The 70,266-nt window shown below is 58.6% G+C and overlaps 2 protein-coding genes across 2 annotated transcripts; both read left to right on the top strand.

Annotated features, from left to right (window-relative positions):
* Positions 1-2,696: 2,696 nt before the first annotated feature.
* LOC119106103 (obscurin) lies at positions 2,697-37,811 on the top strand. Its single transcript, XM_037229699.1, has 44 exons — positions 2,697-3,008; positions 3,132-3,396; positions 4,143-4,248; positions 4,994-5,115; positions 5,690-5,810; positions 6,099-6,258; positions 6,610-6,731; positions 7,085-7,263; positions 7,720-7,922; positions 8,328-8,503; positions 8,991-9,166; positions 9,716-9,830; positions 10,359-10,534; positions 12,210-12,500; positions 13,233-13,426; positions 14,100-14,258; positions 14,832-15,076; positions 15,528-15,683; positions 16,016-16,161; positions 16,512-16,620; positions 17,512-17,636; positions 18,017-18,137; positions 19,139-19,276; positions 21,736-21,921; positions 22,407-22,758; positions 23,019-23,187; positions 23,658-23,953; positions 24,417-24,522; positions 24,814-24,931; positions 25,316-25,564; positions 26,124-26,354; positions 27,243-27,387; positions 28,364-28,561; positions 28,916-29,025; positions 29,313-29,468; positions 30,505-30,650; positions 31,231-31,395; positions 32,450-32,633; positions 33,572-33,739; positions 34,257-34,371; positions 35,156-35,336; positions 36,037-36,262; positions 36,622-36,727; positions 37,359-37,811. The coding sequence occupies exons 1-44, from the start codon at positions 2,697-2,699 to the stop codon at positions 37,485-37,487; spliced, it is 7,653 nt and encodes a 2,550-aa protein (XP_037085594.1). The 3' UTR covers positions 37,488-37,811.
* Positions 37,812-39,571: 1,760 nt separating this feature from the next.
* LOC119106104 (adenylate kinase 9) lies at positions 39,572-46,505 on the top strand. The gene is made up of 9 exons (XM_037229700.1): positions 39,572-40,096; positions 40,550-41,040; positions 41,131-41,359; positions 42,092-42,400; positions 42,831-43,607; positions 43,839-45,002; positions 45,417-45,733; positions 45,899-46,043; positions 46,431-46,505. The coding sequence occupies exons 1-9, from the start codon at positions 39,572-39,574 to the stop codon at positions 46,503-46,505; spliced, it is 4,032 nt and encodes a 1,343-aa protein (XP_037085595.1).
* The last annotated feature ends 23,761 nt before the right edge of the window (positions 46,506-70,266 follow it).

Genomic DNA, 70,266 nt, shown 5'->3' on the forward strand with positions numbered 1-70,266 from the left:
CGATATCCCTGGTCATAAGATTCCGCACGATACGAAGTACCCTGATCATCGCCCCGGAGACTATGATATCCACGGCCAGAGAATTCCGCACGACACCAAGCACCCGGATCATCGCCCAGGGGATTACGATATCCCTGGCCATAGGATTCCGCAAGATACCAAGCACCCGGATCATCGCCCAGGGGATTACGATATCCCCGGTCATAAGATTCCGCACGATACCAAGCACCCTGATCATCGCCCCGGAGACTATGATATCCACGGCCAGAGAATTCCGCACGACACTAAGCACCCAGATCATCGCCCGGAGACTATGATATCCATGGCCAGAGAATTCCGCACGATACCAAGCACCCGGATCATCGCCCAGGGGATTACGATATCCCTGGTCATAAGATTCCGCACGATACGAAGCACCCTGATCATCGCCCCGGAGACTACGACATCCATGGCCAGAGAATTCCGCACGATACCAAGCACCCGGATTATCGCCCAGGGGATTACGATATCCCTGGTCATAAGATTCCGCACGATACGAAGCACCCTGATCATCGCCCCGGAGACTATGATATCCACGGCCAGAGAATTCCGCACGATACCAGCACCCGGATCATCGCCCAGGGGATTACGATATCCCTGGTCATAAGCTTCCGCACGATACCAAACACCCCGGATCATCGCCCAGGGGATTACGATATACCTGGTCATAAGATTCCGCACGATACGAAGCACCCGGATCGTCGCCCCAGAGACTATGATATCCATGGCCAGAGAATTCCGCACGACACCAAGCACCCGGATCGTCGCCCCGGAGACTATGATATCCATGGCCAGAGAATTCCGCACGACACCAAGCACCCGGATCATCGCCCAGGGGATTACGATATCCCTGGTCATAAGCTTCCGCACGATACCAAACACCCGGATCATCGCCCAGGGGATTACGATATACCTGGTCATAAGATTCCGCACGATACGAAGCACCCGGATCGTCGCCCCGGAGACTATGATATCCATGGCCAGAGAATTCCGCACGACACCAAGCACCCGGATCATCGCCCAGGGGATTACGATATCCCTGGCCATAGGATTCCGCACGACACCAAGCGCACGGATCGTCGCCCAGGGGATTACGATATCCCTGGCCATAGGATTCCGCACGACACCAAGCACCCGGATCGTCGCCCCGGAGACTATGATATCCATGGCCAGAGAATTCCGCACGACACCAAGCACCCGGATCATCGCCCAGGGGATTACGATATCCCTGGCCATAGGATTCCGCACGATACCAAGCGCCCGGATCGTCGCCCAGGGGATTACGATGTCCCTGGCCATAGGATTCCGCACGACACCAAGCACCCGGATCGTCGCCCCGGAGACTATGATATCCATGGCCAGAGAATTCCGCACGATACCAAGCACCCGGATCATCGCCCAGGGGATTACGATATCCCTGGTCATAGGATTCCGCACGAGACCAAGCACCTGGATCGTCGCCCCGGAGACTATGATAACCATGGCCAAAGAATTCCGCACGATACCAAGCACCCGGACCGTCGCCCAGGAGACTATGACATCCCTGGTCATAAAATACCGCACGATACCAGGCACCCCGACCGCCGCCCCGGAGACTATGATATCCATGGTCAAATAATTCCGCACGATACCAAGTACCCGGACCGTCGCCCAGGAGACTATGACATCCCTGGTCATAGAATACCGCACGATACCAAGCATCCGGACCGTCGCCCCGGAGACTATGATATCCATGGCCAGAGAATTCCGCACGATACCAAGCACCCGGACCGTCGCCCGGAGACTATGATATCCATGGCCGGAGAATTCCGCACGATACCAAGCACCCGGACCGTCGCCCAGGAGACTATGACATCCCTGGTCATAGAATTCCGCACGATACGAAGCACCCGGACCGTCGCCCCGGAGACTATGATATCCATGGTCGAAGAATTCCTCACGATGCGAAGCAGCCTGGCCATCGACCTGCAGGCTACGATATTTACGGCTATGACCTTCCCATGGCTGGCAAGCGACGGGAGGACCGTGTTGGACGCTACGACATTCCTGACCGTGGGCATGGCTCAGTGCCGGCACATGGCCGCATAGGCGTGGATGTCGAGCCCGCGGACTATGACATCTACGGTTATGTGCTTCTGGACTACATGGACGGCGGCAAACAACCTGAGTATCATCGCATAGGCTTCGACGTGTTCGGGCGGAAGCCGTCCCGCGATGGGAAAGATCAAATGCCGGCCGATTATGATCTGCACGGCCTCGGCCCGCTCTATGGGCTGCGAGGACCGGACTATGAGCCCCACGGCTTTGATATGGACAGAGGTGGGGTGCCGCGGGATGGAAAGGGACCGGAGCGTCGTCCCGGGGACCACGTCCCTGGACAGAGGATTCCTCACGATGGCAAAGGACCGGAGCGTCGCCCCGGAGACTACGACATCCATGGGCAGAGAATCCCTCACGATGGTAAAGGACCGGAGCGTCGTCCCGGAGACTATGACATCCATGGGCAGAGAATTCCTCACGATGGTAAGGGACCGGAGCGTCGTCCCGGAGACTATGACATCCATGGGCAGAGAGTTCCTCACGATGGTAAAGGACCGGAGCGTCGTCCCGGAGGCTATGACATCCATGGCCGAAGAATTCCTCACGACGGTCAGGGAATGGGCCGCTATCCTGGAGACTACAAAATACCGCACGGCGGTCTTGGATATGAAGACATTCCTGGCGAGTACAGCATACTGGGGTATATAATCGTCCCCGACACGGTCCGGCACGAGGGCCCCGACTACCCGCTGGTGCGGTACGACGTGTACGGCTACCGACTGCCGGAGGGGCCCGGCCCGGCCCGGCGTCCCGACGTCAGCCCCTCCGAGTACGACATTTGCGGCCACGCTATCCTGCACGAGCGCGCCGAGGCCGGCTCGCGCGAGTACCGGCCCGTCGACTACGCCATCTACGGGCGGCGCGCGCCGGCGGAGGGCGCGCCGGCGCCCGGCGAGCGCGGCCTGCTCGGCCACGTGACGCTCCGCGACTGGGAGACGGAGGCCGGGCCGCGGCCGGCGCAGTTCACGCTGCACGGTCGGCGCATGCCGCAGGACGTGGTGCTGGCGTCCGGGCCGGACGCCGGCCTGTTCAGCCCGTGGGGCCGGCGCACCGGGCCGCCGCCGGGCCTGCGCAAGCTTCGCCTCGCCGACCTCGACACGGACAGCTTCCGGGCGCCCCCGGCGCGTCGCGTGCTCAACACGCGCTCGCGGCCCAAGACGCCGGCCGAGATTGTGGCCGAGCTGACGGGCGGCGGCCGGTGGGTGACGATCTGGCCCTCGCAGCCGCTGCCGCAGACCCGCACTGAGGGCGAGCTAGGTGAGCGGCGCGACGGGCGGCTCGCGATCTCTTCGGCTTCTATCTGCATCTCGAGCGCCGGGCACTCGCGCCCGCCTGAGGTGGTTAACGATTTGGGGCTTCACCGCCGTTTGATTTCGGCCCGGCTGTGTGTGGTGCAGGCCACACGGCGGGTTTATGGCTCTAGCTTTTTATCACCGCTCAGGCACTTGAATTGCGAAATAATTTATGATTTGCAGCCACTCTCACCGATTCGATGGTTTCTTAATGCAAATTCTGACGAGCGATTTGCTATGACTACGGTCAGTCCGCGAGTTGATTGATTTTGCCTCCAGCTCCGTTATCTGACGATGCGAACTTTACAGGCACCCTTTATTTCCTATAACATTGCTTTGCATGCTGGAGTGATGTATGGACTAACCGCGTCATTGATTTATCTGCCAGCCAACGCCAGCCGTGGATAAGGATGAGGTGAGCGGTCCCTACACCAACAGTTCATTCGAAGTAAACATTGTTTCCACCTTGAATGACCACGCCTCCTTAAATGCTCGTAATAAACATGGTGTGTTGCATGTCGCATCGAGAGATCGTGGGTCTTTTTGAGACATTTTTGCTTGGTCATGAAACCGGATGTGGCGTATCCAAGCGTAAAACGTTTCCGGAGCGTATGAAACCGGATGTGGCATTTCCGAGTGTAAAACGTTTCCGGAGCGTACGAAACCGGATGTGGCGTATCCGAGTGTAAAACGTTTCCGGTATGTTTTCAGCAATGCCGCAGATTCTCACCAAGTTTACCGATCTCATCTGCTTCATCACCGAGAACAAGATCCTCACCATTCAGGGCTACGGCAACCCGATCCCTGAGCCTCACTGGTGAGTCTCGCGCCCGCGGCTGGCGGAGCTGACACACAAAAGCAGGCGCACGCTGGCCGCAGACACGAGCGGCGCAAACCGGCTCAGACGATCGCTCTGTTGTCCACATTCGCTGCGCAGTCACGGGTGCTCGCTCGGCTCGTGTCGTCGGAGGTGGTCTGCTGACGTCATTCGTGAGTCGGGCCCCATGGCCACCGTGGCTGGAAGTTGGGCCCGAGCGTTCACACATCGCCGGCTGGATTTCTTGCCAACAGTGGTCATGGTTTATTAACAACGCTCAGAAACCAATGGTTGGTTATTGCAGTGCGGCTTCTAACCGTTGAATGGCATTCCAAACTATGAAGCACTCGTGACCCGATCCGCTCCTCCCTGACCCCGTCCTCTCCTCCGTTACACCCATAACCCCGTTCGCTCCTCCATTACACCCGTGACCCCGTCCGTTTCTCCACTACGCCCATGAACCCGTCCCCTCCTCTGTGACACCCGTGTCTTGTCCGTTTCTCCACTGCGGTCGTGAACCCGTCCCCTCCTCCGCTACAACCCGTTACCCCGTCCGGTCCTCCGTTACACCCGGTACCCTGTCCGGTCCTCCGTTACATACGTTACCCCCGTCCGCTCCTCCGTGACACCCGTGACCCCGCCCACTCCTCCGTGACCCCATCTGCCTTTCTTTGACGTCGCCACCCGCCGCAGGATGATGGACGGCAACGAGATTCACTCGTCGGAGAACTACGTAATCCAGCAGGACGGCCACCGGTACCGGCTCATCATCCCCCCGCGTCCGGTACGAGGACGCCGGCCAGTACCGGCTCACGCTCAAGAACCGCATGGGCGAGGTCACCGAGCAGTGCAAACTCATCGTCAAACGTGAGTCTATGGGAGGTCTGCAGGCTGGGATCTGCTCGAGTGCTCAGGCGCAAACTCGTGTGGTTGTCGTGTCGGCCGGGAGATGGCATTACCGGCAGTCGCGTGTAGCGATGGTTGGATATACCAAGGGGACAGTGCGCCTCTTCCTGCAAGGAGTTTCTGCGCCATGCCGTGTAGCTGCGGCAGTATGTTGACTTTTCTCTGGGTGCGTCGCTAGTAGCGACACGTTGTCTGTTCTGCGACGATGGGGCCTGGCGTGCGCTAATATTAAGACGTGTCTGTTGCCCGGATGATGATTGATATAGAGCGCATCGGCTTTCTACTGGCCCGATACGATGCGATAGGCGCTGTGAATACGGTTATCTCGCCCCATTCTTTGGCGCATTGCTTGCTGGGTCGCTGTCGCAAAAACTTGTATGACCAAGCTGATCCGTTACTACGTGAGGAAAGCAGTGAGTCATGACCTCATGAAATCCCCCCCCCCCCCCGGAGAATATGTCATTGTTTTCCAGTGATGCCGGTGGTGTCATGTGTCAGTGTCAGTGTCATTCATGTGTGGCGTGCTCACCGACAGCTCTGAGTGACCTGAAAGAGCCCCACTTCTTCACCCACCTGGTGGACAACGTCAAGCACAAGGGCGAAGAGACGGTCATGAGCGTGGAGATCCGAGGACAGCCTCAGCCCGAGATCCGCTGGTGCGTGGACATAAACACGGCGCACGCCAGACCGCGTGCCATCTCCCTCTTGCTCATATTGCCGTCGTTCTGAGTCCTGTTTAACGTCCAGGAGTTACTGCGTTGCAGGGAAACAATATCTCAAGTAACTGGTGACGCAATGAGCTGTCCATGACGAAGCACTATGAATGGTTAGCAAACGTCAAAACGCAGGTGCCCCGGACAGTTTTTTTGCTTTGCTGGAAATGTGTTGGTTGCTAAATGCCCGTTTGAAGCAGGCGTGTACACCAGGGCGTGTTGCCTCCCCAGGTACAAGGACGGTGTCGAGCTGGCGCCGGACACCAACATCATGATGACTCAGGACGTGGACACGTGCGTGTACACGCTCAAGATCCGTCGCACGTCCGACGACGACATGGGCCTCTACACCTGCAAGGCCATCAACGAACACGGCGAGGCCTCCGAGGAGGTGAGTGGCCGCCTGTCGTTCTCCTCGCTGCCCGCGCGCCCTCGCGCGATGAGGGTTGGGCATTTTCCGAGGGCTGTTGTGTTGTTGGTTTGTCGTTTCCGACGAGTGGTCGGAGTTCGGCTCGGTCGGTAATGCGGCGAGGCGGTTTTGTTGTTTGGGACCGCTTTGCGCCCTCAAGGTAATGATAAGTAAAGCCGTTCGAACGGTGGCTAACGAACACCGGTATCGACTCAATGGTCGGCCTGCTGGTAGTGACTAGTCCTCCTTCCATGTTGTGCGAGTATGATCACGTGACCGGCCGTGCTGTGCGCTGCTGCTTCTGACCGCCATCGTCCTTCGCGGCGTCTCCAGTCACGTCTGGAGGTGCTCTTCAAGCCGGAGATATCAGGCCTGCGCGAGATCGCCGTCGTCCCCGGCGAGAAGGCCGTCTTCCACGCCACGGTCAAGGCCAACCCCAAGTGCCGGCTCAAGTGGTGAGTCTGCCTCGAGCCGCCAGCGTCACAACCTCCCGTCGGCAGCTCCGCGTTAATTTGGGGCGCTAGCTCCCGCTCTCTAGAACAGGAGCTGGAGCCCCCAGTGATTGCCGATTGTCGGAAAGACTGTCGCCTACGACAATCGTTCTCGTAAGGGACCCAGTGAACTAGCCTAGGGACTGTAAGGAAAGTTACCACCACATGCCAACGCTGACGGGCTGAAGCGAACACCATGCCTTGCAGACTATTGACGAGCATCGTGTTCGACTGGTGACGTCACCACACCAGCTGACCACTCCCCCCAGCTCTTCCCCCCCCCCACCCCCCGTTCACCCTCCTCCCCCGACCGGCAGGCAACACGACAAGGTGGACGTGAGGCCGACAGACAACGTGCGGGTGGAGACGGACACCGACTGCACGCGCACTACCCTGACGGTGGAGACGGTCGGCATGGTGGACGGCGGCGTCTACAGCGTGGTGGCCGACAACGTGCACGGCGAGACGACGGGCAGCGGCGTGCTCCTGCTGCGCAGTCAGTGACGGGACGGCCGGGGCGCACCGATGGGGGGGGGGGGATGTGGAGCGGAAGGCTCTCCCGTGCTCAGTTGGCTTTTGGTGTTGGATGGTGGGATGTGTGAGTGAGTGAGTGAGTGAGTGAGTGCGTGAAAGTGTCGGTACGAGGGATACTTATGAACATGCCTGTTAGACGGCTACCTGTGAAGCTGTCATCAACGTATTGTTATATTAACGCTCACTGTGAATATAAGATCCGTCGTATCAAACCTTTCACCATCTCAGGAGTTTTGCAATGAGGTATAAGTCACATATTTAAGCCGTGGGACCGAATACGGGCGGGGCGTTTTGATACTTGTCAGGAACAACGGTGCGTGACATACCTCCATGGACCGCGATGTTTCGACACCGTCGTGACACCGGCGATGGCACGCGCTGGTGTCCGTCCCTGACACCGCTGCTGACCGACCGACAGCGGCCGTGCCGACCTTCAAGAAGCGCCTGCTGAACACGGGCGCGCGGCTCGGTCAGAAGCTGCTGCTGGAGACGGTGGTGGTTGGCCTGCCGGTGCCCGACGTCACCTGGTTCAAGGACGACAAGCCGCTGACGGTGCAGCGGCTGGACGAGCAGACGTTCCGCTTCGAGGTGGACGAGGTCACGTCGCCGGACTACGGCGCCGTGAGTGGAGTGTTGGATCATCACCGTCTTCCCGTGGCCTGGAGGGGGGAGGGGGCGAGGTGCCCGGTGCACGGTCTCATGGAATGGAATGTGTGCGGAAGTAATACGCACAGGCGGAACGAACTGGTATCCACCCTCTGTAAAGTGTTGGGACATTTAGGTAGGATCCGAAAGCATTTTTACTGGAAGGGTTAATTCCCCCTACCCTACATTAGCTTGTTGAAAGTGGGGTGGCGCTGTAAGTCAGGAACATTCTGCTGTAATCACCGCTTTCTTGAAGCCCGCCAACCTGCTAGAAATCATGAGCTAGTTTTTCACGACCCGTCACGAACTTGAACCGCACGACGAGGGGTGGTCCTCGGTACCGGCGGTCCCAGTATGGAGTGCTCCTTCCGTGTGTGGCAGTACCGCGTGGTGGCCATCAACTGCGTGGGCTCGGCGGAGAGCTCGTGCAAGGTGTCGGAGGAGGTGCTGCCGCCCGTCATCGGCTCCCGGCTGCCCACCTTCTCCAAGAAGGAGGAGGGCGACACGCTGGTGCTGGAGGCCAAGGCCGACGGAAGCCCGGCGCCGGAGATCACCTGGTGAGGGCCGGCCTGGGCGATAATGGGCGAACGGGAGCCGTGTTATTGCAATGTTATGCAAACACGGCCCCCGTGTCTGGACTGCTATGCAATGAAAGTCGTTCTGGAGTTACGCCTGGGCTTGGTCGCGCGGGTGTGCGTCACCTCAAATGCTAGAAGTATTACTTGAAGGTAGCGCAACTCCCTTGCGCGTTATAAAACGGTCATCGTACTCTTGCTGAGATTGCTCCGTTGCTGTCTTGTCCGCTCTTGCTAGTCAAAAAACAGTGGGCCGGGGCTGATGAAAGCTGTCTGAGGCCGTGCAGTGATCTAGTGGTTCACATCCCAGCCATACAGCCCGTGGAGACCGTCTGCAGTCACGCAGACTGAGAATGCGTCTTCCGGGAGCGGTGGGTGACCAGTGCACCCCCCCCCCCCCCCCTCCATCAATTTAGTGGCCTGCGCGCGCCGTGCGCCCCCAGAATCCACACCCTTCACCCCGCTTCAGGTACAAGGACGGCGAACCCCTGGGCCCGTCGGACCGCGTGCGGCTGGAGCGGCTGGACGACGGCACGGTCCGGCTCACGGTGGTGGACCTCCGGCCGGAGGATGCCGGACGGTACCGCATGGTCGCCTCCAACGGCAACGGCGACGCCAGCACCGAGTCGGCCGTCACCGTGGACCGTGAGCGCCAGCCGGCCGGGCGGCCGGCACGTCACGTGACGGGGTCTGGCGGGACGGTTAGGTGGCGGGTTAGGGGCAGTTAGGGGCAGCGGGTTAACCCAGATCCGCCACCAGCGGGACAGCAGGTGGCGGATCTGGGTTAGGTGACGTAACTTTGGGTGCGGGAGGGGGGGGGGGGGAGGGTAAGGGATGGGCCCCATTGCCAGCTGTGTCCCCGGAAACTGGAGAAATCGAGACGTGTGAAAGCAAACGATATGCAGTCAACTGTTGGCTTGTTCATCTCAGGAAGTAGGCAGGAGTTGATAACGCTAACAACGCAGGAGTTACCTTGTCTTAGTGGTAGGACCTCTGTCCTGGCTATCCAATAGCGTGGTCTGCTTCGGTTATAGCGCATACCGCATCCAAACTACCGAGTTTCCTACTAAGTAATACCCACTAATAATCCTTCCTACCTACTAATAAGTCGGCCTGCCTGACTGACGCTCCTGCTGGTTTAAGTCCTTTGCCGGCCATCGTCTGATCAGCTGATCATCGGCGCGCGTTCCCCAGGTGTGCCGCGGAAGCCACGCTTCGACCAGACCATGGGCGACGTCACCGTCACCGAGGGCAAGCCGCTCAAGCTGGAGGCCAGGGTCACTGGCTACCCGCGGCCCGTGCTCAAATGGTGCGTCCGAGGCGGGCGGCTCGTGTGGGCGTCACCACGCCCGCTTCGTGGGGATTCAGGTCCGCCGGGCCGGCGAGGACACCCGGACTGTGGGGTCGTGTGTGGCTGACTGCAGTGAAGCATGCGATCATGGCTGACAAACGGGTCATGCTGCTCATACTTGTAACAGATCGTTCGTGATTTGCACGTGAACTTTTTGGGATGAGGGTTTCTGTGTGCGTTGGACACCATCCACACAGTCACAACTGGCACGTCCAAGTCGGCGACGGCCGCGCGCCTGCCATTGCGCGAGCGTGGACGCCGGTGGAGCCGGGGTCCTGTCCTGGAGAGGGTCCCGAGAGCTCGGCAGCGTGCAGCCGCCCCACACTGATTGCTGGTTGACTGTGCCGGTCTGCGCCCCGAGCGACTGGCCGGCCCGGCAGCGCATGCCCGCGACGTCCACCGCGTCCCTGGTCCGCCTGGCGTCGGGCCAGCCGGCGGCCGGTCACGCTCTCACGCTTGCCCCCCCCCCCCCCCCTCCGTCGTCAGGCTGAAGAACGGACGCCCGCTGCACGGCTCCGAACACATCTCCATCACCACCACGCCGCAGGGCACCACCATCATGGAGATCGAGAAGGCGGGACCAGAGGACGCCGGAACCTACTCCGTGCTCGCCGTCAGCGACCTCGGAGACGCCTCCATCGACGCCGACGTCACCGTTGAACGTGAGTGTGACGTCACCGTCGAGCGCAGGTGTCTGACGTCATTTTCGCATGTGTGTGTAGGCATGACGTCATGATTATGGCGTCTCTGTAAACGCTTGTTTGAAGTTCAAGTCTCTTTGTCACCGAGCAATTGACTGATGAGATTATCATATTTTTGTCTGCTCTGTAGTTCTAGTGTTTGTGTTGCATGCCATCCAGTTCACGTCCATTGCATCTTCGTGCCGATGGCCAAAGGTGTCCTACCACTTATCGTGTCTTGCTTTTTTGTCTTCGTACTGGCTTGAAACATTCAGGCACTGAGCCCGTGGCACTGTACTCGATTCCTAGTGAGTGTGTTGGCTGTGGTTGCAGAATTCTTGAGCCCAACATGTAAGGTCACGTATGGTGAGTTTGGCAAGGAGCCTGTGAAAAACTTCGGCTGTACTGAATTCGGCCTGGCTTGCACATACGGGGGGCGACTCCTGGCCTTTTCCATCGAGTCGTGACAATTTTGCAACGGATTCTGCATATACGCCACAGGACGGCGCGGCTTTCTGCATTTTTTCTAATCTGATGTTATTGGTTGTACATTCTTAAGTGACCATGATGCTGGACATTTTAAGCGATTTGGTGCCGGATGGTCTGAACACACGGACTGATGTGGTGCTCGCAAGTGTAATGATGACGGCCATCAACGCGCCCCCTGACGATGCCCGCCAATGCCTATCGGCTTGTCCGGCCGGCGGATTACGCCCGCGTTGTCGATATTTTGCCAATAGCAAGTTTTACGTTGGTGTGGTGGCCTCGGCGTGATGATTCATGGCACACAGTTTAAAGCCGAATTGGGCGATCTTAACTTCAATCTTTCTTCACCGATGACCTTGTATGTTCCTGTGAAGTCTTGGAATAAGGACACGGTGACACGGGGCATGACCTGTGTTGGCGTAGGTGATGCAACTGCTCCTTCGGGCACGGAAACAATACTAACATTAGCAAGTGCAACAGAGACAAGTTGAGGGGACTGCATGTGGGTCTAGATATGGCGGGTATGCTGAGGCCATAACCCCCTCGAGCCATGGCGTTTAGATCAGCACCAGGTCAAGGGTTGGCTAGCTTGAAGAACAACATGTGTGGCTGACAGCTGTTGGCGCGGCGCATACGGATGGGCTGGGCTGTAGGAATCATCCTTGTACCACTCTCAGAAAGACGTGTTCGCGGTGGACCATGTTGAGGCACGAGTGCAACACGCCAGATTGACGGGTGGCGCAGTTTAGTCTTTTTTCATTTCCATACGTTTCTGAACATGAAATGATTGGGCTCATTTAGATTTTGTATGGTTGGTAATATCTGCCCACGGTAGTCAATCAAGTTGTACATAAAATCTGGTGACCACGGTAATACATCACACACTGCTTGCCATTCTGCGCGTTTGTTTAAATGACCAAGCCTGATGTCTACTTTAAGCAGAAGTTCGTTGACCATGCGACCGCTAAGAATGTCAGATATGGAGCACCGTGGCATGCGCTGACTGTTGTGTGGACTTCACCGAGATACCTGCACATGTGGCAGCGCGTGGTGCCGGCTGTGGCGTCCACATCAGTCCCTATCTCTCGGTGTCGGGGAGTCCACTGCTGGCGGTTGCTCTGTCATCAGACCCCTCCCCTCTGACCTCTGACCCCCCCCCCCCCCCCGCCAGCGCCGCACCGCAAGCCGCTGATGCAAGACACGTTCCGCCCGGTGCGCGCCGTGGAGGGCTACCCGGCGCGCATCGAAGGCAAGGTGTCGGGATACCCGCCGCCCACCGTCGCCTGGTTCAAGGACGGCCAGCCGTTGAGCCCGGCCGACGGCGTGCGGCCCTACCTGCTGCCCGACGGCACGTTCGGGCTCGAGTTCGACGCCTGCCGGCCGGCCGACTCGGGCCGGTACACTGCCAAGATCTCCAACCCCGAGGGCGAGGCCGAGGCGGAGACCAAGCTCGACGTCATAGGTACGGTGTCCGGCGCCCGGGCACGGGCGTGCGCGGGAAGGCGGTATGAATGGTTTGAATGGAATGGGAGAGAGAGATTGTCCCCAGTTACTGCGAACAAACACGTGTTCTCTTCCGAACCGGGCCGACTTATAGCATTACGGGGTCGCCTCTGAGGATGACCCGAGGTGAAGGACATCCTGTACGAGAATGGCTCCCCGGCTATTCCCGGGGGACAGAGAGGTCACTGGGGAGTGGTATGTGCACCGCTGCAGAACTTGTTATCAGTTGCATAATCTCAAGGTGCTGATGCCATTAACCGACCAAAGTAACGAACGGTCGTACCGGTGTCAGTGCTTGCCTTTCGAACCTCGTGTCGACTGGGGGTGTTTGTGACGATCCTTAAACGAACGGACGGCCTGTGGCATGGTGGCTCCCAGTTAACTACGCGTGTCGTCGCAATCGGAGTCGAATGGACTGGTCAGTTCCTCCGACCACCTCTTCCCTCTCAGCGTCTGCCGTTCCATTCCCACTCACTGCCTGCTGCCCGCCCCTCTGACCTACTGCCCCGCCTTTCTGACCGCCCGCTGCCCTCCCCCTCCTGTCAGATGGCCCGCCGTTCCGCCCCTCTGACCTACTGCCCCGCCCTTCTGACCGCCCGCTGCCCTCCCCCTCCCGTCAGATGGCCCGCCGTTCCGCCCCTCTGACCTACTGCCCCGCCTTTCTGACCGCCCGCCGCCCCATCCCCTGCAGGCAAGCAGCGGCCGGGCGAGGACAGCGCGCCCGCCTTCACCTGTCCGCTGCGGGACTCGGAGGTGAATGAGGGCAGCGTGCTGCTGCTGACGGCCGACGTGACGGGCAACCCGCTGCCGGACGTCACATGGACACGTGACGGCGAGCCGCTGCCCCGTCACGAGCGGCTCTTCACCAGCTACGACGGCGACAAGGTGGGCAGGTGGAACTGCCGTCCGGGGGGGGGGGGGGGGGGGGCAGGAGGGGGATGTCAGACGGCGTCCGTCGCGGAGACAGCGTGTCGGTGGAAACAGGGATCGGCGAGAGACCAGCCAAGCATAAGACTGGGCTTGGGCTGATTTTGAAGCTTTAGTGAATAGGACATGGGTTGATTTGGGCTGATTTTCATGGATCGTAATCATCACACAGCTGACTACGCTGGGGGATGGGAAGGACGACAGACAGCACTGTGGGTTAGTCTCATACAACACCTCACAGCAGATGCTTGACGGAACATGAAATCTTGTCTTGTAACGACGGGCTAACGTTACGCATGGGGAATCAGACCATCACGAGTAAGCGCCGTCGTGTTCGGAATCGCTCGGAGCGGTTAGCGATCGGGCACGTCACTCTCAGCGCCACCAGCGCCCGCTGACCGCTGACCGCTGATCTCTGACCCCTGAGCTGACCGCTGACCCCTAGCCGCTGACCACTGATCGCTGACGTCTGACCGCTGATCTCTGACCGCTGACCGCTGATCTCTGATCTCTGACCGCTGACCTCCGACCTCTGACCGCTGACCGCTGGCCACTGATCGCTAGCCACTGATCGCTGACCACTGACGTCTGACCCCTGACCTCTGACCTCGCCCTTGCCCTCGGCTCACAGCTGACGCTGATGCTGCGGCCGGCCCGGGTGGCCGACGCCGGCAAGTACCGCGTGGTGCTGACGAGCCCGCGGGGGCAGGCCGACTCGGCCGCCGACGTCCGCGTCAAGAAGACCTACGTGGCGCCGCACTTCCCGCAGAAGATCACCGACCTGCAGCAGGTCAGCCGCGGCGGCGGTCACGCTGGGGTCGGGGACGGGTCTGTGGGGGATGACTGGTCTGTGGGGACTGACTGGTGGTGGACGCGGCCTGCAGTCTGCGGATCCGACGTTGTAGTCTGTCAGTGGAAGCAGTTTGCCTTGCATATGTGCCTGACGCCGTGCGCCTGCGTCATGACGGATTTTTCCAAATCGTGACTGTTAAAAATGTGTGGTTTTCGCGCTGGCATACATCGTTGGATTCTTTCTGCGCTATCTGTAGCATCCGAAGGCTTGTGGATCTCCAATTCAGTCCGTGGTAACGTACACCAAAACAGTTAGAACGGGCAAGTGCGGAAGCGGGAGAGGACTTGAGCTGTTTGCCAAGCGCCGGCGTACACGGCACCGCTGTCGGCCGATCTGCACTGCGCCGTCACTGCACTGCTCCCCGTCCCTGCGCTGCGCCGTCACGGCACCGCTCCCTGCCCCCACGCCGCGCCGTCACGGCACCGCTCCCCGCCTCTGCGCCGCGCCGTCACCGCACTGCTCCCTGTCCCTACGCTGCGCCGTCACCGCACCGCTCCCGCCCCTCCGCAGATGCCCAAGTACGACGCCAAGTTCATGGGCCGTGTAATCGGCATCCCGCGGCCGGACGTCGAGTGGTTCTTCAACGACAAGCCGTTGCGGCCGTCGGCCAAGTACAAGGTGAAGCGCGACGCCGACATGTGCGCGCTGTACGTGCTGGACTGCACGCCCGAGGACGCCGGCGTCTACAGCTGCGTCGCCAGCAACGCCGACGGCTCGGCCAAGTGCTCCGCCACCCTCGAGGTGGTGGACCACATGTGAGTGGGTGGCGACGGCGGGGAGCGGCCCCTGCCGGGTTGCGCACGCTCGGTGGAAGTGGGTTCAGTGGTAGGCTGCGTGACACCCCACTCGATCGTGCGGGAGACCAGCAGTGGGTTAAGGCTGTGAAGGTACCGCTTGGTGGTGGGTAGTGGGTAGTCTTCGTTTGGACACATGGGCGCTGACAAAAACATCGCCGATGAACAGAAATGCCTTGTGCTCGATCTAACTGCTCGCAGTCGTTGAATGGTTACCGTTTTTCCAGTCTTGTATCTGATCTTTGTAATCTCGCTCGCGGCCACACTGCGTAAATTTCCCTTAGCAATCTGCAGGCATTCCTGTCAAGATTGTTTGATTGCCACTGTCATTTGCACCGGGGCTCTATCGTGGCATCCCCCCTCCCCCGTCACCATTTCCTGCCGTTCTGACGGCCGGCTCCGTCCCGGGCAGTGTGCGCCGGCCGAAGCCGGAGCCGCCCTACTTCCTGAAGACGATCGGCGACTGCGAGGTGTTCCCCGGCATGCAGGGCAAGTTCACGGCCTGCGTGGCCGGCACGCCCGAGCCCGACTTCGAGTGGTACAGGGACGACATGCGCATGTACCCCAGGTACGCGCGGCGCCGGCGCCGGCCGCCTCGAACACGCCCCGCTGCGCGACGTGCTTAGACTGACACTAACTGCCGGCTGCTGCTATTTCGTGGGCATTTCCAGCTGTGCTTTCAGCAGGCAAGATTGTCTTAGGTGATGATGTAAAACGCTGTGTTACTGATGTGCAAGTTTTGGAGGCAGGTGTTTTCCATGATATCGCATTTACTGATAGTGTCCTGATTGTGCGTAGCGATAAATGGCTGGGACCTCACCGTGTAATCCGGTGGGGTGGTTCGGCCCGGGCTATTGCTGGAGGGCGACTCGGCCCCTCAGCCACCGTTCCGGTTCCCAGTGACCGTATCCTGATGGAAGCGGACGGATCCGGTCTGATCCGGCTCATCATCAAACACGCCGACGAGGGCGACGCCGGCCGCTACAAGCTGAAGATCTTCAACACGCACGGCGAGGCTGCCTGCGAATCCGAGCTCTCCTACGACAGTGCGTGCCCCCCCCCCCCCCCTCCCTTCTTCCGAGAGGTCGCAGGCGCGGTATTTTCAGATGGGAGGGAGGCGAATAAGATGTTGCCAGTGTGTCTGCTAAGGAGTTTTTTGTTTGCCCCCTGCCGTTGTCCGGTTCGTGCGTTTTCCGCAGGAGTACCGGGGCGTGAATCTCTCAGTGCCCCGCTGTGTCGTATTCTCATTACGCTCTGTCGCCTCTTGAACTGTGCTACACAACGTCAACATCATTCCGCCCAGGGGTTCCATGTTGCGCTGCCTTGGCCGGCTCGGTGTCCCTCTCGCTGTGCCCAGTATTTGTACCGGCGGTGACGCCGTCCGGACCGTTCGCAGCCTTCGACAGCGGGCCGTCCAAGAACCTGAAGGACCAATACGGCGCCCTGGAGCAGCAGCTCAAGTCTGGTGTGCCCATGCCGCTCTCGGATCGACCCATCATATCCAGGTCAGCTCGCGTCCGTCATATCCAGATCAGCTCGCTCCCGTCATATCGAGGTCAGCTCGGTACCATCATATCCGGTTCAGCTCGCTCCCGTAATATCCAGGTCAGCTCGGTCCTGTCATCCGGGTTAGCTCGCTCCCGTCATATACAGGTCAGCTCGCTCCCGTCATATCCAATTCAGCTCGCTCCCGTCATATCCTGGTCAGCTCGGTACCGTCATATCCGGGTCAGCCAAATGACCAATGGCGTTATTTCCCGTCATATCCAGGGCAGCAGCGACTCACTATCCAACCGCCCAGTCATATCCTCTGCGATGTCAGCGGATATGATCTTTTGCCGTCACTGCCGGCCAGCGCGACGTTTTTTTCCGAGGCTGCCTGGCTGCGTGACCGTTCGAGGTGCGACCGCTTGCGTATTTCTGGGAGTGGCGTATCTCTCGCTGGTGTTGGATGGGATCGGGGCGCAGCTGCCGCTTTTCCTGTGTCGGTGTGTGATCCATACCCGCCTACCGACGTTCTCACCTGCGGTCTGACAAGTACACACCGAGTGCCGATTGCATACTGAGTACCGAGTACACACCGAGTGCCGAGTACGCACCAAGTCGGCGAGTACACGCTGAGTGCCGAGTGCACACCGAGTTGCCTGGCCTCAGGGTTTGCAAAATCGCCGAAAGCGCACCGTGGTCACAGAGCCTACACAAGAGTCAATGCCCGTTTCGCTACATCATCTATATCCATGCCAGGATTTGCTGTCAACACCCCTACAGCGACTGGTTCCCACCTGGCGTCCCACAACGCATTACCACCACCTCCTGCCGTAACTGTGACGGCGACGGTGACGCTGGTGCCAGCGCCACGTCTGGTGATGACGTCTGACGGCCCGCTCCGCCGCCAGGATGACGGACCGTCAGCTGACGCTGTCGTGGCGGCCGTCACCGACCGCCGGCCAGAGGATCCCCGTCACCTATCACGTGGAGATGGCGGAGGTGCCGCGCGGAGATTGGTTTACCGTCCGTTCAGGTGGGCACGAGGCGGCGCCGGCGGTGCTCTCGTAGTGACGTCCTCCATTGACGGCACCGGCGCTGGCTACCGTTGGGATTTGTGACCGACACCAGCCGTTGCGTAAGGACTGTGGGGATCGCCTTCCCGGCATCACGAATAGACACAGCATATTTATCCCACCATTTCCGGACGCTACTTCGCTTTAAGTGTGGCACTGCCCCCGCGATATGAAGGAGGCGAAGTGTTCCTCGCATGACGTCTGCAGCCAAGCAATGAGCGAGGTCTGCAACCTGCAACCGTCTGCAACGAACGAGATGTTCCTCGCAAATCGTCTGCAACCACGTGTCCCTCGACCCGTGGCGACAAGTGCTCCTGCTAACCACGACATCGTCGTTCAGGTGTGCGCGGGTGCTCGGTCGAGATCCGCAATCTGGAGCCCCACCGCGACTACAAGTTCCGCATCAAGGTGGAGAACAAGTACGGCGTGAGCGAGCCTTCGCCTCACATCACCACGCAGAGGTGAGTCTGATCGATCGCCACCCGGACGAGGTGTGACGTCTGTGAACGTACGTGCCCGCCCACTGGTTAACATCGGGAACACCACGCTGGATGGCTCATCGTCCGCGTTGAGAACTGCACCGAGACCGTAGCCACAATCTGTTGGAAATCGTGCCCGAACTGCATCACCCGCGCGCCGTGGACATGACAGGGGCTATGCGCTGCAAAAGGTGGACGCAGTTTCCGTAATGTGCGTCGGTGTGGAGAGAGACAGCTCTACCATCGCCCGCCCGGGCAGTAGCTGTCCCGGTCTCTGACGCCCCGTCCCCTGGCAGAGAGCGGCTGGTGCCCGAGCCGCCGGAGTCGGGCTCGTACCCGCCCGGCCTCTGACACCCCCTCCCCCTCCTCCGGGTAGTGAGCGGCTGATACCCGAGCCGGCGGGGTCGGGCCCGTACATACCCGGCCTCTGACGCCCTCTCTCCCTACCCCTGGCAGAGAGCGGCTGGTACCCGAGCCGCCGGAGTCGGGCCCCTACCTGCCCGGCCCCTGACGCCCCCTCCCCTCCCCCTGGCAGAGAGCGGCTGGTACCCAAGCCGCCAACGTCGGGCTCGTACCCGCCCGGCCTCTGACACCCCCTCCCCCTGACAGAGAGCGGCTGGTGCCCGAGTCGCTGGAGTCGGGCCAGTACCTGCCCGGCCTCTGACGCCTCCTCCCCTCCCCCTGGCAGAGAGCGGCTGGTACCCGAGCCGCCGGAGTCGGGCCCCTACCTGCCCGGCCTCTGACACCCCCTCCCCCTGACAGAGAGCGGCTGGTGCCCGTGGCGCCGGAGTCGGGTCCCTACCCGCCCGGCCTCTGACGCCCCCTCCCCCTGACAGAGAGCGGCTGGTGCCCGAGCCGCCGGAGTCGGGCCCCTACCTGCCCGGCCTCTGACACCCCCTCCCCCTGACAGAGAGCGGCTGGTGCCCGAGCCGCCGGAGTCGGGCCCCTACCTGCCCGGCCTCTGACGCCCCCTCCCCTGACAGGGAGCGGCTGGTGCCCGAGCCGCCGGAGTCGGGCCCCTACCTGCCCGACGGCGAGCAGTTCAAGCCGGACATCTCCTCCTACTTCCCGCGCGACTTCGACATGGAGAAGTGGGCAGGAGGGCGCGCCCATCCGCCCACGTAAGTCACGGTGTGACATCACCTAACCTCCGTGTGCGGCATGCTGCGTGGAGAACGTCTTTGAATGACGTCACGTATTTGTTTTTGACGAAAGATGGTTGTCTAATTTTCTAACGGGTTCGTCTTTTTATGTTTGTTCAATGACAGGTTTTAATTGCTTGGCGTGAGCTGTCCGGTACCTGTTTAATGAAAGCCCTAATGATCCGACGTAAGGTGTGCAATTTGGGTATGAATGTGCCCTAATAGTGTGACATGAACTGACAATGTTTCGCCAATTTTACCAAGGCATATTTTATTAACTGCATCGTGTAACATGGTGTGACCACTAACTGGTCCGTTGTCCGAACCACCGCCTGCGCCCGCGCCCCGGTCCGCCGGCCCCTGACCCTCCCGCCGACCCCCTGACCCGCCTCGCCGCCGCGACAGCTCTCCGCTGAGCCTGCAGTACGGCACGGCCGTGCGGCGCCACTACCGCGCCGTCGAGCCGGGCGAGGAGCGCGCACCGCGGCCGGCGCGCGCCGCCGACGCGCCGGACGGCGGCCGCCGCGCGCCGGCCGACGTCGGGCCCGTCTCGCACGTGGTGGAGCGGCTGCTGGTGCGGCGCCAGGTGGAGGAGGCCGGTCGGCTCGCCGAGCGCTGCGCCGGCCTGCACGGCTCGTTGCGGCCGGCGCGGGCGGCGCGCGCCGCGCGCCACCTGGAGACGGTGCGTCGCCGACGCCGCGCGCTCTCCGAGATCACCAACGAGGAGGTGGACGCGCCGGTGCCGCGCGCCGAGGAGCGTCTCTCTCCGCGTCGCGACTGGGAGGGCGAGTTCGAGAAGATGGTGACGCACGGGGGCGCGGCCCTGCGCGGCTGCTGCGACATCGACGCCTGGGAGAGCAGGTTCATGGACCACGACTGAGCGGCGGCGCTGGCGAGGGCGGCGCGCTGCGACGCCTCCGGGAGCGTTGGCTAGGGTGTGGGAGGATGGCCACTAGGCGGAAAGGGGCTGGCAGTCTGGTGTCCGTGCTCTCGTCGGAGCACTTGTGTGGTGTGAATGGAGTTCGTTTTGGCATACGTGTGGGTGTTCCTTTGCAATGCGCTACAATGCAATCTTAGATAGTTTCCGGGTTTGTGCCGTCTTCTTTTCTGAGTGCGACGAGTTAGATGCCTTTACACAATGTCAAACAATGTCCTTACCCATGAGAACACTCCTTTCTGTTGTGGATGAAAATGGAGCTCGTTTTAGCGTGCGTGAGGTGTTCTTTTGCAATGCGCTACAATGCAATCTTCGATAGACTCCAGACTTCTGTCGTCGTCTTCTTTCCTGAGCATGACGCGTCAAATAGTTCTAACAAAGCTCTGGCCCACTGTCAACGTGTAGAAGTTCTTTATTGAATTCATGGGAGGTGGGGTTAACGTCGTGTGATGTCTCCGTTGATAATCTGGCACCGTTGGAAGTCGTTCTGCTGTTTCAAACCCCTTCCCGCGTGCCTGGTCGCGGCCTGCGTGTTTGCGTGCCTCACTACTAACACCGACTCACAACGCTCTGTGAATAAACCTCGGCCCGGATTTGTGAACGCCTCCGCTCGTCGTTGCGTGTCTGGCGCCCGATTCTGGCGTGCTTGACCGGCCCGCCCAGCCGATTCTGCCGTTCGGCTCTGGTCGGCGGCAGTCTGCCCTCATTCTTTTCTCTCCAGCTGCCACGAGGTACGAGCAATGGTGCCGTTCGCTGCAGCTTCCCGCTTCCGCCGTGTTTTGTTCGCTTCGCTCTTCAGCATGGCTTCAGGTCCTGCAGAGCTTCGGCGAGGCTGGAGCTCTGCTGTCGTCGCTCGCATTCTACGCCCGACTGGCACCTAGGCGGCAGCGTTCTCCCCGGTCTTCTGTGTGTCCACCTGAGTTGTACGGGGGAGTGTCTGCTTCTGACTGTTGGCGTCTCGGTTCTAGCGCAGTAGGTAGCGGCCGTCAGGTGCTGTCGGGCTCGGCAATGGTCGGTGTTGTGAGCGCGCCTTCCCCGCTTCTGCTGCGCTCTAGTGGAGCGTACTTACCGTGACTTGCTCTGCTTCTTGGTGGCACGCCCAGCGTTTGGTAGTCCGCTCTAGTCGGCGAGTATCGTGTGGCAGGTGTCTCTGATCGTACGTATAAGAGCTGTGCGAGGAGATGCTGCGCTTGTCGTGTGTAGACAGCGGCTGATACTGGAATAGCTGAGCGGGTGGCCTCTGTAGTTGCGAGCGTTCGATGATACGTGACTAGACAGAACACGTTTCTACCTCACAGCAATGCGACGAATTTCTACCCCACGTTTCACCTCCGACTCTAACTGTACCGACACGGTGTGAACTTGCGCCCCACAAACGTAAGCCTGCTCGTGCTCGATCCAGATGTCGCGCCCTTGTCGTGCCCGAGTGCCCGCTCGGTGACCCCCGTCGTGCGGCACCGACGCTGCCGAACGGGCCCCTAACAGCCGTCGACTCGTCCAGGTTCCTGCGCCAGGAGCGCGGCACGCAGTACGGCGTGAAGGGCCACGGCGCCGACCTCAAGTGGTTCGTGTACGGCCACCCCATGCCCGATGTGCGCTTCACCTTCAACGGCACGGACATAGAGATGGGCGGCCGGTACAGCCACAGCTTCACGCGCGCCGGCGAGCTCACGCTCTTCGTCAACAAGTGAGTGCACCGGCCGGGAAACTCCCGGAGAGCTGGACACTGGGTGAATGATGTGTTGGAGATGAAGTGCGCTGCTGGCCGACTGTTTCTGGGGCGGGAAGGATATTGTTAAAAAGTGGGCGTTTGGTAGTGTTTTGGGCGTGGAGCTATGATGGGCTCGGAGCGTGATCCACACCCTTTGACGTCCTGTTAGCGTGAGGTCGGACGGTGTGGCCGTTCGATTCCCTCCTGTTCACATTCTAGCGGAGAGACCACATGCGCGCGCCGGTCTCGCCGTCAAATGGCCTGCCGGTTTGGTGCTGTCTGTGCGGCTGACTTCCGTGTGTAATTACCTACCGATCCGCTGCCGCCGCAGCGGAAGTCCACGCTGTCCACAGCTGCCTCTGCCACGGCTGCCTGTCGTGTCTGTCGCGTCTTCCGCTGCCCCCCCCCCCCCCCCCCCCGCGAGCGCCGCACCCTGCCTGACCGCGCCCTCCCGTCGCCAGGATGCTGGAGCGCGACCAGGGCGTGTACGAGGCGATCGTCTCCAACCCGCACGGCGAGGCTCGCCAGCGCGTCACCCTGCACGTGGCCGAGCACCCCCGCTTCACGCACACACCGGAGGAGGCGACCGTCATGCAGCGCGACCAGGCGCGCTTCGAGGCGCGCGTGACAGGCGTGCCGCGCCCGGACATCCGCTGGTACAAGGACTGGCTGCCGCTGGCGCCCTCCGACCGCGTGCGCATCCACTGGAAGGAGCCGGACACGTGCGTGCTGCTCATCAACGGCTGCGTGCCGCGCGACAACGGACTCTACTCCATCAGCGCCACCAACGTGGCCGGCACCACCTCGGCCTCGGTGAGCCAAGCGGGAGGCGCTAGAAGGGCGGGTGCCGCTGTGGCGCTTTTGCGTCGCGGCTGTCTGGGCTGGTGTGGGGAGCGTTTGCAAGGGTTGTCTGTCGTTGCGTAGTCATGGCGGGCGTCGTGGCTCGGCGTCAGCAGCTGTCTTAGGGCGCCGCTTCCCTTCCGGCACGCCGTCTCGCGCTACGTTGCCCCACGTTCTCTCCCCCGGTCTGTCGCTGGCTACTGACGCCCCCCCCCCCCCCCGGCCCTCCTCAGGCGATGCTGCACGTGGAGTACGACGAGGCCATGTACAACTACATCTCGTACTCGCCGGCGCGCTCGGTGCGGCCGCGCACCAAGGCCTTCGAGGACTTCTACAACGTGGGCGACGAGCTGGGCCGCGGCACTCAGGGCATCACCTACCACGTAGTGGAGCGCAACAACGGTGCGATCACCTCCTCCTCCCTCCCCCCCCCCCCCCCCAGCCTTCTGTGGGAGGCTGATAGTCTGCTGCTCAAGCAACGTCCCTCGCTAAGTTGGCGAGGAGCGTTGCCTCAGGTCTCGCGGACGTTTTATTTAAAGTACCCCGCTGTGTTTACAGTTGAGGATAGGAAGCTCATTGGCGCTTGCTCTCGCGCAATGGTTGATCCAGCCTGGTTGAAATAGCGTCACTGGTCCGTGGTCATGAGTTGTTCGTTTTCTCAGAATTCAGCCGACGTTTCAAGGTGGTCTGTACGTGAGCTGGAACGATTTGGCACTCATGCCCCTGAAAAGGAAGCTCGGCGCATTGTGTGCGCTTCGCACTCCTGAACACCGCTGTCTCCTCGCTTAGCTAACGAGTCGTTAGTCACCGCGGCAGGGTGTCGTTGGCTTGTCCGGGCCCCTGAAGCCCCCCCCCCCCTTGCCCTCCCCCAGGCCGCAACTTCGCCGCCAAGTGCATGAACGGCAAGGGCGAGCACCGCCAGGCGATGAACAACGAGATGTGGATCATGAACCAGCTGAGCGACCGCCACCTGGTGCGCCTGTACGACGCGTACGAGTCCCCGCGGCAGCTGATCCTGGTGCAGGAGCTGTGCGCCGGCGGCGAGCTGCTGCCCGCGCTTTGCCGCCAGCCGACCTACACCGAGGCCGACATCGCCAGCGTCGTGCGGCAGACGCTCTGGGGTCTGCAGCACATGCACAGCAAGCACATCGGCCACCTCGGGCTCACGGTGAGGGCGGGCGGAGGGCGGAGACCAGCGAGCGACCCGTGGCGGTGTGTCGCTTGGGGTGTTGGCTTCGTCCACTGTTTTTCTTTTTTTAGGTTGATGGATATGTTTCTCTGCTTTATGTTCGTCGTGAGTCTCCAACTCGACAGCTGAAGACTAGTAAGACATTCCGTCTTGTTGACGTCATTGAACAATTCATCATGCGTCTTGCTCAGTGCACCCGCAGTTTTTTTGTTTATGCATTAGAAGTACCCTGGCATTTTGTGCGAGTTGTAGTGCGGAAATCTCCCCGTAACGGATCTAGCAGCCTCCCTTGCTCGTGAAATCAAACATATACCGCGTGATGACTGTGCGTCAGGTGAGATCACAAGCTCACCGCGTGCACGCTTCCCCGTGTTTTTGGTGTGATTGGTCTGTTGCTGCCGCGGCCGAGGCTGACCGGTGCGCCTGCTGCCCCCGCTCCCAGCCTGGCGACATCCTCTTCACCCGGCCCGGCGGCGACGAGATCAAGCTGATCGACTTCAGCTACTCGCGCCACATCAACCCGCAGAAGCCAGAGCGGCTCGACTACGGTACGTCGTCAGCCCAAGCCGGGGGTAAAATGCTGGTGCGGGCCGGGAGTACTATCTCAAAATAATGTAATCAAATTTGAATCTGTCAAGTTTTATGAATCTGGGCATACTGATGTGTATTTTGCATAGGCAACTGATGTGTATTTTGTATCAAGGGAGCCGAAAATGATTCGGATTGAACATGCTGCACATGATGATTGCACTTCATACGTTGGTGCTGGCGGCACTGAACAATGTTGTTCCTACCCGTCGCGCATGTGACGTATGCCTGATTTCACGTCGACCTCGCAGGCATGCCGGAGTTCGTGGCGCCGGAGATCGTGAACAGCGAGTGCGTGGGCCTGCCAGCCGACATCTGGTCGGTGGGCGTCATCACCTACCTCCTGCTGTCCGGAATATCGCCCTTCAGGTCAGCCGCTCCGCTCAGCTGCGCTGCTGCCACGCCGTTCAGCCGCAGGCTTCTGTTGGCTCGCAGCTTGTTTAAAATAATGTTTCTGGTCTAATTATGGATACTAGTACCCAAATTTGCAAATTAAAACAAGTGAAGTGGTTTTAACGTGGTGGCAGAAGACTCCTTTATGCAGGCATGAGCACTGCACTTTTCAATAGCTGTCACCGATAACGGTTGTTTCAAATCTGGGCTCAACGCTGAGGGATGAAAAGCAGGACTAGAGTGTAGGGGGAATGGTGTCGCGCTGAGGGGATTTGTCGTAAGCCTCAGTGATTTGTCAATGCACTCGAGAACATTTTCACTCGCGAACCGTTCCCCACGCCGCCACCTTACGTCATCCAGAGGCGAGAACGACCGCGAGACGCTGAAGAAGATCCAGAGCGGCGAGATGGACTACGACCTGGACGCGTTCTCGGGCGTCTCGGAGGAGGCTAAGGACTTCATCGCCAAGCTGCTGGTGTTCGCGCCTGGCGAGCGCCTGGACGTGCGCAGCGCGCTGAGGCACCCCTGGCTCAAGTTCGCCGACCACGCGCCGCCCACCGTCAAGGACGTCTCCACGGACCGGCTCAAGATCTACCTGGAGAAGTTCAGGTGAGATGACCTGGAGGGACGGATGGGCGCGGAGGGATCGGAGCGGCCGCCTCCGCAGGTGGGCCCGCCGAATAGCTGACGGTGTTCACTGCCGATCATTTACTCTCCCGTGACGGATATTTGCGGTTAAGCATGGGGGCGTAACTGGCATATCATCCTAAAAACTGCATCTAACCATTTGACTTCATACGTTTGAGAACACTGCACCGTAGTCCTGTCGAGAACGCAGCTGTTCTCCAGCGTGCCTCGCATCCCACGTGCTGGCTTCGCCGATCCCCACGCTCCTGCCACCTCATTGCCGAGGATCGGCGTCGTACCGCGTCACGCGCCGCGCGTCCTGTGCCGTCACGTGCCACGCGCCCTGTGCCGTCACCTGCCTCGCGCCCTGCGCCGTCACGTGCCGCGCGCCCTGTGCCGTCACGTGCCGCGCACCCTGTGCCGTCACGTGCCGCGCGCCCTGTGCCGTCGCTGACGCGCGCCCTGTGCCGTCGCTGACGCGCGCCCTGTGCCGTCGCTGACGCGCGCCCTGTGTCGTCGCTGACGCGCGCCTCCTCGCCAGGGACTGGTACCGGAACGCCTCGTGCCGCACGTGGTTCCGCCGGCGGCCGCTCAGCTCCGCGTTCACGCACCCGAGCTGCATGGTGTACCCGCCGGACGTGGTGTACACGCCGCCGCCGTCGCCGGAGCCGACGCGGCGCGTCAAGTGGCAGCCGCCGCGCCTGGAACCGGACGGACCCGACGGGCACGAGCCCATCGATACGGAGATCGGCTGGGTCGGCACCGAGAGCCAGTGAGTGTAGGGGGGAGGGGGAGGGGTACAGAGATCGGCTGGGTCGGCGCTGGGAGCCTGTGAGCGTAGGGGAGGAGAGGAGGGGGGAGGGGGGTAGAACAGAGATCGGCTGGGTCGGCACCGAGAGCCAGTGAGTGTATTTGGAGGGGGAGGGGTGCAGAGAGCCAGTGAGTGTGGGAGAAGAGGGAAGGGGTACAGAGATCGGCTGGGTCGGCACCGAGGGCTAGTGAGTGTAGGGGGAGGAGGGAAGGGGTACAGAGTTCGGCTGGGTCGGCACCGAGGGCCAGTGAGTGTAAGGGGAGGAGGGAAGGGGTACAGAGTTCGGCTGGGTCGGCACCGAGAGCCAGTGAGTGTGGGGGAGGAGGGGAAGGGTGCAGAGATCGGCTGGGTCGGCACCGAGAGCCAGTGAGTGTAGGGGAAGGAGGGAAGGGGTACGGAGATCGGCTGGGTCGGCACCGGGAGCCAGTGATTCAGAGGGTTTGGAGGGAGAGACAAGTTAGGAAGAGCACTCCGCCGCGCCCCAGGATTGACGACAGGTTTTCGAACACCAGTGTTAGTGGCAGAGGTGGCAGAGAAAATTGTTGCGTTTGGTACGGTGGAAAGGGAGTGACGACATTTCGTTGTCAGAGCTCGCGCGCAGACGTAACGGGCATGAATCACGGACGTCCTTCTCTGGCGGTCCCGAGCTAGTGGTTTTTCCCGTGGAAAGCCACTCGCTTAGCCATGCCGCGCATACTGCAGGCTTGTACCTGATCAGATCAGCTCGCATATTTCCAGGCATGTACCCTCGTTCGTTTCACTGACCCAGTGCCGTCCGTCCCCAGCTACCAGCAGGGCCCGGACGCTTACCCGCGTTCGTTTCACTGACCCCTTGCCGCCCGTCTCCAGTTACCAGCAGGGTCCGGACACGTACCTGCTGCAGCTGCGCGACACGGGGCTGCCGTCCCGTCTGCGCGAGTACATGAAGGTGGCGGCCGAGCGCTCACCGTCGTACGCCCGGCGCGGCTGCGAGGACCCGCTCTTCGACCGCTCGGTGAGCCGAAATAGCCGCTGGGGGTGGCCGGGGAGGGGGCACGGCGCTCTGAATCAACACCAGCGTCACTTCTGACTGCATTCTAGCGCGAACGTAAGAAGTGTTCTATCGCCTGCTACAAACCGACGTCGCCGTCTTTGTTTTGCGCTCGGCTGTTAGCATATAGACGATGTCCTGCAGATGATGTTTTCGATCCAGAGAGCGCGATTGCGCGCCTGTTATTACAAAACATGCCACACCAAACGGCTGTTGCGACATTGGGATGCAGTGGAGAGTTCGTTCTTCTGAACGCAGAAGCTGCCAGGGCCTTACGCGTCAAGGCGTGACGCGGCAGGTCCTGACATATAGGTGGCGCTGGCGCTTACACACTGAAAAGGTGGCGTTAGCGATGTTATATTTACCAGTCTTCCCTCGACCAGCGTGATGCAGTGCGCGGCAGAGATATGTCGGTAGTATTCAGCTGTTCCCCAAAGCAGTGGCCACGTGCCGTTTTTAAGCAGATTTCTTCATTTCACGGCATGATTCTTTTCATACTTTACCCTAGAGGGAGGGTGGTGTGCCCTCCTTCGCTTTGTAAGCCTGCCTGTCCTATCCTGGGCTACTGGAAGGCTCAGCCTTCAGGAGCTTTTATGTCGAACGTAAGTTTCCGACATGTTAAGATATATCACTTAAGTGGTGAAATTAAGCGATAATTGGAGCGTTTTTAATTTCAGGGTTGTCTGGAGTTTTGTCATAGTACTCACATATACCTGCTAGATAATACCCCCACACCTACTCGATAACGTCGTTTAACCATCACATGGTGTATTGAGGGCCAGTTATCATTATGAGCGCCAATAATGCCGAAAATCGAGAGCTGAAGGCCTTTCTTACCTACATGGAGACCACTCAGCCCCATCACCGTCTCCGTTTTCCATTGGCCCGCGTGCCCCGGCCCCGTCCGTCGGTCATCACCACCCCGCTCGGCCCTCCGCAGCTGCCGATCGTGCACGAGCGGCGCCGCTTCACCGACATCATGGACGAGGAGATCGACGACGAGCGTAAGACGCGCATCAGCCAGTACGACGCCGAGGCGCGGCCGCACGTGCCGCGCCGACTGCGCTACGAGATGGGCACGCGCGCTGACGCCGTCGTCGAGGCCGAGACGCTGCTGGAGCAGCGGCGCGACGGACAGGTGGGCCGCCAGGCGGGCGGCGCCCGGCGGGTCTGGCGGACCGCGGTCTGGAATGGGAGGCAGTGCCCATGGTTGTAGTTGGTGGTCTTTGAGCGACTCTTCGGACAGATAAGAGATGTTCCTGACTCACGTTCCGTGGTTTTCAGGACTGCGTACTGTGTCATTTTGTGGTAAGCGGCTGTTGTTTAAAATCGCCAGCGTGGCTTGTGTGCTGTTCTACATTTGCATACTTAGCGCTTTTACTTCGCTACACTTTACCTTGCTTACTCGACTTCCTGAAGGTCCTTTGTCTTCGCTAGTTCCGTAGAAATGCTCGTCTTTGGTACGCTGACGGTGGTCGCCGTTATCCCGCAGTTCCCGTTCTTCCGCGAGAAGCCGTCGGACACGGCCATCCAGGAGGGGACGCCGTGCGAGATCTCCTGCATGGCCGTCGGAGAGCCCAAGCCAATCGTGCAATGGTTCAGGTGAGACCCTACCTGCCTCACCATCACCAGCTGCTCCTTCCCCAGCTGCTCCCTCTACCCCCCCCCCCCCCCCCCCCTCCCTCCCAGCTGTTCCCTCTCCCCCCAGTTGCATCCCCGGCTGCTCTCCAGCGATGCCCGTTCCATATGAGCTATATCGTGAGCCACTGTCAAGCACAAAAGTAGCTTATCTGCGACGCGCAGCGCATGGTAATCCTGCACCCTGACCTAGCGATCTCGCCTTGTCCACATACGTGCCACGTCAGCAACAACCCCGTCCGCTTCGACAGAAATGACATCGTGATCGGCGAGACGAAGCGGATCAAGATGGTGGAGGAGGACAACGGCCGGTCGCGGCTGCGCTTCGAGCCGGCGATGGACTTCGACCAGGGCGTCTACAAGGTGGTGGCGCGCAACAGCGTCGGCCAGACCGTCACCAAGTGCCGGTGAGGGGTGCACGCCGCCGTCGGACGGTGTTAAGGGCGGCATTACCGGATTCAGCTCATGCCGCTCAGCAGCGAACGCCGCCGATGGAGTATTAAGCTTGTACTCTGCCGTCCTAGAGATGCGCGGACAGATGATGCGTCGGCCCGTATTTTAACGTCACAAGTAAGCGAGCGCACGATGCCCCGCCGTCTGCCAGCGCTGTGATCGCTGCCAGCTGCGTCCATTTTAGCTTGCTTATTATGGAGAGCAGGTGATTTAATGAGATGCCGTCCCCCATCTGCGTGGGACCTGCTGAATAAAAGATTTCAGGTCTGACAGTATACTTTCACTCTGTCCCGCCTCGGACATCGTTATGTACCCGTTTATGACGTAAGCCAGCGGTATCAAGTAATTAAAAGGTGGATAATGAATCCCGATGGGTTCGGCTAGAAACAGCATGTTCTAGTGTTATCTGTTCGGCTGGCCCGACTATAGTTCCATCTAAGTCTGCTAGATTGAAAGTGTGGGCGCATTCAAGGTTATGGCACAGAGTGAGCTGTATGACCCGTGTCTCTCTCTAACAGCTTGCCTGGGCAGATTTTTCGTGGATTTTGTGCGTCTGGTGGATCAACGCTTGTTTTGTGCGCTGTCTCCACGGTGTGTTCAAGAACTCAATGCCGGTCTGTTGAAAAGGCCCCTGTCTTGTGACCCGTCCACACAGTCTGTTCGTGGGCTCCGTGCCGGGCCTGGTGCCGAACTGACCCCTGTCTTGTGACCCGTCTCCGCAGTCTGTTCGTGGGCTCCGTGCCGGGCCTGGTGCTGAGCTGACCCCTGTCTTGTGACCCGTCTCCACAGTCTGTTCGTGGGCTCCGTGCCGGGCCTGGTGCTGAACTGACCCCTGTCTTGTGACCCGTCTCCACAGCCTGTTCGTGGGCTCCGTGCCGGACCTGGTGCTGAGCTGACCCCTGTCCTGTGACCCGTCTCCACAGCCTGTTTGTGGGCTCAGTACCGGACCTGGTGCTGAACTGACCCCTGTCCTGTGACCCGTCTCCACAGCCTGTTCGTGGGCTCGGTGCCGGGCCTGGTGGACATGCCGGAGCCGGTGGAGTACTCGGACACGGAGGTTATGCTCCGCTGGAAAATCCCGCAGGACTCTGGCCACACTCCCATCCTCGCCTACGGCCTGCAGGTCAAGCAGACGTGTGAGTGACCTCGGTCCGGATAAGCCGGAGGACGTCGGCAGAGCGCGCGTATCGGAGTAGGAGTTTGGGCTTTGAGGAGGTGTGGGTTTGAAACTTGCTGCGGGCAATGTTTTGCGACCTTCAAAGGCGTTCGGCGTGGGAGAGCGTGTCCCAAACGGACCGTAGTGATCACTGTTGATTGCCATGTTTTTTTGGGTAACGTTTGGCAAGTACCGCCGTATCTCTGTGCTCCCGTAGGATATTGGTTGCATAAGCGATACGCTGCCTAGCAGCACTGCAACACATTCTGTGGCTGTTTGGACCACATATCTCGATTTTACGACACATGTGACGGACATATGCAAACGCTCCGCGATCTAGCCGACCGATTGTACTGAGCTCGTCCGAAACGGTCCGTGCCGTCAGCTGACAGACCAAGTCGATTTTACTACGTGAATACTGTAGGGGTCTGCTGTGCGCCGTACACTGTTAGAATGTTTGCAAATCGGGCCTCAGTGGCGTGCGCCGTGCGGTGACTGTTCCCATTAGAGACGGATGCCGCCATTTCGTCAGCTGTTGATGAGTACGCGTCTGTGCCCAGTGGACCACGAGTGGACGGACGTCGCCAACAATATCGACCACGAGTTCTTCTGCGTGCGCGGCCTGACGCCGGAGAGCAACTACCACTTCCACCTGAGGGCGTACAACAAGTTCGGCTGGGGGCCTTACAGCGTGCCCAGCCCGACCGTGCGCACGCGTAAACTCGGTGAGTCGGGAATCCCCAAGTCCTTCCGCAGGCGCCTTTGTAAGGCGATGATGACCATGTTCACAGTCACTAAAGACTTTTGGCCAGAGGCAGAGGTAAGGCTGCTTAGCCTTTGCCACTCCGAGAGGTAAACCCGGGCGGCTTCTAACCGGTCTGATCCACATAGCAGTTAATCCCTTCGGCTTGTGACGCTCGGGGCAGAGGAGCGCCCACTCACGCCCACCTGAGCCGTCGCCAGGTCACTGACCTCCGCCCCCAATCCTTGGCTGGCTCCGCGTGCCTACCGGGGCCGGATGTTGTGGGTCATCACCCTCGGCGCCCCGTGAGGGGGTGAGATCATCCGCTGGTGCCGAGTGAGGAACATGTGCGCCGTCTCGTCCTGCGCGGGCGCCCTGTGGGTGGGGGACTTTCTGGGCTAATCGGGCAGCAGCCCGACGCTGGGCTAACAGCTGACCGGGATTACCGACTCCTCAGTTGCCCAGCTGAGAGCGCCGCCGTCTGAACGAGCGCGGCACGACACTGCCGTATTCCAGATGAAGCCGGCTCGATGCTCTTGTGTGGGAGCGACAACTTTTAAATGTTATCCCATATTCCTGTTCGTTGAGGGCGCGATCATGCATTTTCACCCGATGCAGGGCACCATTCCCAGCGATCTCCTCACGCACCCTTGCGCAACAGTTAAGCGTTCGGAACGTTGTATGATCGCCCCACCCCACTCTAAACGCCACCCCAGCTTCACTCCCACTCCCAACCAACCTCCACTCCTATTACCTTCCCCACCCCCATCCCCATTTCCTATCCGCAGCGCGCTCGTCGCTCTAAGGAGCCCCACATCGCTCCCGTCGCTCTGAGGAGCCCTCGCCTCACTTTTGTCGCTCTGAGGGGCCTCCGTATCTCTCCCGTCGCTCTGAGGAGCACCCGCCTCGCTCCGGTCGCTCTGAGGAGCCCTCGCCTCGCTTTTGTCGCTCTGAGGGGCCTCCGCATCTCTCCCGTCGCTCTGAGGAGCACCCGCCTCGCTTCCGTCGCTCTGAGGAGCCCCATCGCACGTGCGCAGGCTGGGAGCGCAAGGTGATGGTGACGAAGGCGGAGAAGTACCTGCAGCAGCTGACCGAGTCGGGCCGCGCGCCGCTGGACCTGGAGGCACGTCCGACGCTTGACTACGCCGTCGAGGAGACCCCGGTGGAGCTGACCGACGGCTCGCCGGAGGGCAAGTACAGCTTCCTCGCCGAAATCAACAGGTGAGCCGGGGGTCGGGCTGGGCTGCGGCGAGACACGCACGATGTGAAAAACGATGCTGTAACCGTCATATCCATCCCAGTGAAGTTCACTGTAGTACAGTATCTTTAGTTATTGCACTCGCTGGCAGTCTTCACTCTGTCGTCTCGAAAAAGACGAGTTCCAGCTAAAGCGGGCTACGCATCACAACCAGCGGCCACTGCCGCGGCTTTAACGAGCTCCATCCGGCCCAGCGTCGGTTAAGCCAATGCGTCGTCAAAGCAAGACGGTTTTATATAGCCTGCTGGAACTGAATGATCAGGATGGAATGAATGCTTGGGCGGCGTCCGCCTCCGCCTTAGACTTGAGAGCTGAGCGCGGGATTCTGCTACTCCGCATTAGTCAGTTTACGGAACAACGCAATTGTGAAGGTGTCGGCGCTAAGGTGTCTTCTAGGAAGGCGACACCGGTGCAGCGCTAGCGGCGCTCCGTATGACGCAAACGTGTCGGAAGTAGAGGCGTGTGTCGTAGGCACTCTTGTCATCTCGCTATTGCAGGTGGCTCCGCTTCCCAGGGGCATGATGTGGGTGAACAAGCGATGGCTCATGTTGAGCGAATCCGGGAGATTGACATACGGGCTTGCTGTAGAACGAACTCCCCTCGCCTCGCCTTCTCTCCCCCTCCCCTCCACTCCGCTCCACTCCACTCCACTCCATACCCCTCCACTCCACTCCATACCCCTCCACTCCCACTCCACTCCCCTCCACTCCCCTCCACTCCCGTCCTCTCGCCTCGCCTCGCCTCCCCTCGCCTCCCCTCGCCTCCCCTCGCCTCCCCTCCCCTCCCATCCTCGTCCCATCCCCTCCCCTCCCCTCGCCCTTCTGTTTTGGCGCGACGCCAGCCGTGCGCCGCCGCCCTGGCCCCCATGCTGACCCGCCCTCGTGCCGGGCCGTCGCCGCAGGGGGCGGTTCTCGCTGGTCGCCAAGTGTGTGGAGACGGCCACGGACCAGGTGCGCGCCGCCAAGATCCTGGAGGCGGGCGAGGAGACGAGGGACGCTGCGCACGCCGAGTTCCGCGCGCTGCGCCACCTGCGCCACGAACGCGTCGCCGCGCTGTACGACGCCTACAGGTGAGCCACGGGCCACGCCTAGGCAGAGTGCCCCTCCCCCTTCGAGGGGACTGCTTTTTGGTAGGCGATGCTTTTACTGCTACTTCCAGAATTTGGATTTCATCTCACCCCGCCCGGTCCAACATTATATGACGTTGCATACCTCAGAGCCACTTTTCAGTTCAGATACGAGTACTGCGTGGTCGCAGATGTGGTCATTTCGTAAAAGGGTCGGAATGCTACGGAACCGAAGCTCTCTCCACGGCGTACAAAGAAAGCACACGCCAGGGCCGGTCCCTAAAAGGACGCGGCTGGTTGCGGCCCCAGTCACCCCGAGGCGCCCGACTCTCGCTCAGCTGACTGGTCGGAGAGAACTCAGCCAAACATCGCGTAATCTGATACGGTCCCGGCGCGATTACAAGGTACATGCATTGGGCTCCAAGTTACCATACATGGCGGTATGACTTCGCTGCGATGTACCATTCATTCAAAACTGCCCGTCCAACCGTGTGAGCTGACTGACTCGATCCGCCCGCAGAATGGACACCAAGTACGTGCTGATCATGGAGAAGCTGCAGGGTCTGGACATCCTCACCTATTTCCAGCTACGCCACGAGTACTCGGAGAACATGGTGGCCACCGTGGTGACGCAGGTGGGCTCCCGAGAACGGCGTGCTTTTCAGAGCTCGTCGTGAACGGACGGATCGTACCGGCTTGCTCCGGGGGTGCATGCCAGGCTCCTTGCTCTTTCGCGTTCAGAAGACGCCTGGCGAAGGAAACAGCGGCATTTGGAGGCGCATTTAAACTGGGCAGCATTGAGTGACAGCGGTCTTGTGTAGCCTACAACGCGACCAAGCTTGCCAGCTGACGTTGCCACCGTGGACTGTGATGTGAATATCAGCGCAGGCCCCCCTGCAGTGTGCTGAGAGATCGCACCGATCGCTAACACAGTTTGTTTATTTGTTTGTTTGCTTGCCGAAACGACCGCGTGCTGGTTCTCCGGGTTGCGTGTGGATCTCTCCTGCCCAGCAGGGGCCGGACTGTGAACGCCCCGAGCTCCGCCGATCTCGACTTTGACTTTGACCTTGTCTGGTCCCGGTGCGTTTGCACTGATCCCCTCTCCTAATGATGCAACGCCCTCTAACAGCATGGAGCCGGCAGCGTCACGTGCACCTTATACGCGTGGCTACCGGTCTCTGACCGGCAGAGATCAGTGCCAGCGGGGTATTAGCGGACATTAGCCTGCGCACCGTGGCGGGCGTGGCGCTGGCAAACTATTACCGCACGTGAGCTCACGCACAGTCACAGCCACGCCGTTATTGATCCGATGCCAGCTGCTGGCACCTCACCGCCGACACGCGACCACCGGGAGGCATGTCCCGGGTCCCCTCGAGCTTCCCTGGGTGGAGGCGCCTGAGCCCGCGCCGGCGGCCGCAGGTGCTGGACGCCCTGCAGTACCTGCACTGGCGCGGCGTGGCGCACCTGGACCTGCAGCCCGACAACGTGGTGCTCACCACGTGTCGCCGGGTGGACGTCAAGCTGGTGGACCTCGGCTCAGCGCAGCGCGTCACCAAGCTCGGCTGTCGCGTGCAGCGCTGCGGCAACCTCGAGTACTCCGGTAAGCCCCCCCCCCCCCCCCCCCGTTCGGAGTGTGACGTCACCGCCCGGCGGCTGGCGGGCAGGCCGGTGCGCGCCGGTTTTGATGAGAGGTCCGCAGGCAGGCCGGTGCGCGCCGGTTTTGACGAGAGGTCCGCAGGCAGGCCGGTGCGCGCCGGTTTTGAAGAGAGTCCCGCAGGCAGGCCGTCCGACGCGGTGGGACTCTCCCGGATTACCCCGAATGTGGGACGGCCCGGCAGTCCTGGACTACTGCGTTTCCAGGCAGAAAGTCTTTGGAACCCGGACGACCAGCCGGTTGCGTTATGCTGGGTCACCTGTAGCGCGCACTATGTGAGTTGATTTACCGCGGTACGGCATAACTGAGCTTCAGGATGGTATGCGACAGCGAATATATGATACGTTAATGCGGTACAACATTTACGATGTATGATATCGTACTGTGATCAATCGCATTGCATTTATAGTGCCGGCTGCGTTTAATGCGACCAGATTGAAAAGCTCGATATAACCCGAGAGAGAAAGATGATGACACAGACACGCAGCTTCGCCACGAGATGTCTCAGCAGGAGTCGCCATTGTCTACCGTGAGTCCTGTTCCGACGTCCTCAGCCGGTATCGCTGCTACTAACACGTCACCGAGCGCTGACACCGGCGTCCGCGTCGTCCAGCCCTCTGACACCGCCGCCTCCTGCCTCCCGCAGCGCCCGAGCTGCTGGCCGACGAGCCGGCCTTCCCGATGACGGACGTGTGGTCGCTGGGCGTCATCACGTACCTGCTGCTGTCGGGCGTGACGCCCTTCCACGGCGACACCGACGCCGAGACGCGCCAGAACATCCTGTTCGTCCGCTTCCGGTTCGAGTACCTGTACCGCGAGATCACCACCGAGGCCACCCGCTTCCTCATGCAGATCTTCAAGCGCGCACCGAGGTGGGTGGCGGCGGCCGAGCGGGCGGCGGCGGCCGAGCGGGGGTGTCGGGAGACGCGGCTCGTTGCGGCCGCTCGTCACGCGTCCGGCTGAAGGTCGGAGAAGGTCGTCCGCCGCGCGCTCGGATCAAAGACGGCTTGGGGCGCAGTTCCGGCTGCGGATGCGGGCGCGGTTCTAAATCAGCCGCGCCGGACGTGCCCGGTATGCCGGCCGGAGCGGCCGCATCGCGCTGGGAAACCCGACCCGGTCGCGCTATGTCGCGTATCTGCGAGGCGCGTGGCCGACGTGCTTCGCGTGTAGAGCGGTGACGTGCCCGGGCGGGTGCCTCCGCCTGCCCTAACGAGGTGACGCCCGTTCGCAGCAAGCGGCCCACGTGCGAGGAGTGCTCCGAGCATCGGTGGCTGCTCTCCAACGACTACATGCTGAAGCGACGGGAGCGAGCCGTCTTCTTGGGCAACCGGCTGCGGGTGAGAGGCCGTCGACCGACCCGACGCGAGCGGGCGGGCTGAGGGGCCGCCCCCACCCCTTCCCGGTGTGCTGAACCGCACACAGATTCCGTGCGGACTGCTAAAGGGAAGTGGAAAAAGGGGGTTTGTGAAGTGAAGGCTGTAAAAACTGTGTAAAGGGGACTCTGGCAATGGTTTGATAAAGCACGGGTATTATGGAACAGCATGGAAGAGGATTATCTGTAAGAGGACTGGTAAAGGGGATTGTGGCCATAGCTTGATAAACATGGGTGTTATGAAATGTTGTGTTATGGGAAACAGTATGAATTGATATATAGTAGTTAATTGATTTAGTATCTATTGCTTCGACTTTGGTACGATTCAGCTGCCTCGTTTTTAAAGTAGGTGAATTACACGATAAAACAATGTGCGGATCGGTATAAATCGCTCGTTGTTTTCTTCGTCGTTACCAACCGTCACAATTTCGTGACAAAATACTGTCTTGTTCAGTGTCTTTAACCACCGTTTGAAACACGAGGTCATTGGTTAGGTGTTGGCAATCTGCGGATCCTGTGCATCGCACAAGACGTGATGGCGCCGTCCCTGCCGTGCACTCGTTTGTCCAGCGTCGCTCACCGTCTCCGTCCGCCAGGAGTACTCGGAGAAGTACCACCGCGAGAGGTTCGAGCAGGCCACCCAGAGCCCCGACCTGCTCTCCGGCTTCGGCATGGGCCTGTCGCGCTCGCTCAGCGTCGAGAACAACGCCTACACCACCTTCTAGTGACGCGGCGGCGGCGAGGCCGCCCGCGCCGTCGGGGAGATGTCGACCGCCCGCGTCCTGTCCCGCACGCGACCGCGCAGCCCAGTTTGTCAGATGCACTCACCCTTGTGCCACCTCTTCTTCAGCTCTTGTCTCGGTAGTTCACACGCTAGGAAAGTTGTCCGCTAATTCTCGTCCGCCAGAAGCCTGCTGTCGACGATCGCTGGAGCTGGGTGTTCTCCGACGCGCCGACCCGCGTGAGAGTTGGGCGGTTTGTGGATATGGTGAAGGTTTCTCTCCGGGTGTAACCGTATGCGATATATTGGTAATACATCGCTGTATAAAGGAGAGCGTTTTTATGCAGCGGGTGGCAGGAGAGGGCTAGTGTCGGGATATGAACCGCTCGCATGGCATTGACTTAGAATATGAGACCTCTAAAACGCATAATTTAAAAAAAGTTATCAGAGCTCATGGCATTACATACACACACACACACACACACACACACACACTATATATATATATATATATATATATATATATATATATGTATGTATATATCCAAAACTGTCATTTTAAGTCCAGATAGCGATCATTTTATTCAACCAATCCGGATCATTTTAAATGCAGATAATCCATATATATATATATATATATATATATATATATATATATATATATATATATATATATATGTGTATATGTATGTATGTAAAACCAACTGTCAAAGGACGTCCACGCCCAGGGTTTGATGTGGGCTATGAAACCGTGTGGCAAGAACAACCCATCATCAACCCATCCGCGGGTGTGGCGGTGTGAACAGACGGTGCAGCTAAGGCATGGCTATCTGGATTTAAAATGACAGTTTTGTGTATGCATGTCAAGGGTGCGCGAAATCCCACCGGGAGATTCATGCAACAAAGGTGGCACGACGGCCCACGAATGCAAATATATTCGCCGCGATGGGTTAAGTAACGGCATTACGAAGTTGACTTCCGGCTGTGACGAAACAGGTCATAACATTGGATCACCGCATCCTGCAAGGATTCCGTCGCGGCATTCCCAAATGTCGTGACATTCAAAGATCGCCCTCCAGGAACGCGGGGGACGGATATAAGATCCGAGAAGCCATAATTCATCATTAATAACATCTTCCGTAGAGGACGATATCTGAATGTCATGACATTAGAGAATACCACGATGTAACACTTAACGTCACACTTAAGGCAATGCGCATGTGGGGTCACAGTCGCCACGGGCTTCACATATTTCACAAGTTCCTTTGATCTCACGGTGATGGTATGCTTTGTGTGCTCCCGTAAAAGTGATATGCGCAAGAAAGGCTCTCTATCTCCGGCATTATATAGTATAACGGGACTCCCATGTGATCAGCAAGTCTTCTCAGTTATGTAATATATATATATATATATATATATATATATATATATATATATATATATATATATATATATATATATGCTTGGCTACGTGTTTTATCGACGACTCCCTGCAAACCGAAGGTCCGTTATTCACAGCGACAAAATTCACAGCATCCGTTAACGATCGCGTTCAAAGAGGCGCTCGAATAAGCACTGCGCATGGCAAATGCTCAAATTACGTTCCAACGGAGTAGTGCAACAAGGTCTGAGAGATAGGAGGTTTCAGGGCAGACGGAACGGGTTAAGATGTGTCGCAAAGATTAAAATGTTAAGCTCTTGTGCGATATCCACAGCAGAGCACGGATAACTCGCCACATTTTTAAAACTTGTCATCCCCGTGGTTTGCTGTGATTTGCATTTTTCTCAGATGAGCATTCAACAGCTGCAAGAATGAGTGATCAAAATACACCAGGATCTACTCCGAGTAGCTCCAAACCTGAATCAGCGCAAAACATTGTCCAAACTATTGTCACTCCAGCTCGCAGCAGTTCCGTTACCAAGTCGACTGGCGCTCAGGACACAGCAGGAGGAAGTGGCGGCGCGTTAGATACGCTGCAACCCGGCGGCCTAGTGTCGGATAGGCCGTCCGGTGCATTGGCGTTCAACTTCTTAACGGGTGCCCAATCAGACCTGGCGCACCAAACCCGCTCCAAAGTGGAGAGCTCAATGACGTGGTCGCAGCACGAGGCCCCGAACCCACTCTTGTCCGAAGGAGAACCTTCCGATCCCTCCACCACCGACTTCAACTACGCCGCCTACGTGCGCGAGCGAGCTGCCGTCAGTAAGCAGTACATCAGCGTGGAGGAGAGGAAGCCATCGATGGAGCCACAGGACCCCTTCAACATGGACGCCGCCGAGGAGCAGCTGCTGAAGAAGCCGCCGACCAGCTTCATCGTCATCGGCAAGCCGGGCTCGGGCAAGACGACGACGGCCAGGCTGTTGGCCGCCTGGTGGCGCACGATCTACATCAGCGCCGACGACCTGGTGGAGGATATCATAGGCAACAATTCCGAGCTGGGCGACAGAATGCGGTCACTGCTGACCTCGGGCGCCTCCGTCCCGGAACAGCTGATTGTGGCGATGCTGAGCGAGCGACTGAAGCAGGAGGATGTCCTGCACTACGGTTACGTGCTGGATGGCGTGCCCTGCTTGTCGGAGAAGGTGCTGTCGCACCTGGATCAGCTGAAGATGGTAATAGAGTCACCGCTTCCTCCAACGGTGATAATTCATTTGAGAATTTCGGATGAGGATCTCATGGCACGGATGTTAACATACCGGGTGGATGAAGAAAAGGGTCGGTTCTATACCTGGATATATTACACGGACAAGCCGAAGCCACCCAAGAAGAAAAAGCCTCCGCGAATGCCACTTGACGATGACGAGGAAGAGGAAGAACAAGAGGAAGAGGAAGAAGCCGTGGTTGAGGAGGAGGAGGCAATGGAAGAAGAGGAGGAGGAAGAAGAGGAGGAGGTGGAGGAGGAGGAAATAATTCCAGAAGAAGACGAAGAGGGGGCTGAAGGTGATGCAGTCGAGGAACACGAAAAGACCTTCAAGCCAAAGAAGAAGAAAAAGCCCGCCAATCCCCTAGCACCAGCTCCAAAGGCCGCCAGAGACCGACTGCTGCGAGTTCCGGAGGGCCACCAGTCCGAGTTCGCGTATCAACTCGAGGCGTACAAGTCTCGCCTGATGCTCCTGCTCGAAGACTACATGACGAACCACAGTCCCGAGTTTCTGATCGAGATCGACGCCACGCTGGCGCCGCGTGCGGCGTTCGAAAGCCTCAAGCTGCGGCTGGCCGTCCTGCCGGTGACGCGCGCCCTCGTGCCCGTGCGCCTGCTGGAGGAGGGCGGCGAGCCGCCGCAGGTGACCGCCGAAGACGACCCGGACGAGATCACGCACGTGCTCTCGCACACCAACCCCATCTGTCTGCGCTTCAAGTGGACGCCGTCTGACTTCGGCGTGACGTGTCCGGTCAGCATGAAGCAGGGCCGCGTCGTGCGCGGCGACCCGGCCTGCGCGGTCGGCTTCCTCAGCCACTTCTACGTGATGAGCGGCGCCGACACGCTGGCGCAGTTCATGCAGTGTCCGCGCCGCTTCTTGTCCGGGCCGCCGCGGCTGCCGTGTCGCGTGATCGTGTGCGGTCCGCCGGCCAGCGGCCGCAGCACGCTCGCGGCGCAGATCGCCAGCTGCCGCTCGGCCGACGTGATCGACGCCGGCGCGGCGAGCGCGCCGTACCTGGAGGAGAAGCGGGTGCAGTACAGGGAGGAGAAGCGGCAGGAGAAGCGGCAGGCGCTGGCCGAGTCCTTCGCGGAGAAGAGGAAGGCCGAGCAGGAGGAGGCAGAGCGACTGAAGAAGGAGGAGGAGGAGCGACTGAAGACGGAGGAAGAGGAACGGCAGAAGCTTCAGCAAGAGCAGGGGTCAGAAGGGCAGCCAGATCAGAGTGCAGCGCCGAAGGCGACTGCTGACGGAGAAGAGACGAAAGAGGATGGTTCTGAAAAGCCTCAAGACCCTGCAGATGGCAAGGACATTGAGCCCGACGAGACTCAGTCGCCGAATTCTGCAGAGGACACGAACAATGCACCACCAACCCAGTCGGCCGAGGCCACCCCGGAGTCCGGTGGAACCTCGAGCGCGAACGTCACACCCGACGCTGCGGACTCAAAAGACACTCCGATAGCCCGGTCGAGCCAGTCTGTGAAGCCTGCAGAGTCGGGAGCCGGTGGCGGCTCTGCGTCTGCAGAGGGGGTGTCAGGTTCAGCGGACCAGGTCTCTCCTCAGTCACAGGTCACGAACCAGTCTGTGAAGTCTTCAGAGTCGGGAGCCGGCGGCGGCTCTGCGTCTGCAGAGGGGGTGTCAGGTTCAGCGGACCAGGTCGCCTCCCAGTCACAGGTGCCCGATAACGAGCCAGCCGCCTCGACAACATCAGCCGCGCCAGCTGATGCGGGCAGCCAGGATTTGGCCGAAGCGAAGAGCGCTGACTCGGCCGGCTCAGTCGCCCAGGCGGGCAGCCGAACCAGCACGCGGGCACCGGACCCTGACGCGGTCAGCAGAGCTAGCTCGAAACCTCAGGGCGTCGATGGTGCCAGCGAGACAGTGTCTCGAACCCAGAGCGCGAACGAAACCAGCAGGACCAGCTCGCAGCTGAACTCCGGCAGCGATGAGCCGGCCGAGCCGCCGGATCCGGAGGTGGAGGCGGCGCTGCTGGAGTACGGCCCCGAGCTGGAGACCCTGGTGCAGGACGTGCAGCTGGAGCCGGCCGACTGGCTCCGCGTGCTCCAGGAGACGGTGGCCGAGCGCGAGCGACAGCGGCACGCCGCCTCCGAGGACACGCCCGCGCACGGCGGCTGGGTCATCGATAATATGCCCACCGAACCGGCGCTCTGGTCGATGATGCAGCAGGAGAAGTTCGAGTATGACGACCTGGTCTGCATCTGGGATGACTCCGATGACTTTCTGTTTCTGCAGGACTATTTCTATCAAGAGCACAAGGAGCAGGTGAGCCAGAGCATTGTCGCGACAAAGACCGCCGAAGAGCAGGAGGCAATGCAGAAAAAACGAAGAGATGGCCCAGAAAATGCAAGAACAGGCGAACGCAGAAGCGGAACGTCAGGAACAAGACGCAGTTAGAAAGCAAATGGAGGCCATTATGGGGCAGAACAATGCGGACGGTGTACCGCCTCAGACAGATGCGCCATCAGAACAAGCAGATGCAGAGAAGCAGGAAAAAGAGAAGCCCGATGACGAGTCTGCGGGCCCGCAAACGCTCTCCATTGGTGGAAGCCAACCGACAAATGCTAGGAAGGCAAAAGAAAAGGCGGAAGCGCCTCCCAGCGTCTCGGGCGAGCCGACAAACGACGCGGACAGCCTCGAGCCGAGAGAGGCGGGCAGCGACGGCCAGATGTCGACGCCGCTGGTGCCTCCCGAGCCGCCGCCATCTTGTCCGATGATGACCGCGTACAAGGAGACTCTGGCGAGTTTCGCCCAGGACTGGAGCGCCGTGCGCAGTCTGGCCGAGCCGCGCAACTGTCCGGAGCCGATCGTCCTGGCCCTGGACAAGGTGACACGAGCCGGCACCACGCTGCTCGGCATCGTCAACGAGCGGATGCAGAAGAACTTCAAAATGCAGGCGAGAGAGCTGACCAGCGACGAGCAGCTGGAACACGACTTCGGCGACGTGGACGACGAGGTGGAGGAGGACGAAGCAGAAGCGGTGGAGGAGGAGGATTTTGTGGAGGAAGAAATCAAGGACGAGGCCAGCGAGGACATCGAGGAGGCCAGGTCAGATCTGAAGCGGTTGTACGGCGAGACGGGCAAGTTTTGTCCGGTGGTGTACTCGCAGTTCGGTGTGGCACAGCCGGGCCGGCGAGACTTCGCTGTCGGCTACCGCGGACAGCTGTACCTGACCAGCTCGCAGGAGGCGATGGATGCGCTGGTGGCTGAGCCGGAGCGCTACATACCGCGCGACGCGTGTCCTGCGCCGCCGCCGCTGCGGCTTGTGCTCCTGGGCGCTTACGGCTCGGGCAAGTCGGGCCGCGCGCAGCATTTGGCCGAGAGCTGCGGTGTCTTTTGCATTGACTACCGGGAGCGGCTGCAGGAGCTGATGCAGCTGCTCGGCCGGCCACGGCTCGGCAAGCACTCCAAGATAGAGGTGGCCGGCGAGGGGGCCATCGCCGAGGACATCCAGGACGTGCTGGCCGAGACGGCGCGCATGCGCGATGAGTTTGAGCAGCGCCAGGCCGAGCGGCGCGAGGAGCGCGCCGCGCTGGCCACCGGCGGCGAGAACTCCAGCTCGGACACGCCGCCGCCGCCGGCGCCCTCAGCGCCGACCGACGCCACGGCTGACACGCCGCCGGGGGATGTCGACTCCGAAACGGCGGAGGAGGCCGAAGAGGCGGCGCGCCGTCAGGAGCAGGCCGGCTGGACGCCCTGGCAGGTGGAGGTGGAGGCGTACTTACAGGAGGAGCTGCCCTCGCTCTCGCCCGACTCCCTGGACGAGATCGTGCGTGAGTGGTGGGAGAAGGAGCCGTTCAAGTCGGTCGGATTCGTGTTAGAGGGTTTTCCCGCGACACCAGACGACCTCAGCTACCTCACTGAGCGTCATCTGTTTCCGGACGCATTTGTGGTCTTGGTCACGGACCCGGAGCAGACGGTGGAGCGCCTGCTGAAGGGCTGTATGGAGGAGTGGGAGAGACAGATGGACGCCTTCAAGGCGAGCCTGAACAAGGCTCAGGAGGAGAAAGCCTCTGAACGCTTGAGGGAAATTGAGGAGAGACGAAAGGAGCTAGCGGAAGACATCGAAGCGAAGAAAAAGCAGCGCGAAGAAGAACGTTTGCTACAACTGCAACAGGCGGCGGCTGAGGAAGGAGATGAAGAAGGTGACTTGACTGACGACGAGCCTCCAGAGGGATCTGATGCGCTTACACTCGGGGAAGAGGGAGGAGAGGAAGAGGAGGAAGTGGATATAGAACAGATAATATCAGACGAATTCCCCGAAATTGAAGATAATGAATTGTCGTGGGAGACAAAGGAGGAAGCCAAAGAGCGCATTTCCGACATTCTCAGACAGTGGCATGAAGACGACACTCAGGCACTCGAAGCCCTAAGAGAAGTGGCAAAGGAGGCCAACATCCCCTGGCTTGAGGTCGACGCGAGGAAGCGCGGTCACATCGTGGACTACACGCTGGCCAAGGCGGTGGAGAAGTACACCAAATACCGCGTCGGTCTTATGCAGCGGGCGTACCCCATCGGCACCAACATGGCCGCCCGCCTGCTCGACACAGGCTACCGCCAGCTGAGCAAGTTCGGCAAGCAGTGTCCCGTGACGCTGCTGGAGCGTGGGCTCATGATGCCGCCGTTCAACCCGACCCAGAAGCGCCCGTACCCCGTCATCTTCCGCCGCCACATCTACTACTGCGTCAACAGCGATGCGCTGGACAAGTTTGTGGCAAACCCGACGATGTACACGGCGCAGAAGGCGCCGCTCTACCTCATCCCGAGCCGGGTGGCTGTGCTCGGGCCGCCCAAGTCGGGCAAAACGGCCGTCAGCTGCGGCCTGGTGGCCCGCTACGGCCTGCAGCGCGTGTCACCGGGCGAGGCGGTGCGCGCCCTCCTCGCCCGCTGGCCGCCCGTCCAGCTGGCGCAGCGCGCGCGGCGCCACCTGGAGGACGGCCAGGCGGTGCCCGAGCCGCTGGTGGTGTCGGCCGTGCAGATGGCGCTGCTGTCGGTGCCGGCGCAGGTGCACGGCTACGTGCTGGACGGCTGGCCGCAGTCGGAGCAGCAGGCGCGCGCGCTGACGGCCGTCGGCGTGCTGCCCTACCTGGTGCTGGAGCTGCGCGCCGGCACCGCCACCACCGCGCGCCGCGCCCGCCGCCAGGAGAACTGGTTCCGCGCCGAGCAGGCGCGCCTGGAGGCGGCCGCCACGCGCCGGCGGCCGCCGCCCGAGGAGCCGCGGCTGGAGCAACCGCGCGCGCACTGCGTACGGCTCGCCTGTTGGCGCGCGGCCGCCGAGCAGCTGGCCGATCAGTACCGCCGGCTGCACGACAACGTCGTCACGGCGGACGCCGACGCCAGCCTCTGGGCGGTGGAGAACACCGCGCGCGAGGCGCTCGAGGAGCGCCTCCGCGGAATCTACCGGTACCGCGAGTGCACGGCGGCAGGCCGCGCGGCGCCCGTCGGCGCGCTGTGCATCACGCCCGACGAGCTGGCGGTGCGGCTGGGTCCCTACCGGCACTACTGCCCCGTCTGCTGGCGCCAGGGCCGCCTGGTCGACCTCAGCGCCGACCGTCGGCTCGCGCACACCGTCGAGCTGCAGGCGCGCTTCTACCGCACGTGCAGCGCCGAGCACGAGGAGCTGCTGCTGGCGGACGAGGCCGAGTACGTGCCGCCGCGCGCGGCGCCGCTGCCGGCAGAGCTGCCGCGCCGGCTGTCGGTCCTGGACACGGCCGTCCTGCTGCCGAACATGGCGCTGGCCTTCGGCGGCTTCTGCTCCGTCAGCTACGTCACCGGCGGCCACCGGTATGAGGCGCTGGTGGCCGGCTCGGACAAGCTCGCTGTCGGCTACCTGCAGCAGGTGTACCTGTGCGCGTCCGAGGACGCGCGCGAGAAGTTCATGCAGGAGCCGCGTCGCTACTGCGCCTGTGTACTACCCAAGAAGCGGCCGCCGGCGCCGGAAACCAAAGCTGCTGCCGCCGCCGCCGCCGCCGCCGCCGCCGCGGAGGCCGAGCCTCAGCTGGACATCCGCCGCCTGCCGATGACAGGTTATCTGGAGCAGGCGCTCGCCCACCACCTGGTGCGCGTGCTGACGGCGGCGGCGGCGCGGCGTCCCAAGCACCCACGCCTCTGCGTCACCACCTCGGCGCTCGTGTACGTGGCGCTGCTGCTCAAGAGCCGCGCCGTCGTCGGCGACTGCCAGCGCGACCGGCTGCGGCGCCGGCTGGAGCTGTTCGACGACGCCTGCCGGCTGGTGGACCGGCTGGGTCGGGCCGTGAACACGACCGGGTCGGACCCGCGCCGCCTGTCCGCCCAGCTGCGCGACGACGTGGAGCGCTTCACGACGCTGCTGGACCGGCCGAAGGAGGAGATCTACCAGGGCGACTGCTGAGGCAGACGCGGATGGCGGACGGAGTGAGAGCGAACGGCTCTGAACGCGGCAGTTTGCCAGGGAGACTGCTGGAGAAGGCCGCGGACAGATACCGAGGCGGTGACGGACGGCCTCATCTCAGTTGGCGGCCGCCGCCGCATGCCGGGGCATTGGAGCTGAAAGACACTTTCGCCCGGGTCGATTGGCGATGGGCCATTGGTAACGAATCACGTCTAAGCTCTGCTAATAATGGAACGTTAGCGCCGGATGGCTGGGTTCGATTTGATTCGATTTCATTGTGTTGCTTTGCATGGCTTGAACGAGTCTGCTGCCTGGCTGGCCTCAGAAGACAACGGCACATCGTGTAGTTATTGCGATGCACGCTTGGTGCGTCATCCAGTGGTGGGACGCAGGCGGATCGTATCTCCCGCTAACGACGCAGTAGTGCATAGACAATGCGGCAACGAACTACAGAAGCCGGACTATCTGATGCGGATGTCGGGCCACTGCAAAACCGCGCAGGGCATTGCCGGAAGTTTGAGTCTGCACAGCAGCTCCTAACCCGTGAAGAAACTCTAGATTGGTTAAGAATCTGCAGCAGAGCCACGTAACTTGATTTCTGCTCACAGTCACGTGACGGTAACACAGCTTGGCTGAGTGAAAGTAGCTCAATCCAGTCATGTCATGATGCGATAGAGAAGTAAATATCCCGAAGCGGGACGTGAATTTGGTACGGCGCGACGGGGCGGGCTGGATTGTATATGTATTCAGGTTTGTGCCTGTTCAGTGTCCCGTGGTTTAGATGACAAACATTTGCTTTCTGCTTAACGACAGCTGATCTCCCTTCAAAACAGCGGCTCGCGGGTTTCGATGAACCTTGAGTGGATTGGTCGCCGAGGAGGAGTTTCAAGGAACCATCCTTCGGAACTCAGCCGTTTTCAACGCCTGAAATCGCCTGCGGTTTACCCCGGTCTCGTGTTGCCAAGCCTGTGTTGCCAAGTCTCCGGCCGATGCCACGACTTATCGAAGATGCACTCTGTCTCATTTCTCTATCGCCGAAGCACACCAGGCCATGAACCTCCCCCATCCCATACTCATGCATTCACACACCGCGGCGAAGATTCGCATCCGCGGCGCACGCGCTGTCAGCGCCGCAGCGGCGGTCGATCCGCCGCCGCACCTCCGTCTCGCGCGGCGGCCGGTCTTTGTCAGCCTCTGACCCACCTTTGCCGAGCTGGCCTGCTTTGCGCTCGGCGACAGTCGTGCAGGGAGAAAGTGCACCGCCGACCTAGGCCGTGAATGCCGGGCGGAGGCGAGCTCACATCCTGTGGAGCCGGACACGCCAGCGACGTTTCACTTTCCGACGCTGCGACGGTGGCGCCGTGCCGCGGCCGTCGCCGCAGGCAGGCGGACGCCTGGCGGCAGCCGGTGAAACTAGGAGGATGGGCGGTAGCAGGCGCCGCAGCGGAGCGGAAACAACGTCAAAAAATGGCGCGAGGGTGAATTTAATAAAAAGATAAACTGGTCACGACGATAATGAACCACTAAGTATATCAAACACAAACGCTGGTGGCGTCACACACAGCAGCGTATGGCCCCCCCGACAGTGACGTAGTCGCGTGGATGGGGATTGTGGCCCGCTCCCTCTGGAGAGGTGCCCCCTCCCGTAAGACCGAAGGCCCCAATACTCTTTTGCTAATAAGTTATCCATAGGGCTTCTTAACCACCAATAATGGCTCTCAAGGCATTCAAATGGGACCCCAGGCCTAAAAAGTTCCACGGAATTTGAAAACAGGGCCCTACAGCAAAGAATGTCGAACTCCCTGAGTGAAAATATCCCATATGCCCCGATGTGGCTCCCCCTGGGTGTAAACCTGGCCACAACGCTAACCCCCAATCAAAACAAAGGACACTTGCATTGCTTCAAAGCTGAACTGCCTGCAAGTTCCCACAACACTGTTTATGTTTAGGTTTCATCACACTTAAACACTCGATCACGCTTAAACACTCGCCATCCACCGCGTTTGCCTCGGTGCCCGTCGAAGCCTGCCCCCCTGCGACAGCTCTCCTCTCCGAGCGCGCGCTCATGTTGACGGCCATCAGTCGTGAGCCTGAGCCCGACCACGCGCTGGCTGGAACTCCCGCCCGAGCGTGATGTGAGCGCGATGGTGACGTCCCCGGTGAGGATTATCTCAGTGGGGTAGCCTCCGGGGCCCATGCGGTTCCACATGGACGCAGTGTCACACCACTCTCACCCCATTCATTAACTCCACAGGTGCGAAGCAGTCGCGAATTTCAGAAAGTGCTCTTGCCTGAGGAAACCAAAAAACTTGCGGCATTTTTTTCTCACTGCAGGAACACAGAGCCAGACTGTCTTATAGAAGCCCGAGTTAGGTAGGAGCAGGTATGACCAATATTCCAGCGGAATATCATGTTAGACCCCATGTAGTCTGTTGCATTGTTTTTGACGCGCTGACACACTGCGGAGTGACCATACCTGTAATGCATTGGTGAATTGAATGTCATCTATATGTTACGGCATGGCTTTTTCAGGACACGGTTGAGCGTATACAAGAAACGACGTTCTGTGCCTGCTTCTGCAACTGAGGCACCTAAATTATTTATTGGGATGCTGGAAAACATTGACCTGAAAGTTGCGTATTAGGCGGAGACAACACCAGATTAAGTTAGTTGTGTGGATACACACTGCTTCTCAAAGGAAAGATAGCTTAACTTCCTCTGGTGAGAATAGCAAAACAACCCTTTCATGCCTTCGGATTGACCAAAAAATGACCAGGAATATCCGCTGATCCAAAAGCCCAAATCGCCGTGAACTGTCTGAGACGGTGGCCATGTTGCTCCTGTACGAAATGGAAACTTTACAGTGATGTATGGCTTCCCCGCTCAAGTTTTACAGCGGAAAGATCTTAGCCATACCGTGCGTGGGATCACCTGGCCCTACGTGAAATACCGACTTAGGTTTCATTTTACTCTCAAACATTTATAGTCGCATTCTGATGTCACATTACACCTTTGGATATGAGTTAACCTTGCCGCGTTTTCATAAGCAAATGAAATATTTCCTGTTTCCAAAGACATGCTTCAAGGCCAAAGCCAATGTTAAATGGCGGGAAATTTTACATCAACCAAACAGCGGTACCTTGCAGGCGCTCCGTGGCCAAATCAGTACGGCATGATATGTATCATGTTACATATACATGTGACATGATACATATCGTAAAAGCTCAACATTCAAAAAGATGTGACATGATGCCTATCATAAAAGCTTAACATTCAAAAAGTAAAGTAGCAAAACGAAATTCGTTACTCGGACTAATCGTCGTTAAGTTAAACTGAACCATGAATATTATCTTTCAAGATCAGAATGAGGGCAAGAGAAAGGCATATTGGCCGAAATCACATCTAGCCGGGCGTTTTAAGCATCGATACGCACCTCGCCCCCTAGCCATCCATAAGGAATGACGAACCCTCTTCAAGAGAGAAAGAGAGAGAGAGAGAGAGAGAGAGAGAGAGAGAGGAGAGAGAGAGAGAGAGAGATGAGAGAGATGAGAGGAGGAGAGAGAGAGAGAGATAGAGAGAGAGAGAGAGAGAGAGAGAGAGAGAGAGAGAGAGAGAGAGAGAGAGAGAGAGATATATATATATATATGTATATATATATATATATATATATATATATATATATATATATCAATGACGGGAAGCTCCATACTCACCACAGTTATGGCACCAACCGGACGTTTAAATTATCGCATCGAAAACGGTCAAGTGGACTAACTTAGCTCGCCGATATTCTAACTTCATTTTTACCTTAAAGGATTCACTTTAAGGCTTCGGGTTAAGTTGGCGTTGCTCAGAGTAGGCAACAGGCAAATTTTCGCACCACAAAGAACCGATTAGTTCTATCGTTTTAATCTACGGAGTTTCCAGCAGTGAGATCTTGATGTTAACCTTAGATGGTGATCTTGAGAGTTCTGGTTACCGCACTGAAGGCTATTCCGGATGACGAACTATGTTAAGTTTTTGGTTTGGGCTTAGAGGCACGTCGACGACAACGGTTATTTCGCTCCCAGGAACCACGCTTTTGTACTTAAAACGCTCAGTTGAGTGCCATATTTTTAGCCGATGTGGGCTTCCAGTAATTTGACCTTTGTTTCCCAGTAGGATGGCCTTGAAGGCAAAGAAAGCGTCACATGCGTGTGAAATAAGTCGGTAAGAATAACACATGGACAAAGTTTGATTGAACTTAAAACACAGCACTGCATAAAAACGAGATCACGACACTAACATCACAGGCATTTCCTATTTGCATTGCCCGCGCACTTCAGTTCTCAAGAGTGCGTTTTCCGTGCGTCGCCGTCTCCGGCTCCTCGGCGCGCGCCGGTCCGGACCGCCGACAGCGGCGCAGCCCGGCGACGAACTCCGGGCCCGGCCCGAGGCGACGACACTGTGGCCGTTCACCCGGGACTTGGCCCGCCCGGCAATCGCCGCCGCCATCTGTTTGTGCGTGCACGCCGTTTTTGCGAGCGTTGCAGTGCAGTCTCTGACATTGCGTCCGTGCACGCTCCGGCTGCACCTGCCGCCGACAATTTCTGCTTGCAGGGGCAAAAGGTCGCTGCGTTTGGTGAGGGGTTGAAACTTGGCAACCATCAATCCTGATCTTCCGCTGGCAGGCGCGGTTCTGATTCCTAGAGTCTGACTGCGAGGTTGGAAGCAAGTTCAAATGTCCCGGTAAAGGGTACCGGGTCCACCTTCGTCGCGTTACAGGCTTCAGAACGAGGGTCCACAATTTTCCCGAATCATCAGCCTGAGTCCGAGTCCACGTGCTTGAAATTGCACTGGTCTAAACCCGCGCCTGATCCTCATCCTTATTATTTTCATCCTTACCTTATCCTATCCTTCTTATCCGTCATATTCTTATCATCTTTACCCTTGACATCTCACGTTTTTCACGAAAAAATGGCGCGAGACAAACTAAGTTGCTGTATTATTGTGGTGAGCTGAAATAAACCAGCATCAAACTGTGGCGACGTAAGCCAACGCCGAACTCATCCTCCTCTATCAACACCGACCCTAGCTTCCCGCCCGCCCCGCCCGCTCTAACACAAAGCCCGGCCTCCTCCGACCAACCCAAGTCCAGTCTCATCTAACCAACGCCAAGCCCAGCCTCTTACCAATGACTAGCAGAAGCCTCACTCCACGCCTTAACGTGTTAGCCTTGCAACAATTCTGAAACTACAATAGTTGTCTGAAAATGTTTCAAATATTGATAAAAGTAGTGTTTAAAGTTACGCAGCTGAATGCTACGCATGGTTCTGCCTGCCCTGGACTAAGTTTGCCAACGAAACCAGGCTCAGCCCAAACCAGCCGTAGCAAACCTGTCCTGCCCGACCCACCACATCCCAATGGATACGGGAGTATGCTCTGTATAATCTGCGCCAAAATGCTTAGCATAATGATGTGCTACACCAGTCTATGGTTGAAGGATGCAAACGCCCGTAAGTCTCGTAGTGGGGAAGTTAGTGTGCGGTTCGTGTGTCGTTCATAGGTTGCCAACGAAGCGAGCTTTATCGTGTAGCTTATCGTGTTGCACAACGAAAGCGAGCTGGGGTCGAGAACTGCACACGCCTTTCGGCTTATGCAAAAAGCTGTTCAACACTACCGACTTGCCTTCATTCGGATCCTTTCAGCTTATCTCCTGAACCCTAGACAAGGCTTGAATGGGAAATGAAGCTTAACATAGCGCTGCAGGTTTACTTAGAATCTCAGAGTCCAAGGCCAAGTCCGAGTTCCAGCGTTTTGAGTCTTATACAGGCGAGTCCTCGTACCTCCTAGCACGGTCATCTCGAAAATGACTAGATTCGCATAAACCGGAGTTCCAAAATGGCAAGCGTTTGAGCTTGAGTTTGACCGGACTCAGCCCCACGCCTGTCAGCCAGGGGTGTAAGCAGCAGGAAGAGGCGCATGGAGCGCATGCCTCTCTTAAGACTGACCGGAAATGGCGTTAAAGGACCCCTGCCCGCACCACCAGGCTAGTTATGGAATAGGTAAGGAAAAAAGAGAGGTTAAGGAACTCGAGAAGAAAATACGGACATCCCATTTTAAAGACCGCGAGTCAGTACTAGCATCGGTGCTAGTACCAGCTAGTACCAGACCCATATATATATATATATATATATATATATATATATATATATATATATATATATATATATATATATATACATATTGCCTGACATAACAAAATTTGCCAGGTGAAGGCACTTCACTGGTGTCAGTATCGATTCCATTCAATGCATGTTAGCATGTTGCTACTGACAGAGTATTAAATCATGTCAAGCCGGGCATCGTTCCAGCACTGCCGATTTAGATTCAGCACCTGCTCCAGCACCGCCAATCCGGATTCAGCACCGCTCCAGCACCGCCAGTCCGGATTCAGCACCGCTCCAGCACCGCCAATCCGGATTCAGCACAACTCCACTCCAGCACCCGCCGATCCGGATTCAGCACCGCTCCAGCACCGCCAATCCGGATTCAGCATCGCTCCAGCACCGCCGATCCGGATTCAGCACCGCTCCAGCACCACCGATCCGGATTCAGCATTGGTCCAGCGCCGTTTGTCCGCACTTAGTGACAGCCGCCAGCACCGCGCATCGGAACCACGCAGCTCTATAGTGCTGACGCAAGGGCATCGGACGCAGGATCAGACGCGTTATCGGCGCATGCGCACTGGTCACGAGCCTCGCAGCGTGAAGTGTTTGGCAAATAGTGAACTGAACGTTGAGTCGGTGGCAAAGCCCCGCCGAGCTATCATTGGCCACCACGGTGTCAGCCCTCACTGATTAGAATTCTTCCCATGTCAGCTCGGCGATCAGCGCGAGTTCTTTCCATGTCAGCTCGGCGATCGTGCGACTTCTTTCCACGTCAGCTCGGCGATCGGCGCGATTTCTTTCCATGTCATCTCGGCGACTAGCGCGACTTCTGTCCATGTCAGCCCGGCGACCAGCGTACGTTGGGCTGGGATCACCTCGCCGAACGCGCATTGCACGAGCCTGCGACGGGCGACCTTCCGCCCGCGGCTGAAGCCAGTGATGGTTTGCGAGCGTCCGCGCACCCGAAACAGACGTCGACGGTCCGTGTGCGGTGCGGGGTGTCGCTGCGTCGCGACCAGTTCACCGCGCACGCCCGTGTGTGCGTGGGGTTTGAAGTTGTCAAAGCGTGGGTCGACACGTGGCCCGCGAGGTTTATGTATGCGCTGTTAGTGTCTGACCGTCGTCTGCATCGCATAAGGACGTCGCATCATGAACAAATTGCTATGTGTGGTATTGTACCAGCCTAAACAGCTCAAAGAATGCTCTGTAGCACGCTAACCACATAAAGAATAGCTGATACGAAATAAACATAACAAGGTATTATCAGTGTGATTTGGAGTATTCGGTGTGCCAGTGAGTTTCTGTCTGCAGAGCCACGTAGGGCAGTTCATGCCGTGCCCACTTATATCCTATATGCATTACCGGCGTGTGGTCTTGCCAAACCTGTGACAATCCTGCGGGCATTAGGTCTGATTCGATGGTGTTTTGTTCTTCAGGGGACGTAGCCTAAGCGCTGTACGCGAACAATTGAGTCATCGCGGTGAGGTTTTCCCCCACACCGCATTTTCTCGCTATTTTCCCACTTTCCTGGACTCACGGCGTCAGCTTTGCGGCGATGCATCACAAAAATTAACTTAGAAGGCAGGTGTAGCCTACCTACTATGTGTTGGCCTGGAAAATATTCGGGTGCCGTCTGTCACAACAAGATGACTGCGCCTCTCTTCATCGCTGTTCAGGGGGCACTGGAGGAAGCCGTCCATACTTCGACTCTCGGGGGTGCTGCAGTTTTCTCCTCACAGGACAAAAACAGCCCAACTGCAGCACGCTCGCAACCATGTAAAACATATCAACCAATGCATGATGGATCAAATATCGAAGATAACGCAGTTCCAATGGCTTTCATTACCGAGTGCAGAAACTAAGGCACGTGATTGCATTTAATTAATACAGAAACACTTAAGTCACCCAGGCGTCACCAGGTCAACTTCAACATCACTTCACTGCTTGACCGTTGTGATCGAGAAGACGGTGTCCGTCGCCCTGGCGTTTCCATGCAGGCGCCACCCAGACCGAGGTGCTCTGGGCATCGACTGAGTCATCCGACGTGACGCCGCGTGCCCGGCTGTGGCCAGGTCGCCGCGGTGCCGCCGACTGTGATGCCAGCGTGATGTGGGCAGGTGCAGCCGCACTGCAAGCGTGCCGGTGTGCGATTTTTCAGCTTTGGGTCCGCGATAAACATGGCTGCGTGCTGGTGCCAGCGTGTGGGTCGCGCCGAGCCGAGCCCACTGCGTTTGAAACGCCGCATTCGCGAGGACAAAATCAAACATCCAGATCGAAAACGCGCCGGGGTCTGTGGGGCACTACCGGTTTTCCCCCGGCATCGCGTCTCTCGCCCGAGGCAGTGCCGATCCGTCGCGTTGACGCCGCTGCCGGAGAACGTACCGCACGCACAGGAGCCGCCCCCCCCCCCCCTCTCGGAGGACCGCGCCCGGTTGCAATGTTATGCGCTGTACGTCGACACGTCCGCAGTGTTAACGTGCAGCGGTGTTAGCGAACTCGGCAGCGCAAAAAACAAGGTCACGTCGAGGTCAGAGCCGGCCAAGTTCAAGGTCTGCGCCCGGGTGTGACGCCGACCCCGCCTAAACGCGTACCAAACATCAGAATCAGATCAGCTGCAAGCATTACAGTCGCACTTGGAAGTCCTTCTGCCCCCCCCCCCCCTCCCCCCCCCCATGCACCGCGTCGACCCTGTGCAGTTGTGTACGCGTGAAGCAGGGTAGTCGACATAGCCCTCAGCCACGGCGAGCTTTAGTAGTGTTAGATGCCCGTGCCTGGAAAAAAATTGGGCAGGCGGGAAAATTTTCCGAGGTGATTTTCCGTGCCGCAGACAGGAAGCATTTTTAGGGAAAAAGGTTATCCGGTCAATAGATACCAGCCTGCGAGTAGGTTACCATTTCGCGATTCCTCTGGCTATAACGCTGTGGCTCTTAGCCACAAACGGTTTTTGCAGTTTGCCACCGAACAGTTTGCCACCGCGCAGTCGTCTTCCACGATGACCGAGTTAGATCCAAGCTTCACGGAGCTTCAAACTCGTTGTCGTGTAGGGAGCGGAGTTTTAGCAAAACATACAGATAACTTCATGAATCAGAATGAGCTACAAGTTTCGACGCAACGAACAAAAATGAGTTATCCGGTACACTCATCTCAGTGTTGCCACGTACAGAACAAGCTGCTTTCGGAGTTGTGTTTCACTAATGTTACTGGAAAACAGCTCCTTGCCCATACAAACATCATTCTCCTCCGATTTGACCGTTATGTGCCCACCCAACATGGCAAAGTCACGACAGAGAACAGAAGACTAGACGCACGATCAGCGACAATATTCTGAGTTCTCTACGATGGCCCTGTTACTGGAGCTCGTCCCAAAGGTCAGTTGTCGTCCATTTCCCGATGGTCGCCATAAGGACTAACTACCTCCATTACTGAAGTGTCGCAGCCCTGCACACTGACGTAACATATGCGCAAACAGATTCGCAAAGGCCCCTACAATGACTGGCTGCAGCGGGTGAAGGAACCGCGCGCCTCCCTCCCTCTCCCCCCCCCCCCTCCCGCCGGCCTTCTGTCGCGTTTTGTCCTTGCATGGCGTCGCTTCCGGTGACCTAAGCGCAATGCGATGCGATTGTAGCTGGGTAGTGCGGACAATTTCTGGCTTGGGTTTGGACGTAGTCGCCGAAGCTCCATCCTCCACACCACCATTGCATGATGCCACCACACTGTCGGTTCGATTCCTTCGACAGGAAACTTTCGGTGATCTCCACACCTCCGCCATGCATTGACACCGGTGCTAATCATGGTCCCAAACAGTCACACGGTTCGCAAAACAGTCAAGACAGCTGCGCGTCATCCCTCAACTCAGCGCCACATTAACCGTACCGTAATTTACACGCTCCACAGCTCACCACGAGCCTTCGCGGTGGCGTCCGGCTGTGCTGTGCCGCGCACGGCTCCGGCTGCCCCACCCCCCGCCTGCGGACCGCACCCGCCGGCCGGCCTTGGCTGACCGGCCGCAGTTCGCGGCCCGGCCGGCCCAGTGCTGAGTCGACACATACACACGTATTGCTCACCGCACCACGTGCCGCTGAGGCGCGCCCCGGTATGCGCGCGGCCACACGACTCCGGCGAGGCTCGCCGGACGCTGGCTGCTACCCCCCGATAAATGACACGGGAATGTCTGAAACTTGTCGTACTTGAGCAGGAATCAAATCATGTAAAATACGCGATTTTTTGTATTCGAAATTCGCGCTTTCTCCCCGGAAGTCGATCCCGCTGTGGTGCTCCGATTGGGAATGAAAGTCCCGCCATGGGCGTGGGACAGCGTGCAGATCCGCACTGCTGGGCCCGAGCCGTTGTTATTGATGCACTCGTTATCGCGCTGGCTATTCCGGCGCATGCGTGCGTCAGGTGCATTGTTATCACATGGCGGTGGGTGTGTCGGCGGCTAGACCGATAGCGGCCAGCGCCGATACGGTATTTTCGCTGCCCCTCGACAGGCTTAACCACGCTGTCGTCAGAGCAATCGACATGGCTGATGTGCGTCAGCGCTGAGGTATTTCAGCACGCACACGAGTGGTCTAGAGGGAGTCGAAACGCAGAACCTGCGGCTGGCGGCGTCCGGGTGCCAGAAGCCGAGGCATTTCCGGCGCCCTTGCAAGTGTGCCAAGCGGCGGCCAGCGCCGTCCGCCGGGATGAGATGCAACGATCGTTTTGAGAGACTCCGGCCAGTTTTTGAATCGTGGGTGTCACGACACCGCGCGGACATGTCATGACACCGTGCGGCCATGCTCGAATGTCGGGTCGAGCGAGGCCAAGATGCGGCGTAAGACCGACCCGATCCAACACGAGGTGCGGTCACGTGACTGGCCAAATTTAATCGAATTCAGCACCATACGGTCACGTGCCGGCACTCCTATCATCGCAAACCCCAGGACGCACTGCAGACACCGCGTTTCCTCGTAAGCCGTGGGGTCTATTTTGGGCGACATCTGCTTATAACTATCTCTTGTAGGGGGCTGTGGAGGTTTCGCGGCATATTCATTTAGATCACGCCGGTGGATAGTTCCCAGCGCATCCTAGGGGCGGGTGACACGAAGCATTTCCCGTAACTGTCCATTAATGCACAGAACGGCGAAATAAAGTCGGTCACCTTTTCCACACAAGCGGCGTTTCAGCGGAAACGTCCTTGACTTGGCTTACTCACGAGATCCGTTTCAGAACGTGTCCTGTTCGAGATGATCAACAGCCATGTCGGCGTTGGTTCCGCCCCAGACACGCCCCCTGAATCCGCCCCTGAACAGAGCGACGCGATTGCGCGCTGCTAAATTCAGCGCACGTTGGCCATGGAGCCCTATCTCAACCCAGTGGTCATGCTCCGCTGCTGGCCGATGCGTCGCGGACAACGGCGCATGCAGGCACTTAAACTTACCCCGTGATTGGAGCGGGCTCGTACCCCAGACTCCGCGGTCAGCATCCATCGGCGGTGCCCTCTTAGCACGGTCGGTAAATGCAGCAACTCACGTGCGAAGCATGGCTCAGACTCGGAGCAATTTTCTTTGAGAATCGTGCGGACGATTAATTGAAAGCGGGTGGGGCCGGGGTATCGGGCTTTACTATGCGCAAGATCGCGGGATGATGCCGCCAGAGCCGGTGGGATAATCGGCTGGACTGTATGCTGGCCGGTCACGGCAGCCCCAGCCGTGGAATGTATCGGCAATGTCGTCATTTATCCAAACAAATACTGCAGGATTCGGCGGCTCTATGTTCTCGCTCTGAACTCTTGCTGCTCACGTGCTCGCATTTGCAGACGACTGCTGACGAGCCTGGTGTGCGATTTTGGTGAATCAGAGAAGATGCCAAGTCAAGCGCGTGGTGTTATGCGTTCGTTCTTAACTTTCCTACGTACAAGAACAAGTACATCCACAAGTACAACTTCCCCTGAGTACAGCCAAATGCTTGTAGTCCATCTACGTGCAGCACAATGTGATGTGCATGTTCAGTTAGATCAAGTCTGTGATAGACAATCTTTTGTGGCAAAGTTCGGCAATTAGACAAGACGGGAATGTCAATTCATTACCGCAGTTTGGGAACTGTTCCTATATCGACCGGTGTCCAATGAATGTCTACCAATCAGAAGAGAGAAAAATAATCTGGTTCAAAATGGCGACGGCAATTGGCAGGAGACCAAGTAGTGTCATCAGCTTTTCGCATGACTACCAGAACAAATGACCAGGTCCAGAAGCGGTCACTACTTGCGTGTCATCACTTCCCTGTGCTCCTGCCTTTGTAACGCAAACAGCATTCACACTTGTAGTGGTTCCTCCCATCCTATTCGTATGATTACCCAGCTTTGATTTGAACATAATGTAATCACATTTCCTGTGTGAAAATTGTTTCGGAGCAGCAGAAATTATTTTCCTGGGCGTAGCTATCAACATTACAACGCAGAAAGCCAGAAATGTCGCATTTGGGAGATTTTCGAAACGGATTATAACGGGAAAACGATGAGTGCTTAACAGCGGGAGCAGGTCCGTCACTGCGCAGCGTAGCGAAAGAGCGTTGACCACAAAGTGACGTTGACCACAAAGTGGCGTTGACCACAAAGTGGCGTTGAAGGATACACCCGCGCCGAGAGTGAGGGTGGGTGACGAGGCATGTACGAACGTCGCTGGGCCATCGCGCAGTGTCAACACCCAGCATGGGCATGGGCGAGTTGTGGCTAAAGGCGGGCATGGGCTACGTACCCGATCTCACGTGTCATAAATACATCTTCAGCATGGACGAACTGTTGTCGAGAGAGGGCCGACCTACCGTTTTTCCTAAGAGGACAAACTGGTCTCGGGTTTCCTATGTCAACTAACTGAACTTTCCTCCCCATTTCACCCATTTTTCTGAAGTTCTTCATCGGGGTAAGTATAAATGTACAATTGGCTTACATATCTTCTTGGTCTGGGTAACCCTCCAGTCTTCCCGATCCCGGCCCCATCTTTGGGATGGCGTGGGTTCCTGTTTTTTTCAAAAGTTCTCCCGTGCTTAGGCGCATAAGCTATTGCATTGTGGAGGGGCTTTTGAGGGTTCTAGCCCCTCAAATTTGGGAGGATTAACACCAAGTGTGCGGAAGCGCATGGAGAGAAACGACTCAAAAAGGAAAAAGAAAGGACCTCCGAGCCTGCCCATCTTGGACAAACTACCTGCATCAGGTCTTGGACAAACTCCCTGCGTGCCGACAGGTCTCTGCATCAGATGGGGCCTCGCCTAGATATCTGGGCCCTCTTGTCGACTAACAGGGGCCTCACCAAGGTATCTGGGCCCTCCTGTCGACTAATAGGGGCTGGAACGCTCACCTAAGGCCTCCTATGATGCAGCTACTATCTCCCACGTGCATAAAAACTCTCTTTTTTCCTTTGATGGCATGTTCTGTCTCAGTCGCCAGGGAGCTTCCGTCAGCACGATGTCAGAGACCTCCTGTCGGGCCTCCTGAAATTTCAAGGGCAAGAAATTTTGTTTGCCCCTTGGGAAATGATAAGGAGTCAGTTGCTTCCCTTTCCAGGTGGCGCCGCCCCTGACATGTCATATCAAGCCGCATTAGTCGCATTTTTCACAAGCCACGGCATGCGAGCGCGAGACCTCTCCGGAAAACCCGACCGGACGGCGCTGATAATCCGTTCGGGTCCCGGATCGTGCACAGATCCGCTATCCGGTCCGATAGCACATCCGGCGCACCGCTGATTCGAAAACGTCAGGCTACCTCGACCCAACGTGGCGCCATCCGGCTGGCCAACAGTGCGCCATCTGTTGTACCGCGCCGCCTTCATTCATCGTCACGGCCCGATCTCACTCGCATTGTGTTATGTGCAACTACTGCATCATCCCCTGACCCCGACCGCGCTGCGCTGTGCGCGACTGCTGTAATATTCCGCCGGCGGTGGCGCCAGTCGCCCTGACCCAGTCACCGTCCTCCGACCCCAAGAGCGCCGCCGCGCCGGCGCGCGCGGTCCCTGATTCGCAGAACGCAGGACGTTCCGCCGGCAGTGCCTCCCAGAATCTGTGACGTCACTAGCGGCGGCGGCGGCGGCGCCGCCGCCCGGCCACGCTGGCCGCTGCCGATCTCCCCCCTCCCCAGGGGGTAGGGGCGGGTTGTATGACTGTATATAGCTCATGCTGACGTCCATGACGGCCATTTGAGCTTTTCAGTGGTCCGCACGAGCAGCTGGGATTGCTGCAAGATTTATTGCAAGATGTTTGTGCACGTCATACTCTGCGATATTCCGTCGTATAGGAGTGCACTATGCAAGCTAATGAATTCCTATAAAGTGTGCAATGTTTTGAGATGGGGTTCCCTCGCTTCCTGGTGCATGACTGGAAGTGAAGGAGCAAACGATTATAACCTGCACAAGATATATAACGATATAAGCGATATAACCTGCACCTGTTGCTTTCGGATACCATGGTGAAAACGTTGACCTTGCAGAGAGTTGCATGACAGTTTGGTCTGTCTCCAGCAACATGTCACTGCGTTAGATCAATGACGTAATGGCAGGCCGTCTGCGACGCAGAATTCTTCCTGTTATAGTTACGCGTTCACCCATCGTCAGATGTTTATTGGTCTTCAGCCAACAAGCACCGCATCAAGGCCATGTGGGTTGGTCACAGCATCATACCACGTGAGGACCACGTCGTTCAGTTTATGGGGCCCAGTATCACACCGCATCACAGCTGTCGTTCGCACTATGGCCCCAGCTCAGCAGTGTACCGGATCAGCCCTGCATCGCCCGCCGCTCCGCTGGGTTATCACACATGGAAGGAGCAGCGTTCTGAAAGGTGGAAGGGCCATCCCACGTTCTGAGTCAGTTCCTGCCGTGCATGGCCATGTGAGTGTGATTGATATCAGGCTGTCCTAGCAAGTGGGCCCTTGCGCTCCTTTCGTCTCTCCGTGCTCGGTTGCCACGCCTATGAATTGATGTGACGTGGACACTCACTGGTCTGAAACGAGCATCACATTGCTGGTCCCTCACGACCCTGTTGTGCCGGCGTGGGCCCGGCGCCACTCCTGATCGGCGCCAGACCATCCACCGGTCTGGGTCCAGTATGGCGCCACGTCAGGGATGCACGACCGCAGCTGGTCTGGGCTGTGCACGAGCCCCGCACCACAGCAGGGCCACGCTGAGGCGTTCGCATCGTTCACGACCCCGGGCCCAACTTCACACGAAGCGGCCTCGGGAGTCCCCCTCTCGCCGCGACGGACCCAGCTTTGACGTCAACGCGCAGTTCCCTGACTCGAGCGCGCGATCACTGATCACTGGCGCGTGGCGCGGCCGAGATCACTCGCCGGCCGTCAGCGCCGTGTTGTGAACCGATCGCGTCACATCAAGGCGATCAGCCGGCGTTGTCGCGCATTTTCGCGTACGGCGCCGCGGTCGGATAGGCCCGGATCAGTCACCAGCGTGAGATAAGCTCCGGACCAGCAGCGCTGGGCTGGGCAGCCGGAATCAGCGGCGCGCCCAGCGCACCGGACAGGGAGGGGCGTCGGTCCCGCTGCTGACGTGTGCCGCCGAGCCGCTGCGCTGATCACGGCAGGTCATTCGGTACGACTCCGCGCTTGAGAGCCACTGTTTTTTGTGGATCTTTCGACGTCGTCTCGTTGATGTGCGTGACTTGCTCAGGCTTCTGAACGCATCGGATATATTGATAAAACAGACATAGCCTCGGGCGATCTGCAATCGCCATCAAGGGCACATTCGGTGCATTTGGAAGCTAAGAATGAAGTGATACAAATTGGTGCGAAATTGGATGTATCGTAACCAAAACATCGGTCGGTACATCTTACCAAAAGACACTCACGTCATATATAGAGGCACACACGCAGATGCATGAACACAGACATGCATAAATGTGCATAACAATCGTACATGTATATTATACGCACGTGATGTTTGTGCGCACACTATGCCGAAGGCTCGACTGATCATAAACATTATCACGAACTTTCCACGCTGGCGGGCGTAGCCGTGCCAAGAATGCCCTGGCCACATTCCTCGTGGTGCACCTTATTCATGACTCACGAGATGCGCCCACATCTGTCGCGTCACGTTCCACCGTCGGTTCCGGTGACCACAACGAAAGGAAACAACAATAGCTGCCCATAACCCCGCCTCAGACGCACCCTTGCTGGCATGGGCTCGGTTCAAGCGAGCCCACCGCGCCCATAACGCTCAGCCCCCATGAAAAAACGCCGCCTGCCCGGTCCCGCGAAGTGCGTCTTAGCCTGCGCGGTGCCTGGCACCGCCTGTTACCAAGCAGAACACAGTTTACGCCGTCCGCCGAGCTGGGCTGAAGATGACGTCATCACATCGGCACGTGATCCCGTGCGCGCCCGGCTGATGCAACCGTTCCGTAACACCAAAATCGGCTGTTGATGCGCGGGGCAATTAGCCTGCATCCTTTCTCGTACCTGACGAGCCGGGGCTCGGCCAGCGTGCGGAGTCGTCGGGCAGAGCGCTGCGCCGTCGGGCGGCCGCTCCAGGCGCGCTCGGCGGAGCGAAAAACTGATGAGTCACGGCGCTCGCCGCCGTTCCGTGAACCAGGCAACTCCGTCACTGAAGGCCGCCGCGTCTAAATGTGTCAGCGGTCGCGCTATATCAGGAAAGATGAGGCCCCGCACGTTCGAAGCTCGCGTCACCCGCTGCATGGCGACCCGGCCAGCGGCCTGCGACGTCTCCGTGCGCCCGCCGCCGGTCCACGCCGGGGCCCGTGAGTCCGCGCCGCTGTCGGCGGCGGCGCCGGCCGCGGCAGCGCCTGACGCAACGCGGCTGATCCGTCGCGCCGGCTTCGTCTGCCGGACTGGGAGGGTAAACAGCGGCCCGCCGTGGCCGGCGCGGCGTCACCGGCAGCGGCGCAGCGCCCACCGCCCACCGCCGACGGGACGGGGGACGAGCGACGCGACGACGGCCGTGCGCGGCGAACGCGACGCGACGACGGCCAGGCGCGGCGAACGCGACGCGGTGGAGGTCAGGCGCGGCGGACGTGACGCGGGGAGCGCGGATGACTGGACAGGAACTCCAGCAAGGCGCTGTCTACGGATGCTAGGTGGTTTGGGATAGTCGTGAAGACAGGAACGACGCTTAGAAAGATTACAAACGACTTGCGGCAAATTGCTGCCAGCTAAACAGATGCTGCCGGCTGCCGAACCTGTTAGCATGTATGGCCAGTAGCGGCTCCAAAGCCACACAGTCGGCAGCAGCATGCAAAAGGATTGCAGCGTGCCCTCAAAACTGCAGATCGGCGGCCGCTCATATGCCAGCATCCGGTCGAATCCCGCCGTATCCTCGGACGCCCCGGGCAAGAGTCACGCCAATATAAACACCTGGTCAGAGCCACACCCACAAACATGCCGTCATCGGTCACGAACACATGGTCCGGGGCCAGGCCACAAAGTACACAGTCTGGACACACGCCTACGGAATGTCCTGTAAGGAGCCGGCGTCTGAATTCCCAAGCGCTGCGGTGGTAGTTTCATTGGTAGTCACCTAGTTAGAGCTGAAGCCTCAAACATCCAGCCAACAGTCCTCGCATGAATGCTGCCACGCTCCTAGCTCACGCCAACACACCAGGAAGCATGTCGCCGACGGCCCGCTAGCGCACCTCAAATAGGTCTCGAGCAGACAGACGAGCTCGTGACCCTTCGCTGTCAGCACTGAACTGAAGCAACAACAACACGTCCAGAATCATGGGACGCACCCCACAGACGCTAAGTCAGAACCTGCATCCCGCCGCCTGGCGCCGGGTCGGAGGGCCGCCCCCCGTCGTCCCAAGCCGTCGGGCGGATCGTCCCCAGCCGGACCGTTGCGTGACGTTCCGGGTCTGGCGCTGACCAGCCGGTCCGATCCGATTCCGTTCCGCCGCCGCGGCGAGTTGCAACGGCGCGGCGCTTTGCAAACTGACTTGGACGACTGCCAGGGCGGCGGCGGCGGCCTCTGGGCCCTGGGATCTGGGAAGGGTTTGGCTTATCCTGGGCGCTCTACGAGTACTCCGGCCCAGTGTTCGTGCAGCTGTTCACCTTCAGGGCGACCTTCAGTGACACGCTGCATAAAAAGTTGGCGCTAGCATGAAAAAGCTGCAGGTTGTTCGTGGATCCGGCACCGATTGCGGCCAATTCAAGCCCGTATAAAGTTCATGCAAGCCGTAGGCTGTGATAACACAGAGCTTTCCGGACAAATGTGATAACGGTAACGCAAAATCACAGCGCGGCTGACGAACGGCGCAAAGCGTGCAAGGAACTGCGGCAACTTAGATGCCGGGCCAAGACAAAAGAGCAATGATCGTGACAAGGACATCAACGTCCTGCCACAGAATCGTGCCCAGCTCATTCCTCGCAGCACAGCCACATGTTGGGGGGTTTCGGCCAGATTCCGGCACCTGCGCGCGCGCGGGCACCGGCCGCGGCCGCGGCTCCTCCGGTGTTTATAATGGCGTGAGTGCCGTGGGACGGTAACACCGCCGAAGCCTGTTTAGGCGGGTGAGAGCGACGCTTCACCGCCGCATGACAACAGATGTAGGGCTTCGGCTGATCGGCCGGCGGTCTGGGCAGGCCCCGGCGGTGAAGCCGTTGCGGGATGCACGTCGTGATTGGGAAATTTAAGCGTGCGAATTCTGGTCGAGTGGGATGCGGCTGATTGATCGCGGCTTAAGGCTCTCCCGAAGCATGACGCACGGTCCCCGTCGGTGGGCAGTCTCTCCCGGGTGGAGCACACAGGTCGAGCCAGTAGGACCACGGGCGAAAAAATGCCGGGCAAGGTTTCGTGGCAAAGTTGTCGCAACGAGCAGCTTTCAAATGTTAAGATCATGTTTGCTGAAACGAAAGCTAGTGTACTTGCTGCCATGCCTGCCACGTCGCATTTTCTACCCGCCATTTTCTGCCCGCCAGTAGGACCATTGAATCACTAATCCAGGCCACAGTCAGCGGCCCTCGCTCCCCTTTGCAGTGCATTATCCCGCTCAGGCAGCTCTCCCTTCATCCCTTCCTCTCTCTTCTCTGTGCGATATAGTGTCTGACCCGCACAATCCGCCCTCTCTCCCTCCGCACGCCTCAGGATCCCCCTCGGACAGCCGTCCTTCTTTTCTACATACGGCACGATATTTGGCCCAGACAACCCTCCCTCTCTCCTCTGTGTGACACAGTGTCTGGATCCGCACAACCCACCCTCTCTCCTCTGTACGACAGTCTGGCGCGCACAACCCATCCCCTCTCCGCTGTACGACACAGGGTCTGGCCGGCAGGACCCTCCCTCTCTCCTCTATACGACACAGTGTCTGGCCCGCACAACTCACTCTCTCTACTCCGTACGACACAGTATCGTGCCCAGACAACCCTCCCACTCTCCTAAGTACAACTCGGTATCTTACCCGACAACCGTCCCTCTTTTCTACGTTCGTCACAGTATCTTGCCCAGACAGCCCTCCCTCTCTCCTAAGTACAACTCAGTATCTTACGCGAGAACCGTCCCTCTTTTCTACGTATGTCACAGTATCTCGCCCAGACAACTCTCCCTCTCTCCACAGCATCACCCAGCAACCCAGTGACAGTCTCTCGCGGAAGAAAAAGTTAAGCGCCGAAGCGCACGCATTTTTCGAGGGGGTGCGTTCCAGCTGGCTGGCGTGGATGTCGGCCTCATGTCTGGGACGGGCTCGGCTCGCGAGTCATGGCTCTGTTCAATGTGTGCCCTCGGACCAATGCACCAACGAGAGAACAGCGTTTTGGACGCATCGTCCATGACGTCCCGCGCGTCAATAATTGTTTTAAACGCTTCGTAAGTTACGACGATCGCTGAGAGCCGGGTTCTGTGTATCCTTTCGTTTCGTTGGATCTTCATATCCGTCATCCGTTTCCTTTAAGCGAGACGATTCACACCGGACACCGATTTTCAAGAGGCCTTGTGGCCTAATTTTTAGGTGGCGGACTCCGTTCTTTACATACTGGATCTTGTTCTCACTTAGCACCGTCGGTGGCGAACCCGCGTCCTCCTGAACCCAACGTGGCGCTCCCCCGGCTGTCTAACGAGTCCTCGCCGCGCTCTCTTCAGCAGACGCAGCGCCCTGCAGCTATTTCACCTGAGCCCCATCATCTCGCCCCCCCCCCTCCCGCCCCTTTAGCCGGACGTGTCGCTCCTTCCGCGCCACCTCGGCGTGTAACGGGTCCATGCCGGCCGGCTGACCCACTTCGGTCGCGCGGGGGCGCGGCAGTCACGGCGCTTCACCAGGGAGAGAGAGCGAGAGCGGCGTGCCTCCTCCGGAGCGCGCCCTGGCCGCCCTCGCCGCGGCGCCCCGCCGCCGCCGCCCGCCGCCGTTGCCCATGGAAAGCGGCAAAAGACGCCGGGAACGCGGACCGCCGGGGGCTCGGCGACATCTGCGGCGCGGCTGCGCGGCCACGTGCGCCGCTTACTTTTACTTTTACCGTGGCGTTTTACGGCTCCTTTCACGCGGCCGGCCGGGGGGCACGGCCGCGTCGGCCGCGGCCGCGCCGTGAGAGGCCGCCAGCCGCCGCCACCGTCGCCTTCGTCGCGCCGCTTCCGGACGCCACGTGGTGCTCGGCCCACGGCTCGGTGCTGGGCTGAGAGCCGCCCCGGCCGCGCCGGAACGGCCCGCTTCCGTTCGCCGGAGGCTCCCGTCGCACCGGACGTTGGTGTGAGGAAGAGGTGATAAGATTGCGACGCGAGGGCATGGAGGGGGGGGGGGGAGGGGCGTGTTTGGGTAGGGCTTGAGCTGCTTTTGTCCACGTTAGTTCATGGACGGGTGGCTGCGTATTCATAACGCACATCGGATGATGCCGAGTAGGCACCTCAATATATTGGGTAAAAAAGTATTTGGGTCCGCTGATACGCTCCACGTGGAAGGCTCTTATGAGTGCACATCTGTCACCCCCAAAATGCAAGCATCATCTTCAAATCCAATCTATCGCCGAAATTGTCGCCAAAAATGTCAGCAGCAAATTTCATAGAGAATTACTTCCTACCTGCATGCATGGTTTAACTTCAACGAGCCAGTGCCGTATCTGTTGCCAGGAATTGTTCACGATGTCCAATCCACCAGAAAAAATAGTAAAGGGAGGGTGTCTAATGTTTTCAGTTTTCTCAATACACGCCTAAGGGGAATTTGGCAATTATCTATGGCTCATTTTGGTTGCTAAATGCGCATTTGGGTCACGCAACAGCTTCGATTTCTTTATTCTTATCGATCCCATCGATGGCTGTGTGTGAACAAATACAATCCTGAAAGATAAACCAATCAGCGGGCAGGAAAGGACGAATGCACTGACTTATAAGTGGCGAGAAATTGCGCGTTGCTAAGAAACGTAAAACAATTACATTTCCCTAGTGCCTGTCGTGTTAATCGGCTAGCAGCCGATTAACACGACAGAATACTTGTTCCTCATCCCAGTATATAGAAGACCGACATGAATCGGTGCGTATCAACTGACCAGCCTTACCAGGCGTCTAAGCCCGTACATCCGGGCCCTCAGCTGAATGCAAAGAATGCAAACATCAATGTAATTGCCGCCACCATCGCCGCGTTAGCAAGCTGCTGTCAGTGCTGACAAGCGACATCCTCGAAAAGCCATTGGCTAGAACTCACCTTGCCGATCAAGATAACTTGGCTTTCCGTTCACCAGAATTTTTATGACACAGCTGATTGCATTTCTTGATGTTAATGATCACAATTTAGGATGTTGTGCCGGATACTTCCCACAAATAAACATTTTTAGCTATTCGAGATATCGTAGTCGAACGAGTGCCAGAGTTGTCCTTCAGTTCTCGAGAGCGTCCCTCACCTTCTTTGATTGTGGGTGAAACACAGAGGTTCTGGCAGGACCTGAGCCGGGCTCACCAAACCACACAGTCTAGATCAAACCGGCGGCATCTAAAACGTGTGCGAAAAACGGAAAGCTTGGCCAATCAGCCCACAAGGCCGATAGCAATGCTAGCAAAAGTATATATTTAGCAGTGTAGGAAACGCCCGGTGCACCCAAGCACCGAAGGTATCGCTGACGCATTGGAATCCGCATGCAAAGTACATGAATACATCAGCGTGGCTAAGGAGAGCACGGCCAAGTGTGGTGCCTTGTGGACACCAGTGAGTCATCCACTGAGGCTTATAGAAGGATAAGGTGACGTGTTGGCCGGTGCCAGCCAGCCGGTTCGGTGTCGCATTGTATAGTAAGCTGCAGCGTTGGCTCGCACCTGCAGCAGTATGTAATAGATAGCGAGAATATTGTGCAGGAAGCGTGGTGATGCACAAGGTTTGGCGGAACGGTGTTAGGACGGTATTGATTTGTTAAAAAAGGACAAACCGGAGAGGATCGTGCATTGGAAATGTACAAGTTAGGCTGAGAAATATCAAAGAGAGGAAAGAAAGAAAGAGAAAAAAATAAAAGTTAATGAGAGAGAACGGACAGCCCAAGCTTAGATCGACGCAAGCACAGACAATAAGAGCCATTTGACCACACAGTCAAAACGCCTCCAGAAAAACCGAGCAACCAGCGATCAAACCACAGGCGTACACGAATGAATACGCTACCGGACAACCCTGACGCTCTATGCACATGAGCGCGGCTTCTTTCCTCTTTTACACGTACGTGTTCAGCTGTGTGACAGCGTTACAACGTACGCTTACAAATGTTGACGTCGCCACAATAAAGCATCAAAAAGTATCAGGGGTTCCTGGTATGAAGCCCATCAAACGCATCTGTCATCGACCCCACAGATGGTGCCGGCGTCATCTTGGCTACTAAGAGGCAAAGGTTGAGCCTGGTGAAATCGATTTACTTGGCTTTTTGTTGCGTCTCAGAGTCACAATAAAAAGAAGTTAAATCAACCGAATTATTAGAGCGTTGGTTCGGACACGGATGAACGTAGCAGTTGAATTATTATTCCTGCGCCTTACATGCAACCGAATGGGGTGAACTCGTCACAGAACTGTCTTGCTATCAAAACAAATGAACCCCTGCATGCTTCTAGAAAGTCGGAAGGACAAGGCATCGCATAAACTGGTGTAAACAAAACCCACTGTATCGGAGTCGGTTTCGGAACAAGTCTCATCCACTGGAGTTGCAACTGCAGTTGACTCAGGTCTGTGATATGCTGCACGGAGTCCAGTCGGGATAAGCCCCATGGGCCTCTCGTTGGAGTTGGAGTCGACTAAGAAGAAGCGGGATCGATCACAAGTCTGCTATCGAAGAAGTGGAATATTCGATGTGACCGACCGACGAAGCCAGAGCCGTGGGACCGAAGCCAGGGTCGTGGGAGCTGTGCACGGATTTGGCCAAGAGCCGAACACGCCACTGCGCATGACTCATGAGCAGCTTGAGCCCACTCTCTTGTTGGAGGATTGTTAAGCAGCCCTGCACAGTCCGAAGAAGGCCTCAAAAGCCCAAGCGCTGTCAGCATGAACGTTGCCGCTGTCCATTTTAAGCTGCAGCAATCCATTAAAACTCACAGATAGTCCTTCCCGCTTTGTGTTCACCCACGCGTTCACAAACCTGCCACGGTGCTCCTTCTACTGTATCACGTACAAAGCCTCGCGACAGCCCTCGGAAGGCAAGCACCCACCAAAGTTCACGCTGTACT

The sequence above is a fragment of the Pollicipes pollicipes genome, unplaced genomic scaffold (assembly GCF_011947565.3).
Source record: "Pollicipes pollicipes isolate AB1234 unplaced genomic scaffold, Ppol_2.1 Scaffold_6138;HRSCAF=7277_pilon_pilon_pilon, whole genome shotgun sequence".
NCBI classification, from domain to species: Eukaryota; Metazoa; Arthropoda; class Thecostraca; order Pollicipedomorpha; family Pollicipedidae; genus Pollicipes; species Pollicipes pollicipes.

Coding starts and splice junctions, on each gene's coding strand:
- LOC119106103 (XM_037229699.1), top strand. CDS start 2,697: ATGGGCCGCTATCCTGGAGACTACAAAATACCGCACGGCGGTCTTGGA. Junction 25,565..26,123: donor ATCTACCTGGAGAAGTTCAG/GTGAGATGACCT, acceptor CCTCCTCGCCAG/GGACTGGTACCGGAACGCCT. Junction 28,562..28,915: donor AGCAGCGGCGCGACGGACAG/GTGGGCCGCCAG, acceptor GTTATCCCGCAG/TTCCCGTTCTTCCGCGAGAA.
- LOC119106104 (XM_037229700.1), top strand. CDS start 39,572: ATGACGTGGTCGCAGCACGAGGCCCCGAACCCACTCTTGTCCGAAGGA. Junction 40,097..40,549: donor ACCTGGATCAGCTGAAGATG/GTAATAGAGTCA, acceptor GAGGGCCACCAG/TCCGAGTTCGCGTATCAACT. Junction 45,003..45,416: donor GCGTGTCACCGGGCGAGGCG/GTGCGCGCCCTC, acceptor GCCGCCGAGCAG/CTGGCCGATCAGTACCGCCG.